We start from the raw sequence: 70,561 nt of genomic DNA, 5'->3' as shown, positions 1-70,561 counted from the left end.
GGGCCAAAACCCTGAGAGCCCGAACCATAGCTCCAGGGGCCTAACCCCTGGGGGCCCCAACACTAGCTCCAGGGGCCGAACCCCTGGGGGCCCCAACTCCAGCTCCAGGAGCCCAACCCCAGAGCGCCCGAACCATAGCTCTAGGGGCCTAACCCCTGGGGGCCTCCACCCGAGCTCCAAGGGCCCATCCCCTGAGCGCCCGAACCATAGCTTCAGGGGCCTAACCCCTGTGGGTCCCAACCCCAGCTCCAGGGGAATAACCCCTGGGGGACCCAACACCAACTCCAGGGGCCCAACCCCTGAGCGCCCGAACCATAGCTAAAGGGGCCTAACCATTGGGAGCCCCTACCCCAGCTCCAGAGGACCAACCACTGGGGGCTACAACACCAGTTCCACGGGCCCAACCCCTGAGCGCCCGAACAATAGTTCCAGTGAACTTACCCCTGGGGGCCCCAACACCAGCTCCAGGGCCCCAACCACTCTGGGCCCCAACACCAGCTCCAGTGGCCCAACCCCTGGGGGCCCCAACACAAGCTCCAGGGGCCCAACCCCTGACCTCCGTACCCCTAGGTGCAAGGGCCTAACCCCTGGGCTCCCCAACCCCAGCTCCAAGGGTCCAACCCAGGAGCGCCCGAAGCATAGCTCCAGGGGCCCAACCCCTGAACGCTCGAACTATAGTTCCAGGGGCCTAACCCCTGAGCACCCTAACCATAGCTCCAAAAGCCTAACCCCAGGGCGGCCCAACCCCAGCTCGAGGGGTCCAACCCCTGAGCGCCCGAACCATAGCTCCAGGGGCCCAACCCATGGGGGCCCCAACACCAGCTCCAGGGGACCAACCCCTGAGAGCCCGAACCATAGCTCCTGGGGCTTAACCCCAGGGGGACCCAACCCCAGCTCCAGGGGCCCAGCCCCTGAGCGCCCGAAGCAAAGCTCCAGGGACCTAAACCCCAGGGGCCACAACGCCATTTCCAATGCCCCAACCACTGAGCGCCCGAACCATAGTTCCTGGGGCCTAACCCCTGGGGGCCCCAACACCAGCTCCAGGGGCCGAACCCCTGGGGGCCCCAGCACCAGCTCCAGGGGCCCAACCCCTGAGCGCCTGAACCATAGCTCCAAGGGTCTTACCCCTGGGGGCCTCAACCGCAGCTCCAAGGGCCCAACCCCTAAGAGCCCGAACCATAGCTCCAGAGGCTTAACCCCTGGGGGCTCCTACCCCAGCTCCAGGGACCCAACCCCTGGGGGCCCCAACACCAGCTCTACGGGCCCAACCCCTGAGCGCCAGAACTATAGCTCCAGGGTCCTAACCCCCGGGGTTCCCAACCTCAGCTCCAGGGGCCCAAACCCTGAGGCCCTCGACTCCAGCTCCAGGGGCCCGAACCCTGAGAGCCCGAAACATAGCTCCAGGGGCCTAACCCCCGGGGGCCCCAACCCCAGCTCCAAGGTCCCAACCCCTGAGCGCCCGAACCATAGCTCCAGAGGCGTAACCCCTGGGGCCCCCAACCTCAGCTCCAGGGGCCCAACCCCTTGGACTTTCGACCCCAGCTCCAGAGGCTCAACCCCTGAGCGCCCGAACCATAGCTCCAGGGGCTTAACTCCCTGGGGCTCCAACAACAGCTCCAGGGGCCCAACCCCTGGGGGCCCCAACACCAGCTCCAGGAGACCAACCCCTGAGAGCCCGAACAATACCTCCAGGGGCCTAACCCCTGGGGGCTCCAACACCAGCTCCAGGAGCCAAACCCCTTAGCGCCCGAACAATAGCTCCAGGGACCTAACCCCTGGGGGCCCCCACCCCAGCTCCAAGGGCCAAAACCCTGAGAGCCCGAACCATAGCTCCAGGGGCCTAACCCCTGGGGGCCCCAACACCAGCTCCAGGGGCCGAACCCCTGGGGGCCCCAACTCCAGCTCCAGGAGCCCAACCCCAGAGCGCCCGAACCATAGCTCTAGGGGCCTAACCCCTGGGGGCCTCCACCCGAGCTCCAAGGGCCCATCCCCTGAGCGCCCGAACCATAGCTTCAGGGGCCTAACCCCTGTGGGTCCCAACCCCAGCTCCAGGGGCCTAACCCCTGGGGGACCCAACACCAACTCCAGGGACCCAACCCCTGAGCGCCCGAACCATAGCTCCAGGGGCCTAACCCCTGGGGGCCCCAACCCCAGCTTCAGGGGCCCAACCCCTGAGGGCCCCAACACCTCCTCCAGGTGCCCAACCCCTGAGTGCCCGAATAATACCTCCAGGGGCCTAACCCCGGAGGGACCCAACACCAGCTCCAGGTTCCCAACCCCTGAGCGCCCGAACCATAGCTTGAATGGCCTAACCCCTGGGGGCCCCTTACCTGACCTCCAAGAGCCAAAACCCTGAGCGCCCGAACCATAGCTCCAGGGGCCTAACCCCTGGGGCCCCCAACCCCAGTTCCAGGGGCCTAACCCCTGGGACCTTCGACCCCAGCTCCAGAGGCTCAACCCCTGAGGGCCCGAACCATAGCTCCAGGGGCTTAACTCCCTGGGGCTCGAACAACAGCTCCAGGGGCCCAACCCCTGGGGGTCCCAACGCCAGCTCCAGGGGCCCAGCCCCTTAGCGCCCGAACCAGAAATCCAGGGGCCTAGCCCCTGGGGGCCCCAACACGAGCTCCAGGAGACCAACCCCTGAGCGCCCGAACAATACCTCCAGGGGCTTAACCCCTGGGGGCTTCAACACCAGCTCCAGGGGCCAAACCCCTGAGCGCCCGAACAATAGATCCAGGGACCTAACCCATGGGGGCCCCCACCCCAGCTCCAAGGGCCCAACCCCTGAGCGCCCGGACCATAGCTCCAGGGGCCTAACCCCTGGGGGCCCCAACACCAGCTCCAGGGGCCGAACCCCTGGGGGCCCCAACTCCAGCTCCAGGAGCCTAAACCCGGAGCGCCCGAACCATAGCTCTAGGGTCCTAACCCCTGGGGGCCCCCACCCGAGCTCTAAGGGCCCATCCCCTGAGCGCCCGAACCATAGCTTCAGGGGCCTAACCCCTGTGGGCCCCAACCCCAGCTCCAGGGGCCTAACCCCTGGGGGACCCAACACCAACTCCAGGGGCCCAACCCCTGAGCGCCCGAACCATAGCTCCAGGGGCCTAACCCCTGGGGGCCCCAACCCCAGCTTCAGAGACCCAACCCCTGAGGGCCCCAACACCAGCTCCAGGGGTCGAACCCCTGTGCGCCCGAACCATAGCTACAGGGGCCTAACCCCTGGGGGCCCCGACCCCAGTACCAAGGGCCCAACCCCTGAGTGCCCGAATAATACCTCCAGGGGCCTAACCCCTGGGGGCCCCAACACTAGCTCCAGGTTCCCAATCCCTGAGCGCCCGAACCATTGCTTGAGGGGCCTAACCCCTGTGGGCCCCTTACCCCACCTCCAAGAGCCCAAACCCTGAGCGCCCGAACCATAGCTCCAGGGGCCTAACCCCTGGTGACCCCCACCCCAGCTCTAAGGGCCCAACCCCTGAGCGCCCGAACTATAGCTCCAGGGGCCTAACCCCTGGGGCCCCCAACCCCGGCTCCAGGGGCCCAACCCCTTGGACCTTCGACCCCAGCTCCAGAGGCTCAACCCCTGAGCGCCCGAACCATAGCTCCAGGGGCTTAACTCCCTGGGGCTCCAACAACAGCTCCAGGGGCCCAACCCCTGGGGGCCCCAACACCAGCTCCAGGAGACCAACCCCTGAGCGCCCGAACAATACCTCCAGGGGCCTAACCCCTGGGGGCTCCAACACCAGCTCCAGCAGCCAAACCCCTTAGCGCCCGAACAATAGCTCCAGGGACCTAACCCCTGGGGGCCCCCACCCCAGCTCCAAGGGCCAAACCCCTGAGCGCCCGAACCATAGCTCCAGGGGCCTAACCCCTGGGGCCCCAACTCCAGCTCCAGGGGCCGAACCCCAGAGTGCCCGAACCATAGCTCTAGGGGCCTAACCCCTAGAGGCCCCCACCCGAGTTCCAAGGGCCCATCCCCTGAGCGCCCGAACCATAGCTTCAGGGGCCTAACCCCTGTGGGTCCCAACCCCAGCTGAAGGGGCCTAACCCCTGGGGGACCCAACACCAACTCCAGGGGCCCAACCCCTGAGCGCCAGAACCATAGCTTCAGGGGCCTAACCCCTGGGGGCCCGAACCCCAGCTTCAGGGGCCCAACCCCTGAGGGCCCCAACACCTGCTCCAGGTGCCCAACCCCTGAGCGCCCGAACCATAGCTACAGGTGCGTAACCCCCGGGGGCCCCAACCCCATCTCCAGGGGCCCAACCACTGGGGGCCCCAACACCAGCTGTAGGAGCCCAATCCCTGGGGGTCCCAACACCAGCTCCAGGGGCCCAACCCCTGAGCGCTCGAACCATAGCTCCAGGGGCCCAACCCCTGAGCGCCCGAACCATTGCTCCAGGGGCCTCACCCCTGGGGGCCCCAACACCAGCTGCAGAGGCCCAACCCCTGGGGGCTCCAACACCAGCTCCATTGGCCCAACCCCTGGGGGCCCCAGTACCAGCTCCAGCGGACCACCCCATGAGTGCCCTAACCATAGATGCAAGGGCCTAACCCCTCGGCTCCCCAACCCCAGCTCCAAGGGTCCAACAGCTGAACGCCCGAACCATAGCTCCAACGGCCTAACCCCTGGGGGCCCCAACCCCAGCTCCAAGGGCCCAACCCCTGAGCGATCGAACCATAGCTCCAGGGCCCTAACCCCTGGGGGCTCCAACCGCAGCTTGAAGGGCCCAACCCCTGAGCGCCCGAACCATAGCTCCAGGGGCCTAAACCCCGGGGGCCCAAACCCCAGCTCCAAGGGCCCAACCCCTGAGTGCCCGAACCATAGGACCATCGGCCGAACCCCCGGGGGCCCCAATCCCAGCTCCAGAGGCCGAACCCCTGGGGGCCCGAACCATAGCTCCAGGGGCCCAAACCCTCAGCGCCCGAACCACAGCTCCAGTGGCCTCACCCCTGGGGGCCCCAAGACCTGCTCCAGGATCCCAACCCCTGGGGGCCCCAACACCAGCTCCAGGGGCCCAACCCCTGCGTGCCCGAACCATAGCTCCAGGGGCACAACCCCTGGGGGCTCCAACACCAGCTCCAAGGGCCCAACCCATGAGCGGCCGAACCATAGCTCCAAGGGCCTCACCCCTGGGGGCCAAAACACCAGCTCCAGGGACCTAACACCTGGAGGGCCCCACTTTAGCTCCAAGGGCCCAACCCCTGAGCGCCCGAACCATAGCTCCAGGTGCCGAACCCCTGGGGGCCCGAACCCCAGCTCCAGGGGCCCAACTCCTGGGGTCCCAAACACAAGCTCCAGGGGCCCAACCTCTGAGCGTCCGAACCATAGCTCCAGGAGCCTAACCCCTGGGGCCCCAACACCAGCTCCAGGGGCCAAAACCCTGGGGGCCTCAACCCCAGCTCCAGGGGCCCAACTCCTGGGGTCACCAACACCAGCTCCAGGGGTCCAACCCCTGAGTACCCGAACCATAGCTCCAGGGGTATAACCCCTGGGGGCTCCCACCCCAGCTCCAAAGGCCCAACACCTGAGCGCCAGAACCATAGCTCCAGGGGCCTAACCCCTGGGGGCCCCAACCCTAGCTCCAGGGTCCCAACCCCTGGGGGCCACAACACCAGCTCCAGGGGCCCAACCCCTGAGCGCCCGAACCATAGCTCCAGGGGCCTAACTCCCGGTGCCCAAACCCAAGCTCCAGGGGCCCAACCCTTGGGGCCCTCGACCCCAGCTCCAGGGGTCCAAACCCTGAGCACCCGAAACATAGCTCCAGGGGCCTAACCCCCAGGGGCCCCAACCCCAGCTCAAAGGGCCCAACCCCTGAGCGCCCGTACCAGAGCTCCAGGGGCCTAACTCCTGGGGCCCCAACACCAGCTCCAGGGGCCGAAACCCTGGTGGCCCCAACACCAGCTACAGGGGCCCAACCTCTGAGCGCCCGAACCATAGCTCCAGGGGCCTAACTCCTGGGGCCCCAACACCAGCTCCAGGGGCCCAACCCCTGGGGGCCCCAACACCAGCTCCAGGAGCCAAACCCCTGAGTGACCGAACCATAGCTCCAGGGGCCTAACCCTTGGGGGCCCCAACACCAGCTCCAGGGGCCCAACACCTGTGCGCCTAAACCATAGCTCCAGGGGCCCAACCCCTGAACGCCCGAACCATAACTCCAGGGGCCTAACCCCAGGGGGCCCCAACCCCAGCTGCATTGGCCCAACCACTGGAGGCCTCAACACCAGCTCCTGGGACCCAAGCCCTGAGCGCCTGAACCATAGCTCCAGGGGCCTAACCCCTGGGGGCCAAACCCCAGCTCCAAGGGCCCAACCCCTGAGCGCCCGAACCATAGCTCCAGGGTCCTAGCCCGTGTGGGCCCCAACACCAGCTCCAGGGGCCCAACCCCTTGGACTTTCGACCCCAGCTCCAGAGGCTCAACCCCTGAGCGCCCGAACCATAGCTCCAGGGGCTTAACTCCCTGGGGCTCCAACAACAGCTCCAGGGGCCCAACCCCTGGGGGCCCCAACACCAGCTCCAGGAGACCAACCCCTGAGAGCCCGAACAATACCTCCAGGGGCCTAACCCCTGGGGGCTCCAACACCAGCTCCAGGAGCCAAACCCTTTAGCGCCCGAACAATAGCTCCAGGGACCTAACCCCTGGGGGCCCCCACCCCAGCTCCAAGGGCCAAAACCCTGAGAGCCCGAACCATAGCTCCAGGGGCCTAACCCCTGGGGGCCCCAACACCAGCTCCAGGGGCCGAACCCCTGGGGGCCCCAACTCCAGCTCCAGGAGCCCAACCCCAGAGCGCCCGAACCATAGCTCTAGGGGCCTAACCCCTGGGGGCCTCCACCCGAGCTCCAAGGGCCCATCCCCTGAGCGCCCGAACCATAGCTTCAGGGGCCTAACCCCTGTGGATCCCAACCCCAGCTCCAGGGGCCTAACCCCTGGGGGACCCAACACCAACTCCAGGGGCCCAACCCCTGAGCGCCCGAAGCATAGCTCCAGGGGCCTAACCCCTGGGGGCCCCAACCCCAGCTTCAGGGGCCCAACCCCTGAGGGCCCCAACACCTCCTCCAGGTGCCCAACCCCTGAGCGCCCAAACCATAGCTACAGGTGCATAACCCCCGGGGGCCCCAACCCCATCTCCAGGGGCCCAACCACTGGGGGCCCCAACAACAGCTCTAGGAGCCCAATCCCTGGGGGTCCCAACACCAGCTCCAGGGGCCCAACCCCTGAGCGCTCGAACCATAGCTCCAGGGGCCCAACCCCTGAGCGCCCGAACCATAGCTCCAGGGGCCTAACCCCTGGGGGCCCCAACCCCATCTCCAGGGGCCCAACCAATGGGGGCCCCAGCACCAGCTCTAGGAGCCCAATCCCTGGGGTCCCAACACCAGCTCCAGGGGCCCAACCCCTGAGCGCTCGAACCATAGCTCCAGGGGCCTCACCCCTGGGGGCCCCAACACCAGCTGCAGAGGCCCAACCCCTGGGGGCTCCAAAACCAGCTCCATTGGCCCAACCCCTGGGGGCCCCAGTACCAGCTCCAGGGGACCACCCCATGAGCGCTCTAACCATAGATCCAAGCGCCTAACCCCTCGGCTCCCCAACCCCAGCTCCAAGGGTCCAACAGCTGATCGCCCGAACCATAGCTCCAACGGCCTAACCCCAGGGGGCTCCAACCACAGCTGCAGGGGCCCACCACTGAGCACCCGAACCATCGCTCCAGGGGCCCAACACCTAAGCGCCCGAACTATAGCTCCAGGGGTCTAACCCCCCGAGGCAACAACCCTAGCTCCAGAAGCCCAGCCCCTGGGGGCCCCAACACCAGCTCCAGGGGTCGAACCCCTGTGCGCCCGAACCATAGCTCCAGGGGCCTAACCCCTGAGGGCCCCAACCCCAGCTTCAGGGACCCAACCCCTGAGGGCCCCAACACCAGCTCCAGGGGTCGAACCCCTGTGCGCCCGAACCATAGCTACAGGGGCCTAACCCCTGGGGGCCCCGACCCCAGTACCAAGGGCCCAACCCCTGAGCGCCCGAACCATAGCTGCAGGGGCCTGACCCCTGGGGCCCCAACACCAACTCCAGTGGCCCAACCCCTGGGGGCTCAACACCAGCTCCAGGGGCCCAACCCCTGAGCGCCCGAACCATTGCTCCAGGGGCCTAACCCCTGGGGGCCCCAACACCATCTCCAGGGGCCCAAACCCTGAGTGCCCGAATAATACCTCCAGGGGCCTAACCCCTGGGGGCCCCAACACTAGCTCCAGGTTCCCAACCCCTGAGCGCCCGAACCATAGCTTGAGGGGCCTAACCCCTGGGGGCCCCTTACCCCACCTCCAAGAGCCCAAACCCTGAGCGCCCGAACCATAGCTCCAAGGGCCTAACCCCTGGTGACCCCCACCCCAGCTCTAAGGGCCCAACCCCTGAGCGCCCGAACTATAGCTCCAGGGGCCTAACCCCTGGGACCCCCAACCCCGGCTCCAGGGGCCCAACCCCTTGGACCTTCGACCCCAGCTCCAGAGGCTCAACCCCTGAGCGCCCGAACCATAGCTCCAGGGGCTTAACTCCCTGGGGCTCCAACAACAGCTCCAGGGGCCCAACCCCTGGTGGCCCCAACACCAGCTCCAGGAGACCAACCCCTGAGCGCCCGAACAATACCTCCAGGGGCCTAACCCCTGGGGGCTCCAACACCAGCTCCAGGAGCCAAACCCCTTAGCGCCCGAACAATAGCTCCAGGGATCTAACCCCTGGGGGCCCCCACCCCAGCTCCAAGGGCCAAACCCCTGAGCGCCCGAACCATAGCTCCAGGGGCCTAGCCCCTGGGGCCCCAACTCCAGCTCCAGGGGCCCAACCCCAGAGCGCCCGAACCATAGCTCTATTGGCCTAACCCCTGGAGGCCCCCACCCGAGCTCCAAGGGCCCATCCCCTGAGCGCCCGAACCATAGCTTCAGGGGCCTAACCCCTGTGGGTCCCAACCCCAGCTGAAGGGGCCTAACCCCTGGGGGACCCAACACCAACTCCAGGGGCCCAACCCCTGAGCGCCAGAACCATAGCTTCAGGGGCCTAACCCCTGGGGGCCCGAACCCCAGCTTCAGGGGCCCAACCCCTGAGGGCCCCAACACCTGCTCTAGGTGCCCAACCCCTGAGCGCCCGAACCATAGCTACAGGTGCGTAACCCCCGGGGGCCCCAACCCCATCTCCAGGGGCCCAACCACTGGGGGCCCCAACACCAGCTGTAGGAGCCCAATCCCTGGGGGTCCCAACACCAGCTCCAGGGGCCCAACCCCTGAGCGCTCGAACCATAGCTCCAGGGGCCCAACCCCTGAGCGCCCGAACCATTGCTCCAGGGGCCTCACCCCTGGGGGCCCCAACACCAGCTGCAGAGGCCCAACCCCTGGGGGCTCCAACACCAGCTCCATTGGCCCAACCCCTGGGGGCCCCAGTACCAGCTCCAGGGGACCACCCCATGAGTGCCCTAACCATAGATGCAAGGGCCTAACCCCTCGGCTTCCCAACCCCAGCTCCAAGGGTCCAACAGCTGAACGCCCGAACCATAGCTCCAACGGCCTAACCCCTGGGGGCCCCAACCCCAGCTCCAAGGGCCCAACCCCTGAGCGATCGAACCATAGCTCCAGGGCCCTAACCCCTGGGGGCTCCAACCGCAGCTTGAAGGGCCCAACCCCTGAGCGCCCGAACCATAGCTCCAGGGGCCTAACCCCCGGGGGCCCAAACCCCAGCTCCAAGGGCCCAACCCCTGAGTGCCCGAACCATAGGACCATCGGCCGAACCCCCGGGGGCCCCAATCCCAGCTCCAGAGGCCGAACCCCTGGGGGCCCGAACCATAGCTCCAGGGGCCCAAACCCTCAGCGCCCGAACCACAGCTCCAGTGGCCTCACCCCTGGGGCCCCAAGACCTGCTCCAGGATCCCAACCCCTGGGGGCCCCAACACCAGCTCCAGGGGCCCAACCCCTGCGCGCCCGAACCATAGCTCGAGGGGCCCAACCCCTCAGCGCCCGAACCACAGCACCAGTGGCCACACCCCTGGGGGCCCCAACACCAGCTCCAGTAGCCAAACCCCTGAGTGACCGAACCATAGCTCCAGGGGCCTAACCTTTGGGGGCCCCAACACCAGCTCCAGGGGCCCAATCACTGAGCGCCTAAACCAAAGCTCCAGGGGCCCAACCCCTGAACGCCCGAATCATAGCTCCAGTGGCCTCACCCCTGGGGGCCCAAACACGAGCCCCTGGGGCCCAACCCCCGGCGCTACTGACCTCAGCTCCAAGGGCCCAACCCCTGAATGCCCGAACCATAGCTCCAGGGGCCCAACCAATGAGGGCCCCAACACCAGCTCCAGTGGCCGAACCCCTGAGCGCATGAACCATAGCTCCAAGGGCCCAACCCCTGAATGCCCGAACCATAGCTCCAGGGGCACAACCCCTGGGGGCTCCAACACCAGCTCCAAGGGCCCAACCCATGAGCGGCCGAACCATAGCTCCAAGGGCCTCACCCCTGGGGGCCAAAACACCAGCTCCAGGGACCTAACACCTGGGGGGCCCCACTTTAGCTCCAAGGGCCCAACCCCTGAGCGCCCGAACCATAGCTCCAGGTGCCGAACCCCTGGGGGCCCGAACCCCAGCTCCAGGGGCCCAACTCCTGGGGTCCCAAACACAAGCTCCAGGGGCCCAACCTCTGAGCGTCCGAACCATAGCTCCAGGGGCCTAACCCCTGGGGCCCCAACACCAGCTCCAGGGGCCAAAACCCTGGGGGCCTCAACCCCAGCTCCAGGGGCCCAACTCCTGGGGTCACCATCACCAGCTCCAGGGGTCCAACCCCTGAGTGCCCGAACCATAGCTCCAGGGGCATAACCCCTGGGGGCCCCAACCCTAGCTCCAGGGTCCCAACCCCTGGGGGCCACAACACCAGCTCCAGGGGCCCAACCCCTGAGCGCCCGAACCATAGCTCCAGGGGCCAAACTCCCGGTGCCCCAACCCAAGCTCCAGGGGCCCAACCCTTGGGGCCCTCGACCCCAGCTCTAGGGGTCCAACCCCCGATCACCCGAAACATAGCTCCAGGGGCCTAACTCCCAGGGGCCCCAACCCCAGCTCAAAGGGCCCAACCCCTGAGCGCCCGTACCAGAGCTCCAGGGGCCTAAACCCTGGTGTCCCCAACACCAGCTCCAGGGGCCGAAACCCTGGTGGCCCCAACACCAGCTACAGGGGCCCAACCTCTGAGCGCCCGAACTATAGCTCCAGGGGCCTAACTCCTGGGGCCCCAACACCAGCTCCAGGGGCCCAACCCCTGGGGGCAACAACACCAGCTCCAGGAGCCAAACCCCTGAGTGACCGAACCATAGCTCCAGGGGCCTAACCCTTGGGGGCCCCAACACCAGCTCCAGGGGCCCAACACCTGTGCGCCTAAACCATAGCTCCAGGGGCAAAACCCCTGAACGCCCGAACCATAATTCCAGGGGCCTAACCCCAGGGGGCCCCAACCCCAGCTGCATTGGCCCAACCACTGGAGGCCTCAACACCAGCTCCTGGGACCCAAGCCCTGAGCGCCTGAACCATAGCTCCAGGGGCCTAACCCCTGGGGGCCAAACCCCAGCTCCAAGGGCCCAACCCCTGAGCGCCCGAACCATAGCTCCAGGGTCCTAGCCCGTGGGGGCCCCAACACCAGCTCCAGGGGCCCAACCCCTAGGGGCCCGAACACCAGCTCCAGTGGCCCAACCCCTGGGGCCCTCGACTCCAGCTCCAAGGACCCAACCCCTGAGAGCCCGAACCATATCTTCAGGGGCCTAACCCCTGGGGGCCCCAACCCCAGCTCCAAGGGCCCAACCCCTGGCGGCCACAACACCAGCTCCAGGGGCCCAACCCCTGAGTACCCGAACCATAGCTCCAGGGGCCTAACCCCTGGGGTCCCCAACCCCAGCTCCAGGGGCCCAACCCCTGGGGGCCCCAACACCAGCTAGAGGGGCCCAACCCCTGAGCGCCTGAACCATAGCTCCAGGGGCCTAACCCCCGGGGGCTCCAACCCCAGCTCCAGTGGACCAACCCCTGGGGTCCCGAACACCAACACCAGGGGCCCAACCCTAAGCGTCCGAACCATAGCTCCAGGGGCCAGCCCCTGGGGGCCCCAACATCAGCTGCAGGGGCCCAACCCCTGAGCGCCCGAAGAACACATAGTGGGGCGAAACCCCTGGGGGTCCCAACACCAGCACCAGAGGCCCAACCCCTGAGCGCCCGAACCATAGCTCCAGGGGCCTAATCCCTGGGGGCCACCACCCCAGCTAAAAGGGGTCAACCCTTGAGCGCCCGAACCGTAGCTCCAGGGGGCTAACTCTTCGGGGCCCCCACCACAGCTCCAAGGGCCCAACCCCTGAGCGCCCGAACCATAGCTCCAGGGACGTAACCCCTGGGGGCCCCAACACCAGCTCCAGGGGCCGAAGCCCTGGGGGCTCCAACACTGGCTCCAGGGGCCCAACCCCTGAGCGGCCAAACCATAGCTGCAGGAGCCCAACCCCTGAGCGCCCGAACCATATCTTCAGGGGCCTAACCCCTGGGGGCCCCAACCCCAGCTCCAGGGGCCCAACCCATGAGCGCCCGAACCATAGCTCCAGGGCCCTAACCCCTGGGGGCCCGAACCCCAGCTCCAGAGACCAAACCCCTGGGGGCCCCAACTCCAGCTCCAGGGGCCCAACTCCTGAGCGCCCGAACCATAGCTCTAGGGGCTTAACCCCTGGGGGCCCGAACCCCAGCTCCAGGGGCCCAACCCCTGGGGGCCCCAACACCAGCTCCAGAGGCCCAACCCCTGGGCGCCAGAACCATAGCTTCAAGGGTCTAACCCCTGGGGGCCTCAACCGCAGCTCCAAGGGCCCAACCCCTAAGAGTCCGAACCATAGCTCCAGAGGCTTAACCCCTGGGGTCTCCTACCCCAGCTCCTGGGGCCCAACCCCTAGGGGCCCCAACACCAGCTCCATGGGCCCAACCCCTGAGCGCCAGAACTATAGCTCCAGGGGCCTAACCCCCGTGGTCCCCAACCTCAGCTCCAGGAGCCCAACCCCTGAGGGACTCGACTCCAGCTCCAGGGGCCCAACCCCTGAGCACCCTAACCATAGCTCCAAGGGCCTAACCCCCGAGGACCCCAACCCCAGCTCCAAGGGCCCAAACCCTGAGCGCCCGAACGAAAGCTCCAGGGGCCTAACCCCTGGGGGCCCAAACACAAGCTCCAGGGGCCCAATCCCTGGGGTCCACAACACCACATCCAGGGGACCAACCCATGAGCGCCCGAACCATAGCTCCAGGGGCCCAACCCCTGAGTGCCCGAACCATAGCTCCAGGGGCCGAAGCCCTGGGGTCCCAACACCAGCTCCAGGGGCCCAACCCCTGGGGCCCCGAACACCAGCTCCAGGGGATCAACGCCTGAGCGCCTGAAGCATAGCTGTAGGGGCCTAACCCCTCTCGGGCACCGACCCAACTCCAGGGGCCCAACCCCTGGGGCCCTCGACCCGTGCTCCAGGGGCCCAACCCCTGAGCGCCCGAACCATAGCTCCAGGGGCCTAACCCCTAGGGGTCCCCACACCAGCTCCAGGGGCCCAACCCCTGGGGGCCCCAACACCAGCTCTAGGGGCCCAACCCCTGAGCGTCCGAACCATACCTCCAGGGGCCTAACTCCTGGGGGCCCCCACTCCAGCTCCAAGGGCCCAACCCCTGAGCGCTCGAATCATAGCTCCAGGGGCCTAACCCCTGGGGTCCCCAACCCCAGCTCCAGGGGCCCAACCCCTGGGGGCCCCAACACCAGCTAGAGGGGCCCAACCCCTGAGCGCCTGAACCATAGCTCCAGGGGCCTAACCCCCGGGGGCTCCAACCCCAGCTCCAGTGGACCAACCCCTGGGGGCCCCAACACCAGCTCCAGGGGCCAAACCCCTGGGGGCCCCAACACCAGCACCAGGGGCCCAACCCTAAGCGTCCGAACCATAGCTCCAGGGGCCAGCCCCTGGGGGCCCCAACATCAGCTGCAGGGGCCCAACCCCTGAGCGCCCGAACAACACATAGTGGGGCGTAACCCCTGGGGGTCCCAACACCAGCACCAGAGGCGCAAGCCCTGAGCGCCCGAACCATAGCTCCAGGGGCCTAATCCCTGGGGGCCACCACCCCAGCTAAAAGGGGTCAACCCTTGAGCGCCCGAACCGTAGCTCCAGGGGGCTAACTCTTCGGGGATCCCCACCACAGCTCCAAGGGCCCAACCCCTGAGCGCCCGAACCATAGCTCTAGGGTTCTAACCCCCGGAGGCCACAACCCCAGCTCCAGGGGCCCAACTCTTGGGACCCTCGACCCCAGCTCCAGGGGCCCAACCTTTGAGCGCCCAAACCATAGCTCCAGGGGCCTAACCCCTGGGGGCCCCAACACCATCTCCAGGGGCCGAGCCCTTGAGCGCCCAAACAATACCTCCAGGGGACTAACCGCTGGGGGCCCCACCACCAGCTCCAGGGGCCGAACCCCTGAGCGCCCAAACCATACCTCCAGGGGCCTAACTCCTGGGGGCCCCCACTCCAGCTCCAAGGGCCCAACCCCTGAGCGCCCGAACCATAGCTCCAGGGGCCTAACCCCTGGGGTCCCCAACCCCAGCTCCAGGGGCCCAACCCCTGGGGGCCCCAACACCAGCTAGAAGGGTCCAACCCCTGAGCGCCTGAACCATGGCTCCAGGGGACTAACCCCCGGGGGCTCCAAACCCAGCCCCGGTGGCCCAACCCCTGGGGGCCCCAACACCAGCTCCAGGGGCCCGAACCCTGAGCGCCCGAAACATAGCTGCAGGGGCTTAACCGCTGGGGACCCCAACCCCAGCTCCAAGGGTCCAAACCCTGAGCGCCCGAACCATTGCTCCAGGGGCCCAACCCCTGAGCGCCCGAGCCATAGCTCCAGGGGCCTAACCTCTGGGGGCACCCACCCCAGCTCCAAAGGCTCAACCCCTGAGCGTCCGAACCATAGATCCCGTTGCCTAACCCCTGTGGGCCCCAACACCAGCTCCAGCGGCCCAACCCCTGAGCGCCCGAACTATACCTCCAGGGACCTAACCCCTGGGGCCCCAACACCAGCTCCAGGGGCCCAACCACTGGGGGCCCCAACACCAGCACCAGGAGCCCAACCCTGAGCGTCCAAACCATAGCTCCAGGGGCCTAACCCCTAGGGGCCACCACCTCAGCTAAAAGGGGTCATCCCTTGTGCGCCCGAACCATAGCTCTAGGGGGCTAACTCTTCGGGGCCCGCACCAGAGCTCCAAGGGCCCAACCCCTGAGCGCTCGAACCATAGAGCCAGGGGCCTAACCCCTGGGGGCCCCAACCAAAGCTCCAGGGAATAACCCCTGGGGGCCCCAACATCAGCTCCAGGGGACCAACGCCTGAGCGCCGAAACCATAGCTCCAGGGTTCTAACCCCCGGAGGCCCCAACCCCAGCTCCAGGGGCCCAACCCTTGGGGCCCTTGACCCCAGCTCCAGGGGCCCAACATTTGAGCGCCCAAACCATAGCTCCAGGGGCCAAACCCCCGGGGGACCCAACCCCAGCTCCAGGGGCCCAACCCCTGGGCCCTCCACCCCAGCTCCAGAGGCTCAACCCCTGAGCGCCCGAACCATAGCTCCAGAGGCCTAACCCCCGGGGGCCTCAACCCGAGCTCCAAGGTGCCAAACCCTGAGTGCTCGAACCAAAGCTCCAGGGGCCTAGCCCCTGGGGGCCCAAACACCAGCTCCAGGGGCCCAACCCCTGGGGGCCACAACAACCAGCTATAGGGGCCCAACCCCTGAGCGCTCAAACCATAGCTCCAGGGGCCTAACCCCCGGGGACCCCAACCCCAGCTCCAAGGGCCCAAACCCTGAGTGCCCGAACCGAAGCTCCAGGGGCCAAGCCCCTGGAGGACCTAACATCAGCTCCAGGGGCCTAACCCCTGGGGGCCCCAACACCAGCTATAGCGGCTCAACCCCTGAGCGCCTGAACCATACCTCCAGGGGCCTAACCCCCGGGGGCCCCAACCCCAGCTCCAAGGGCCCAAACGATGAGTGACCGAACCAAAGCTCCAAGGGCCTAGCCCCTGGGGGCCCCAACACCAGCTCCAGGGCCCCAACACCAGGGAGCCCCAACACCAGCTATAGGGGCCCAACCCCTGAGCACCCAAACCATAGCTCCAGGGGCCTAACCCCTGGGGGCCCCTACACAAGCTGCAGCGGCCCAACCCCTGAGCGTCCGAACCATAGCTCCAGGGGCCGAACCCCTGAGCGCCCGAACCATAGCTCCAGGGGCCTAAACCCTGGGGGCATCAACACCAGCTAGAGGGGCCCAACGCCTGGGGGCCCCAACACCAGCTCCACGGACCCAGCCGCTGAGCGCCCGAACTATTGCTCCAGGGGCCTAACCCCGGAGGCCCGAACCCCAGATCCAGGGGCCCAACCCCTGGGACCCTCGACCCCAGTTCCAGAGGCAGAACCCCTCAGCGCCCGAACCATAGCTCCAGGGGCCTAACCCCTGGGGGCAACTACACCCGTTCTAGGGGCCCAACACCTGGGGGCCCAAACACCAGCTCCAGGGGCCCAACCCCTGGGGGCCCCAACACCAGCTCCAGGAACCCAACCCCAGAGCTCCCGAACCATAGCTCCAGTGGCCCAACCCCTTGGCGCCCCAAAACTACCTCCATGGACCCAACCCCTGAGTTCCCTAACCATAGCTCCAAGAACCTAACCCCTGGGCTCCTCAACCCCAGCTCCAAGGGTCCAACCCCTAAGCACCCGAACCATAGCTCCAGGGGCCTAACCACCAGGGGCCCTAACCACACCTCCATTGGCCCAACCCCTGGGGGCCCCAACACCAGCTCCAGGGGCCCAACCCCTGAGCACCCGAGCAATAGCTCCAGGGGCCTAAAACCTGGGGCACCAACGCCAGCTCTACGGGTCCAACCCCTCAGGGCCCCAACAACAGCTCCAGGGGCACAATCCCTGAGCGCCCGAACAATACCTCCAGGGGCCTAACCCCTGGGGGCTCCAAGTAAAGCTCCAGGGGCCCAACCCCTGAGCGCCCAAACCAAAGCTCCAGGGGCCTATCCCCTGGGGGCCCCAACACAAGCTCCAGGGGCCAAACTCCTGGGTGCCCCAACACCAGATCCAGGGGCCCAATCCCAGAGCGTCCGAATCATAGCTCCAGGGGCCTAACCCCTGGGGGCCACAACCCCTGCTCCAAGGCTCCAACCCCTGAGCACCCGAACCATAGCTCCAGGGGCCTAACCCCCGGGGGCCCCAACCCGAGCTCCAGGGGCCCAACACCTGAGGGCCCCAACACAAGCTCCAGGGACCCAAACCCTGAGCGCCCGAACCATACCTCCAGGTTCCTAACCCCTGGGGGCCTCCACCCCAGCTCCAACGGCCCAAACCCTGAGCGCTCGAACCATAGCTACAGGGGACTAACCCCTGGGGGCCTCAACCTCAGCTCCAGGAGCCCAGCCCCTGTGGGCCCCAACACCAGCTCCAAAGGCCCAACCCCTGAGTGCCCGAACGATAGCTCCAGGGGCCTAACCCCGGGGGCCCTAACCCCAGCTTCAGGGGCCCAAACCCTGGGGTCCCCAACCCCAGCTGCAAGGGCCCAACCCCTGGGGATCTCGACCCTTGCTCCAAGTTCCCAACCCTTGAGCGCTCGAACCATAGCTCCAGGGTCCTAACCCCTGGGGGCTCCAACCCCAGATCCAGGGGCCCAACCCCTGGTGGCCAAAACACCTGAGCGCCCGAAGCATAGCTCCAGGGGCCTAAACCCCGGGGGCCCCAACCCCAGCTGCAGGGTCCCATTCACAGGGGCCCTCGACCCCAGCTCCAGGGGTCCAACCCCTGAGCGCTCGAACCATAGCTCCAGGGGACTAAACCCCGGGGCCTCAACCCCAGCTTCAAGGGCCCAATCCCTGGGTGCCCGAACACCAGCTCCAGGGGCCCAACCCCTGAGCGCCCGAACCATAGCTAGACGGGCCCAACCCCTGAGCGCCCGAGCCATAGCTCCAGGGGCTTAACCCCTGGGGGCCCCAACACCAGCTCCTGGGGCAGAACTCCTGAGCGCCTGAAAGATAGCTCCAGGGGCCTAACCGCTGGGGGCCCCAACCCCAGCTCCAAGGGTCCAACCCCTGAGCGCCCGAACCATACCTCCAGGGGCCTGACCCCTGGGGCCCCCATCAAAGCTCCAAAGGCTCAACCCCTGAGCGCCCGAACCATAGCTCCAGGGGCCTAACCCCTGGGGGCCCCAACCCCAGCTCCAGGGGCCCAACCCCTGAGCGCCCGAACCATAGCTCCAGGGGCCTAACCCCCGGGGGCACCAACCTCAGTTCCAGGGGCAAAACCCCTGGACCCCTCGACCCCAGCTCCAGGGGCCCAACCCCTGAGCGCCCGAACCATAGCTCCAAGGGTCAAACGCCCTGGACCCCAACCCCAGCTTCAAGTGCCCAACCCCTGAGCTCCCGAACCATTGCTCCAGGGGCCTAACCCCTTGCGGCCACAACACCAGCTCCAGGGGCCCAACCCCTGAGCGCCCGAACCATAGCTCCAGGGGCCCAACCCCTGAGCGCCCGAACCATAGCTCCAGGGGCCTCACCCCTGGGGGCCCCAACACCAGTTCCACTGTCCCAACCCCTGGGGGCCCCAACACCAGCTCCAGGGGCTCAACCCCTGAACGCCAGAACTATAGCTCCAGAGGCCTAACCCCTTTGGGCCACCACTCCAGCTCCAAAGGTCCAACCAGTGAGTGCTCGAACAATACCTCCAGGGGCCTAACCCCTGGGGGCCCCAACACCAGCTCCAGGGGCCCAACCCCTGAGTGTCCGAACCATCGCTCCAGAGGACGAACCCCTGGGGGCCCCAACACCAGCTCCAGGGGCCCAACCCCTGAGTGTCCGAACCATCGCTCCAGAGGACGAACCCCTGGGGGCCCCAACACCAGCTCCAAGCGCCCAACCCCTGAGTACCCGAACCATAGCTCCAAGGGCCCAACCCCTGGGGGCCTCAACCCCAGCTCCAGGGGCCCAATCCCTGGGAAACCCAACACCAGGTCCAGGGGCGCAACCCCTGAGCCCTCGAACCATAGCTCCAGGGGCCTAACCCCTGGGGGCCCCAACCCCAGCTCCAAGGGCCCAGCCCCTGAGCGCCCGAACCATAGCTCCAGGGGCCCAACCCGTGAGAGCCCGAACGATAGCTCCAGGGGCCTAACCCCTGGGGTCCCCAACACCAGCTCCAGGGGTCCAACCCCTTAGCGCCTGAACCATAGCTCCATTGGCCTAAACCCTGGGGGCGACAATGCCAGCTCCAGGAGCCCAACCCCTGGGGGCCCCAACACCAGTTCCAGGGGCCCAACCCCTGAGAGCCCGAGCAATACCTCCAGGGGCCTAACCCCTGGGGGCCCCTGCACCAGCTCCAGGGGCCGAACCCCTGAGTGCCCTAACCATAGCTCCAGGGGCCTAACCCCTGGGGACCCGCACCCCAGCTCCAAGGGACCAACCCCTGAGCGCCCGAACCATAGCTCCAGGGGCCTAACCCCCGGGGACCCCAACCCCAGCTTCAGGGGCCCAACCCCTGGGGGCTCCAACACCAGCTCCAGGAGCCCAACCCCTGGGGGCCCCAACACCACCTCCTGCGGCCCAACCCCTGAGCGCCGGAACCATAGCTCCAGGGGCCCAACCCCTGAGCGCCCGAACCATAGCTCCAGGGGCCTAACCCCTGGGGGCTCCAGAACCAGCTCCAGGGGCCCAACCCCTTAGCGCCCGGACCATTGCTCCAGGGGCCTAACCCCTGGGGGCCCCAGCACCAGCTCCAGGGGCCGAACACCTGAGTGCCCGAACCACAGCTCCAAGGGCGTAACCCCTGGGCTCCCGAACCCCAGCTCCACGGGTCCAACACCTGAGCGCCCGAACCATAGCTCCAGGGTCCTAACCCCCGGGTGCCGCAACACCAGCTCCAGGGCCCAAACCCCTGAGTGCCCGAACCATAGCTCCAGGGGCCGAACCCCTGAGCACTCGAGCCATAGTTCCAGGGGCCTCAACCCTGGCGGCCCCAACACCAGCTCCGGGGCCCAACCCCTGGGGGCCCCAAGACCAGCTCCAGTGGCCCAACCTCTAGAGCCACAACACCAGCTCCAGTGGCCCAACCCCTGAGCGATCTAACCACAGCTCCAAGGGTCTACCCCTGGGCTTCCCAACTCCAGCTCCAAGAGTCCAACCCCTGAGCGCCCGAACCATAGCTCCAGGGGCCTAACCCCCGGAGGCCCTAACCCCAGCTCCAGGGGCCCAACCCCTGGGGAACCCAACACCAGATCCAGGGGCCCAACCCCTGAGCGCCCGAAACATAGCTCCAGGGGCCTAACCCCTAAGGTCCCCAACACCAGCTGCAGGGGCCGAACCCCTAGGGGCCCCAACACCAGCTCCAGAAGCCCAACCCCTGAGCGCCGGAACCATAGCTCCAGGGGCCCAACACCTGAGCGCCCGAACCATAGCTCCAGGGGCCTAACCGCTGGGGGCCCCAACACCAGCTCCAGGGGCCCAACCCCTGGGGGCCCCAACACCAGCTCCAGGGGCCCAACCCCTGAGCGCCCGAACCATTGCTCCAGGGGCCGAAGCCCTGAGTGCCCGAACCATTGCTCCAGGGGCATAACGCATGGGGAGCCAACACCACCTCCAGGGGCCCAACCCCTGGGGGCCCAAATACCAGCTCCAGGGGCCCAACCCTTGAGCGCCCGAACAATACCTCCGGGGGCCTAACCCCTGGGGGCTCCCACCCAAGCTCCAAGGGCCCAACCCCTGAGCGCTCGAACCATAGCTCCAGGGGACTAACCCCCGGGGGCTCCAACCCCTGCTCCAGGGCCCAACCCCTAGGGGCCCCAACACCAGCTCCAGGGGCCCAACCCCTGAGCGCCCGATCCATAGCTCCAGGGGACTAACCCCCGGGGGCTCCAACCCCTGCTCCAGGGGTCCAACCCCTGCGGGCCCCAACACCAGCTCCAGGGGCCGAACACTTCAGCGCCCGAACCATAGCTCCAGGGGCCTAACCCCTGGGGGCCCCAACACCAGTTCCAGGGGCTCAGCCCCTGGGGGCCCCCACACCAGCTCCAGGGGCCCAACCCCTGAGCGCCCGAACCATTGCTCCAGGGGCCCAACCGCTGAGCGCTCGAACCATAGCTCCAGGGGCCCAACCTCTGAGCGCCTGAAGCATAACTCCAGGGGCCTAACCCCTGGGGCCCCAACCCGAGCTCCAGGAGCCCAACCCCTGGGGGCCCCAACATCAGCTCCATGGGCCAAAACCCTGAGCACTCGAACCATAGCTCCAGGGGCCTAACCCCTGGGGGGCCCAACACGAGCTCCAGGGGCCCAACCCCTGAGTGCCCGAAACATAGCTCCAGGGGCCTAACCCCCGGAGACCCCAACCCCAGATCCAGGAGCCCAACCCCTGAGCGCCCGAACCATTCCTCCAGGGGATTACCCCTGGGACCCCAACACCAGCTCCAGCTGCCCAACACCTAAGCTCCCGAACCATAGCTCCAGGGGCCCAACCCCTGAGCGCCCGAACCATTGCTCCAGGGGCCCAACCCCTGAGCGCTCGAACCATAGCTCCAGGGGCCCAACCTCTGAGCGCCTGAAGCATAACTACAGGGTCCTAACCCCTGGGGGTCCCAACCCCAGCTCCAAGGCCCCAACCCCTGGGGGCCCCAACACCAGCTCCAGGAGCTCAATCTCTGACGGCCCGAACCATAGTTCCAGGGGCCTTACCCCTCGGGCCCCAACACCATTTCCAGGGGCCCAACCCCTGGGGGCCCCAACACCAGCTCCAGGGGCCCAACCCCTGAGCGCCCGAACCAAAGCTCCAGGGGCCTAAACCCTGGGAGCCCCAATGCCAGCTCCAGGGGACCGACCCCTGAGCGCCCGAACAAAACCTCCAGGGGCCTAACCCCTGGGGGCCCCAACACCAGCTCCAGGGGCTCAACCCCTGAGCGCCCGACCCATAGCTCCAGGGGCCTAATTCCTGGGGGCCCCCATCCTAGCTCGAAGGGCCCAACCCCTGAGTGCCCGAACCATATCTCCAGGGGTCTAACGCCTGGGTGCCCCAACCCCTTCTCCAAGGACCCAACACCTGAGCGCCCAAACCATAGCTCCAGGGGCCTCACCCCTCGGGGCCCGAACATCAGCTCCAGTGGCTGAACCCCTGGGGGCCCCAACAAAAGCTCCAAGGGCCGAACCCCTGAGCGCCCGAACCATAGCTCCAGGGGCCTAACCCCCGGGGGCCCCAACCCGAGCTCCAGGAGCCCAACCCCTGGGGGCCCCAACATCAGCTCCATGGGCCAAACCCCTGAGCACCCGAACCATAGCTCCAGGGGCCTAACCCCCGGGGGCCCCAACCCGAGCTCCAGGAGCCCAACCCCTGGGGGCCCCAACATCAGCTCCATGGGCCAAACCCCTGAGCGCCCGAACAATACCTCCAGGGGCCTAATCCCTGGATGCCCCAACACCAGCTCCAGGGGCCCAAACCCTGAGCGCCCAAACCATAGCTCCAGGGGTCTAATCCCCGGAGGCCCCAACCCCAGCTCCAGGAGCAGAACCCTTGAGCGCCCGAACCATTCCTGCAGGGGATTACCCCTGGGACCCCAACATCAGCTCCAGGCGCCTAACCCCTGGGGGCCCCAACACCAGCTCCAGGGGCTGAACCCGTGAGCACCCGAACCATAGCTCCAGGAGCCTAACCCCTGGGGGCCCCAACACCAGCTTCAGGGGCCTAACCCCTGGGGGCCGCAACACGAGCTCTAGGGGACCAACCCCTGAGCGCCCGAACCATAGCTCCAGGGGCCGAACCCCTGGAGGCCCAAAACCAGCTTCAGGGGCCCGACCCCTGAGCGCCCGAACCATAGCTCAGCTCGAACGGCCCAACCCCTGAGTGCCCAAACCATAGCTCCAGGGGCCTAACCCCTTGGATCCCCCACCCCAGGTCCAAGGTCCCAAACCCTGAGCCCCCGAACCATAGCTTCAGGGGCCTAACCCCTGGAGTCCCCAACCCCAGGTCCAGGAGCCCATCTCTGCGGGCCCCAACACCAGCTCCAGGGGCCTAACCCCTGATAGCCCGAACCATTGCTCCAGCGGCCTATCCCCTGGGGGCCCCAACATCAGCTTCAGGGACCTAACTCCTGGGCGCCCCAACACCAGCTCCAGGGGCCCAACCCCTGAGAGCCCGAACCAGAGCTCCAGGGGAACAACCCCTGAGCGCCCGAACCATAACTCCAGCGGCCTAACCGCTGGGGGCCGAAACACCAGCTCCAGGGACCCAACCCCTGGGGGCCCCAACAACAGCTCCAGGGGCCCAACCCCTGGGGGCCCCAACTCCAGCTCCAGGGGCCCAACCCCTGAGCGCCCTAACCATAGCTCCAAGGGCCTAACCTCTGGACTCCCCATCCCCAGCTCCAAGGGTCCAACCGCTGAGCGCCCGAACTATAGATCCAGGGGCTTAACCCCCGGGGGCCCCAGCCCCTGCTCCAAGGTCCCAACCCTTGGGGCCCTCGACCCCAGCTGCAGAGGCCCTACCCCAGAGCGCCCGAACCATAGCTCCAGGGACCTAACCCCTGGGTGCCCCAACACCAGCTCCAAGGGCCCAACCCCTGAGCGCCCGAACCATAGCTCCAGGGGCCTAACCTCTAGGGGTCCCTACCCCAACTCCAGTGGCCCAACCTCTGGGTGCCCCAACACCAGCTCCACGGGCCCAGCCCCTGAGAGCCCGAACCATAGCTCCAGGGGCCTAGCCCCTTGGGACCCCAACACCAGCTCCAGGGGCCCAACCCCTGGGGGCCCTAACACCAGCTCCACGGGCCCAACCCCTGAGCGCCCGAACCATAGCTCCAGAGTCACAACCCCTGAGCGCTCGAACCATAGCTCCAGTGGCCACACCCCTGGGGGCCCCAACACCAGCTCCAGGGGCCCAACCCCTTGGGGCCCCAACACCAGCTCCAGTAGCCCAACCCCTGGGGGCCCCAACACCAGCTCCAGGGGACCAACCCCTGAGTGCTCGAACCATAGCTCCAGTGTCCTCACCCCTGGGGGCCCCAACACCAGCTCCAAGGGCCCAACCCCTGGGGGCCCCAACACCAGCTCCAGTAGCCCAACCCCTGGGGGCCCCAACACGAGCTCCAGGGACCCAACCCCTGGAGGCCCCAACACCATCTCCAGGGGCCCAACCCCTGAGCGCCCGAACCATAGCTCCAGTGGTCTAACCCCTGGGGGCCCGAACACCAGCTCCAGGAGCTCTACCCCTGGGGACCCCAACTACAGCTCCAGGGGCCCAACCCCTCGGGGCCCAAACACCAGATCCAGGAGCCCAACCCTTGGGGGCCCCAACACCAGCTCCAGGGGCCCAAACCCAGAGCGCCCGAACCATAGTTCCAGGGGCCTAACCCCTGGAGTCCCCAACCCCACCTCCAGGAGCCCAACCCCTGCAGGCCCCAACACCAGCTCCAGGGGCCCAACCCCTGAGAGCCCGAACCATAGCTCCAGCGACCTAACCGCTGGGGGCCCAAACACCAGCTCTAGGGGCCCAACCCCTGAGCGCCCGAACCATAGCTCCAGGGGCCTAACACCTGGGGACCCCAACCCCAGCTCCAAGAGCTGAAACCCCGAGCGCCCGAACCATAGCTCCAGGGGCCTAACCTCTGGGGGCCCCTACCCCAGCTACAGGGGCTCAACCTCTGGGGTCCCCAACAACAGTTTCACGGGCCGAAACCCTGAGCGCCCGGACGATAGCTCCAGGGGCCTAACCCCGAGGGGCCCCAACCCCTGCTCCAAGGACCCAAACCATAAGCGCCCGAACCAAAGCTCCAGGGGCCTAATCCCTGGGGGCCCCAACAGCAGCTGCAGGGGCCCAATCCCTGAGCGCCCGAACCATAGGTCCAGGGGCCGAACCCCTGAGCGCCTGAACCATAGCTCCAGGGGCCTAAACCCTGGGGGCCCCAAAACCAACTCTACGGGCCCAACCTCTGGGGGCCCCAACACCAGGTCTAGGGGCCCAACCCCTGACCGCCCGAACCATAGCTCCAGGGGCCTAACCCCCGGCGGCAACAACCTCAGATCCAGGGGCCCAACCCCTGGGGGCCCCAACGCCAGCTCCACGGGCCCAACCCCAGAGCACCCGAAACATAGCTCCAGGGGCCCAATCCCTGAGCTCCCGAACCATAGCTCCAGATGCCTCACCCCTGGGGGAGCCAACACCAGCTCCATTGGCCAAACCCCTGGGGCCCCATCACCAGCTCCAGTGTCCCAACCCCTGGGCTCCCGAACCCCAGCTTCAAGGGTCCAACCTCTGATCGCCTGAACCATAACTCCAGGGGCCTAACCCCTGGGGACCCTAACCCCAGCTCCAGGGGCCCTATCCCTGGGGGCCCGAACACCAGCTCAAGGGGACCAACCCCTGAGCGCCCGAACCATACCTCCAGGGGCCTAAACCCTGGGGCCCCATCACCAGCTCCAGGGGCCCAACCCCTGGGGGCCCTAACACCAGCTCCAGGGGCCCAATCCCTAAGCGCCCAAACCATGGCTCCAGGGGCCTAACCCCTGGGGGCCCCCACCCCAGCTCCAAGTGCCCAACCCCTGAGCGCCCGAACCATAGCTCCAGGGGCATAACCCCTGGGGGCCCCAACCCCAGCTCCAGGGGCCTAACCCCTGGGGGCCCCAACACAAGCTCCAGGGGCCCAACCCCTGAGCTCCCGAACAATATCTCCAGGGACCTAACCCCTGGGGGCCACAACACCAGCTCCAGGGGCCCAACCCCTGAGCTCCCGAACCATAGCTCCAGGGGCATAACCCCTGGGGACCCCAACACCAGCTCCAGGGGCCCAACCCCTGAGCGCCCGAACCATAGCTACAGGTCCCGAACCCCTGACCTCCCAAACCATAGCTCCAGTGGCCTAACCCCTGGGCGCCCCAACCCCAGCTCCAACTGCCCAACCCCTGAGCGTCCGAACCATAGCTCGAGGGGCCTAACCCCCGGGGCCCCAAACCCCAGCTCCAAGGGCCAATCCCCTGAGCGCCCGAACCATAGCTCCAGGGGCCTAACCCCTGGGGGCCTCAACACCAGCTTCACGGGCCCAACCCCTGTGCTCTCCAACATCAGCTCCAGGGGCCCAACCCCTAGGGCCCTCGACCAAAGCTCCAGGGACCCAACCCCTGACCGCCGGTACCATAGCTCCAGGGGCCTAACCCCTGGGGGCTCCAACCCCAGCTCTAAGAGCCTAACCCCTGAGCGCACGAACCATAGCTCCAGGGGCCTAACCCCCAGGGGCCCCAACCCCAGCTCCAGGGGATCAACCCCTGAGCTCCCGAACCATAGCTCCAGGGGCCGAAACCCTGGTGGCCAGAACAACAGATCCAGGGCCCAACCCCTGAGCGCCCGAACCATAGCTCCAAGGGCTTAACCCCTGCGGGCCCCAACCCCAGCTCCAACGGCCCAACCCCTGAGCGCCCGAACCATAGCACCAGGGCCTAAGCCCTGGGACTCCCAACACCAGTTCCAGGGGCCCAATCTCTGGGGTCCTCGACCCCAGCTCCAGGGGCTCAACCCCAGAGCGCCCGAACCATAGCTCCAGGGGCCTAAACCCTGGGGGCCCCAACACCAGCTCCAGGGGCCCAACCCCTGGGGCCCTCGACCCCAGCTCCAGGGGCCCAACCCCTGAGCGCCCAAATCTTAGCTCCAGGGGCCGAAACCCCTGAGGGTCCCAGCAACAGCTCCAGGTTCCCAACCATTGGGGGCCCCAACACGAGCTCCAGGGGCCCAACCCCTGCGGCCCTCGACCCCAGCTCGAAGGGCCCAACCCTTGAGCGCCCGAACCATAGCTCCAGGGGCCTAACCCCTGGGGGCCCCAACACCAGGTCCAGCGGACCAACCCCTGGGGTCCTTTACCCCAGCTCCAGGGGTCCAACCAATGAGCGCCCGAACCATAGCTCCAGGGGCCTAACCCCTGGGTCCCCAACACCAGCTCCAGGGGCCCAACCCCTGGGGGCCCAAACAACAGCTCGAGGGGCCCAACCCATGAGCGCCAGAACCGTAGCTTAAGTTGCCTAACCCCCGGGGGCCCCAACCCCAGCTCCAGGGGCTCAATCCCTGGGGGCCCCAACACCAGCTCCAGGGGCCCAACCCCTGAGCGCCCGAACCATACCTCCAGGAGGCTAACCCCCGGGAGCCCAAACCCCAGTTCCAGGGGCCCAACCCCTGGGGGCCCCAACACCAGCTCCAGGGGCCCAACCCCTTGGGCCCTCGACCCCAGCTCCAAGGGCCCAACCCCTGAGCGTCCGAACCATAGTTCCAGGGGCCTAACCCCTAGGGGCCACAACACCAGCTCCAGGAGCCCACCCCTGGGGGCTCCAACACCAGCTCCAGGGGCCCAACCCCTGGGGGCCCCAACCCAGCTCCAGGGTCCCAACCTCTGAGCGTCTGAACCATAGCTCCAGGGGCCTAACCCCTGGGGGCCCCAACACCAGCTCCAGGCGCCCAACCCCTTGGGCCCTCGACCCAAGCTCGAGGGGGCCAACAACTGAGCGCCCGAACCATAGCTCCAGGGGCTTAACCCCTGGGGGCCCCAACACCAGCTCCAGGGGCCTAACCCCTGGGGGCCCCAACACCAGCTCCCGGGGCCCCACCACTGAGCGCCCGAACTATAGCTCCAGGGGCCTAACCCCCGGGGGCCCCTACACTAGCTCCAGGGGCCCAAACCCTGTGCGCTCCAACACCAGCTCCAGGGGCCGAACCCCTGGGGGCCCCAATACCAGGCCCAGCGGACCAACCCCTGAGCGCCCGAACCATAGCTCCAGGGGCCTAACCCCTGGGTCCCCAACACCAGCTCCAGGGGCCCAACCCCTGGGGGCACCCAACCCCAGCTCCAAGGGCCCAACCCCTGAGCGCCCGAACCATAGCTCCACGGGACTAACCACTGGAGGCCCCTACCCCACCTCCAAGGGCCCAACCCCTGAGTGCCCGAACCATAGCTCCAGGGGCCTAGCCCCTGGGTCCCCAACACCAGCTCAAAGGGCCGAACCCCTGGGGGCCACAACACCAGCTCCAGGGGCCCAACCCATGAGTGCCCGAACCGTAGCTCCAGGTGCCTAACCCCCGGGGGCCCAACCCCAGCTCCAGGGGCTCAACCCCTGGGGGCCCGAACACCAGCTCCAGGCGCCCAACCCCTGAGCGCCCGAACCATACCTCCAGGAGCCTAAACCCCGGGGGCCCAAACCCCAGCTCCAGGGGCCCAACCCCTGGGGGCCCCAGCACCAGCTCCAGGGGCCCAACCTCTTGGGCCCTCGACCCCAGTTCCAAGGGCCCAACCTCTGAGCGCCCGAACCATAGCTCCAGGGGCCTAACCCCTAGGGGCCACAACGGCAGCTCCAGGGGCCCAACCCCTGGGGGCCCCAACACCAGCTCCAGGGGCCCAACCCCTGAGCGCCCGATCCATACCTCCAGGAGCCTAACCCCCGGAGGCCCCAACCCCAGCTCCAGGGGCCCAACCCCTGGGGGCCCCAACACCAGCTCCAGTGCCCCAACCCCTTGGGCCGTCGACCCCAGCTCCAGGGGCCCAACCCCAGAGCGCCCGAACCATAGTTCCAGGGGCCCAAGCCCTCAGCGCCCGAACCATAGCTCCAGGTGCCTCACCCCTGGGGGCCCCAACACCAGCTCCAGGGGCCCAACCCCTGGGGGACCGAACACAAGCTCCAGGGACCCAACCCCTGAGCGCCCGAACCATATCTCCAGGGGCCTATCCCCTGGGGCCCCAACACCAGCTCCAGAGGCCCAACCCCTGGGGCCCCCAACACCAGCTCCAGGTACCCAACGCCTGAGCTCCCGAACCATAGCTCCAGGGGTCTAACCTCTGGGGGTCCCCACCCCAGCTCCAAGGGCCCAACCCCTGAGCGCCCGAACCATACCTCCAGGGGCCTAACCCCGGAGGCCTCAACACCAGCTCCAGGGGCCCAACCCCTGAGCTCCCGAACCATAGCTCCAGGGGCATAACCCCTGGGGACCCCAACACCAGCTCCAGGGGCCCAACCCCTGACCGCCGGTACCATAGCTCCAGGGGCCTAACCCCTGGGGGCTCCAACCCCAGCTCTAAGAGCCTAACCCCTGAGCGCCCGAACCATAGCTCCAGGGACCTAACCCCCAGGGGCCCCAACCCCAGCTCCAGGGGATCAACCCCTGAGCTCCTGAACCATAGCTCCAGGGGCCGAAACCCTGGGGGCCAGAACAACAGATCCAGGGCCCAACCCCTGAGCGCCCGAACCATAGCTCCAAGGGCTTAACCCCTGCGGGCCCCAACCCCAGCTCCAACGGCCCAACCCCTGAGCGCCCGAACCATAGCACCAGGGCCTAAGCCCTGGGACTCCCAACACCAGTTCCAGGGGCCCAAACTCTGGGGTCCTCGACCCCAGCTCCAGGTGCTCAACCCCAGAGCGCCCGATCCATAGCTCCAGGGGCCTAAACCCTGGGGGCCCCAACACCAGCTGCAGCGGCCCAACCCCTGGGGCCCCAACACCAGCTCCAGGGGCCCAACCCCTGGGGCCCTCGACCCCAGCTCCAGGGGCCCAATCCCTGAGCGCCCAAACCTTAGCTCCAGGGGCCGAAACCCCTGAGGGTCCCAGCAACAGCTCCAGGTTCCCAACCATTGGGGGCCCCAACACCAGCTCCAGAGGCCCAACCCCTGCGGCCCTCGACCCCAGCTCGAAGGGCCCAACCCTTGAGCGCCCGAACCATAGCTCCAGGGGCCTAACCCCTGGGGGCCCCAACACCAGCTCCAGGGTCCCAACCCCTTGGGCCCTCGACCCCAGCTCCAAGGGCCCAAACCCTGAGCGCCCGAACCATAGCTCCAGGGGCCTAACCCCTAGGGGCCACAACACCTGGGGGCTCCAACACCAGCTCCAGGGGCCCAACCCCTGGGGGCCCCAGCACCGGCTCCAGGGGCGAAACCCCTGAGCGCCCGAACCATAGCTCCAGGGGCCTAACCCCCGGGGGCCCCAAAACCAACTCCAGGACCCCAACCCCTGGGGGCCCCAACACCAGCTCCAGAGGCCCATCCTCCGGGTCCCTAAACAAGCTCCAGGGTCCCAAACCCTGAGCGTCCGAACCATAGCTCCAGGGGTCTAACCCCTGTGGCACCAACACCGGTTCCAGGGGCCCAACCCCTTGGGCCCTCGACCCCAGCTCCAGGGGTCCAACCCCTGAGCGCCCGAACCATAGCTCCAGGGGCCGAACCACTGGGGGCCCCAACACCAGCTCCAGGGGCCTAACCCCTGGAGACCCCAACACCAGCTCCCGGGGCCCCACCACTGAGCGCCCAAATCATAGCTACAGGGGCCTAACCCCCGGGGGACCCTACACTAGCTCCAGGGGCCCAAAGCCTGTGCGCTCCAACACTAGCTCCAGGGGCCGAACACCTGGGGGTCCCAACACCAAGTCCAGCGGACCAACCCCTGAGCGCCCGAACTATCGCTCCAGGGGCCTAACCCCTGGGGGCCCGAACACCAGCTCCAGTGGCCCAACCCCTGGGGTCCTTGACCCCAGTTCCAGGGGCCCAACCATAGCTCCAGGGGCCTAACCCCTGGGTCCCCAACACCAGCTCCAGGGGCCCAACCCCTGGGGGCCCAAACAACAGCTCGAGGGGCCCAACCCATGAGCGCCAGAACCGTAGCTTAAGTTGCCTAACCCCCGGGGGCCCCAACCCCAGCTCCAGGGGCTCAATCCCTGGGGGCCCCAACACCAGCTCCAGGGGCCCAACCCCTGAGCGCCCGAGCCATACCTCCAGGAGGCTAACCCCCGGGAGCCCAAACCCCAGTTCCAGGGGCCCAACCCCTGGGGGCCCCAACACCAGCTCCAGGGGCCAAACCCCTTGGGCCCTCGACCCCAGCTCCAAGGGCCCAACCCCTGAGCGTCCGAACCATAGCTCCAGGGGCCTAACCCCTAGGGGCCACAACACCAGCTCCAGGAGCCCACCCCTGGGGGCTCCAACACCAGCTCCAGGGGCCCAACCCCTGGGGGCCCCAACCCAGCTCCAGGGTCCCAACCTCTGAGCGTCTGAACCATAGCTCCAGGGGCCTAACCCCTGGGGGCCCCAACACCAGCTCCAGGCGCCCAACCCCTTGGGCCCTCGACCCCAGCTCGAGGGGGCCAACAACTGAGCGCCCGAACCATAGCTCCAGGGGCATAACCCCTGGGGGCCCCAACCCCAGCTCCAGGGGCCTAACCCCTGGGGGCCCCAACACAAGCTCCAGGGGCCCAACCCCTGAGCTCCCGAACAATATCTCCAGGGACCTAACCCCTGGGGGCCCCAACACCAGCTCCAGGGGCCCCACCCCTGAGCTCCCGAACCATAGCTCCAGGGGCATAACCCCTGGGGACCCCAACACCAGCTCCAGGGGCCCAACCCCTGAGCGCCCGAACCATAGCTACAGGTCCCGAACCCCTGACCTCCCAAACCATAGCTCCAGTGGCCTAACCCCTGGGCGCCCCAACCCCAGCTCCAACTGCCCAACCCCTGAGCGTCCGAACCATAGCTCGAGGGGCCTAACCCCCGGGGGCCCAAACCCCAGCTCCAAGGGCCAATCCCCTGAGCGCCCGAACCATAGCTCCAGGGGCCTAACCCCTGGGGGCCTCAACACCAGCTTCACGGGCCCAACCCCTGTGCTCTCCAACATCAGCTCCAGGGGCCCAACCCCTAGGGCCCTCGACCAAAGCTCCAGGGACCCAACCCCTGACCGCCGGTACCATAGCTCCAGGGGCCTAACCCCTGGGGGCTCCAACCCCAGCTCTAAGAGCCTAACCCCTGAGCGCACGAACCATAGCTCCAGGGGCCGAAACCCTGGGGGCCAGAACAACAGATCCAGGGCCCAACCCCTGAGCGCCCGAACCATAGCTCCAAGGGCTTAACCCCTGCGGGCCCCAACCCCAGCTCCAACGGCCCAACCCCTGAGCGCCCGAACCACAGCACCAGGGCCTAAGCCCTGGGACTCCCAACACCAGTTCCAGGGGCCCAACCTCTGGGGTCCTCGACCCCAGCTCCAGGGGCTCAACCCCAGAGCGCCCGAACCATAGCTCCAGGGGCCTAAACCCTGGGGGCCCCAACACCAGCTCCAGGGGCCCAACCCCTGGGGCCCTCGACCCCAGCTCCAGGGGCCCAACCCCTGAGCGCCCAAATCTTAGCTCCAGGGGCCGAAACCCCTGAGGGTCCCAGCAACAGCTCCAGGTTCCCAACCATTGGGGGCCCCAACACGAGCTCCAGGGGCCCAACCCCTGCGGCCCTCGACCCCAGCTCGAAGGGCCCAACCCTTGAGCGCCCGAACCATAGCTCCAGGGGCCTAACCCCTGGGGGCCCCAACACCAGGTCCAGCGGACCAACCCCTGGGGTCCTTCACCCCAGCTCCAGGGGTCCAACCAATGAGCGCCCGAACCATAGCTCCAGGGGCCTAACCCCTGGGTCCCCAACACCAGCTAAAGGGGCCCAACCCCTGGGGGCCCAAACAACAGCTCGAGGGGCCCAACCCATGAGCGCCAGAACCGTAGCTTAAGTTGCCTAACCCCCGGGTGCCCCAACCCCAGCTCCAGGGGCTCAATCCCTGGGGGCCCCAACACCAGCTCCAGGGGCCCAACCCCTGAGCGCCCGAACCATACCTCCAGGAGGCTAACCCCCGGGAGCCCAAACCCCAGTTCCAGGGGCCCAACCCCTGGGGGCCCCAACACCAGCTCCAGGGGCCCAACCCCTTGGGCCCTCGACCCCAGCTCCAAGGGCCCAACCCCTGAGCGTCCGAACCATAGTTCCAGGGGCCTAACCCCTAGGGGCCACAACACCAGCTCCAGGAGCCCACCCCTGGGGGCCCCAACACCAGCTCCAGGCGCCCAACCCCTTGGGCCCTCGACCCAAGCTCGAGGGGGCCAACAACTGAGCGCCCGAACCATAGCTCCAGGGGCTTAACCCCTGGGGGCCCCAACACCAGCTCCAGGGGCCTAACCCCTGGGGGCCCCAACACCAGCTCCCGGGGCCCCACCACTGAGCGCCCGAACTATAGCTCCAGGGGCCTAACCCCCGGGGGCCCCTACACTAGCTCCAGGGGCCCAAACCCTGTGCGCTCCAACACCAGCTCCAGGGGCCGAACCCCTGGGGGCCCCAATACCAGGTCCAGCGGACCAACCCCTGAGCGCCCGAACCATAGCTCCAGGGGCCTAACCCCTGGGTCCCCAACACCAGCTCCAGGGGCCCAACCCCTGGGGGCACCCAACCCCAGCTCCAAGGGCCCAACCCCTGAGCGCCCGAACCATAGCTCCACGGGACTAATCCACTGGAGGCCCCTACCCCACCTCCAAGGGCCCAACCCCTGAGCGCCCGAACCATAGCTCCAGGGGCCTAGCCCCTGGGTCCCCAACACCAGCTCAAAGGGCCGAACCCCTGGGGGCCACAACACCAGCTCCAGGGACCCAACCCATGAGTGCCCGAACCGTAGCTCCAGGTGCCTAACCCCCGGGGGCCCAACCCCAGCTCCAGGGGCTCAACCCCTGGGGGCCCGAACACCAGCTCCAGGCGCCCAACCCCTGAGCGCCCGAACCATACCTCCAGGAGCCTAAACCCCGGGGGCCCAAACCCCAGCTCCAGGGGCCCAACCCCTGGGGGCCCCAGCACCAGCTCCAGGGGCCCAACCTCTTGGGCCCTCGACCCCAGTTCCAAGGGCCCAACCTCTGAGCGCCCGAACCATAGCTCCAGGGGCCTAACCCCTAGGGGCCACAACGGCAGCTCCAGGGGCCCAACCCCTGGGGGCCCCAACACCAGCTCCAGGGGCCCAACCCCTGAGCGCCCGATCCATACCTCCAGGAGCCTAACCCCCGGAGGCCCCAACCCCAGCTCCAGGGGCCCAACCCCTGGGGGCCCCAACACCAGCTCCAGTGCCCCAACCCCTTGGGCCGTCGACCCCAGCTCCAGGGGCCCAACCCCAGAGCGCCCGAACCATAGCTCCAGGGGCCCAAGCCCTCAGCGCCCGAACCATAGCTCCAGGTGCCTCACCCCTGGGGGCCCCAACACCAGCTACAGGGGCCCAACCCCTGGGGGACCGAACACAAGCTGCAGGGACCCAACCCCTGAGCGCCCGAACCATATCTCCAGGGGCCTAACCCCTGGGGCCCCAACACCAGCTCCAGAGGCCCAACCCCGGGGCCCCCAACACCAGCTCCAGGTACCCAACGCCTGAGCTCCCGAACCATAGCTCCAGGGGTCTAACCTCTGGGGGTCCCCAACCCAGCTCTAAGGGCCCAACCCCTGAGCGCCCGAACCATACCTCCAGGGGCCTAACCCCGGAGGCCTCAACCCCAGGTCCAGGGGCCCAACCCCTGGGGGCCCCAACACAAGCTCCAGGGGCCCAACCCCTGAGCTCCCGAACAATATCTCCAGGGACCTAACCCCTGGGGGCCCCAACACCAGCTCCAGGGGCCCAACCCCTGAGCTCCCGAACCATAGCTCCAGGGGCATAACCCCTGGGGACCCCAACACCAGCTCCAGGGGCCCAACCCCTGAGCGCCCGAACCATAGCTACAGGTTCCGAACCCCTGACCTCCCAAACCATAGCTCCAGTGGCCTAACCCCTGGGCGCCCCAACCCCAGCTCCAACTGCCCAACCCCTGAGCGTCCGAACCATAGCTCGAGGAGCCTAACCCCCGGGGGCCCAAACCCCAGCTCCAAGGGCCAATCCCCTGAGCGCCCGAACCATAGCTCCAGGGGCCTAACCCCTGGGGGCCTCAACACCAGCTTCACGGGCCCAACCCCTGTGCTCTCCCACATCAGCTCCAGGGGCCCAACCCCTAGGGCCCTCGACCAAAGCTCCAGGGACCCAACCCCTGACCGCCGGTACCATAGCTCCAGGGGCCTAACCCTTGGGGGCTCCAACCCCAGCTCTAAGAGCCTAACCCCTGAGCGCCCGAACCATAGCTCCAGGGACCTAACCCCCAGGGGCCCCAACCCCAGTTCCAGGGGATCAACCCCTGAGCTCCCGAACCATAGCTCCAGGGGCCGAAACCCTGGGGGCCAGAACAACAGATCCAGGGCCCAACCCCTGAGCGCCCGAACCATAGCTCCAAGGGCTTAACCCCTGCGGGCCCCAACCCAAGCTCCAACGGCCCAACCCCTGAGCGCCCGAACCATAGCACCAGGGCCTAAGCCCTGGGACTCCCAACACCAGTTCCAGGGGCCCAACCTCTGGGGTCCTCGACCCCAGCTCCAGGTGCTCAACCCCAGAGCGCCCGATCCATAGCTCCAGGGGCCTAAACCCTGGGGGCCCCAACACCAGCTGCAGCGGCCCAACCCCTGGGGCCCCAACACCAGCTCCAGGGGCCCAACCCCTGGGGCCCTCGACCCCAGCTCCAGGGGCCCAATCCCTGAGCGCCCAAACCTTAGCTCCAGGGGCCGAAACCCCTGAGGGTCCCAGCAACAGCTCCAGGTTCCCAACCATTGGGGGCCCCAACACCAGCTCCAGGGGCCCAACCCCTGCGGCCCTCGACCCCAGCTCGAAGGGCCCAACCCTTGAGCGCCCGAACCATAGCTCCAGGGGCCTAACCCCTGGGGGCCCCAACACCAGCTCCAGGGGCCCAACCCCTTGGGCCCTCGACCCCAGCTCCAAGGGTCCAAACCCTGAGCGCCCGAACCATAGCTCCAGGGGCCTAACCCCTAGGGGCCACAACACCAGCTCTAGGAGCCCACCCCTGGGGGCTCCAACACCAGCTCCAGGGGCCCAACCCCTGGGGGCCCCAGCACCGGCTCCAGGGGCGAAACCCCTGAGCGCCCGAACCATAGCTCCAGGGGCCTAACCCCCGGGGGCCCCAAAACCAACTCCAGGACCCCAACCCCTGGGGGCCCCAACACCAGCTCCAGAGGCCCATCCTCCGGGTCCCTAAACAAGCTCCAGGGTCCCAAACCCTGAGCGTCCGAACCATAGCTCCAGGGGTCTAACCCCTGTGGCACCAACACCGGTTCCAGGGGCCCAACCCCTTGGGCCCTCGACCCCAGCTCCAGGGGTCCAACCCCTGAGCGCCCGAACCATAGCTCCAGGGGCCGAACCACTGGGGGCCCCAACACCAGCTCCAGGGGCCTAACCCCTGGAGACCCCAACACCAGCTCCCGGGGCCCCACCACTGAGCGCCCAAACCATAGCTCCAGGGGCCTAACCCCCGGGGGACCCTACACTAGCTCCAGGGGCCCAAAGCCTGTGCGCTCCAACACTAGCTCCAGGGGCCGAACACCTGGGGGTCCCAACACCAGGTCCAGCGGACCAACCCCTGAGCGCCCGAACTATCGCTCCAGGGGCCTAACCCCTGGGGGCCCGAACACCAGCTCCAGTGGCCCAACCCCTGGGGTCCTTGACCCCAGTTCCAGGGGCCCAACCAATGAGCGCCCGAACCATAGCTCCAGGGGCCTAACCCCTGGGTCCCCAACACCACCTCCAGGGGCCCAACCCCTGGGGGCCCAAACAACAGCTCGAGGGGCCCAACCCATGAGCGCCAGAACCGTAGCTTAAGTTGCCTAACCCCCGGGGGCCCCAACCCCAGCTCCAGGGGCTCAATCCCTGGGGGCCCCAACACCAGCTCCAGTGCCCCAACCCCTGGGGCCGTCGACCCCAGCTCCAGGGGCCCAACCCCAGAGCGCCCGAACCATAGCTCCAGGGGCCCAAGCCCTCAGCGCCCGAACCATAGCTCCAGGTGCCTCACCCCTGGGGGCCCCAACACCAGCTCCAGGGGCCCAACCCCTAGGGGACCGAACACAAGCTGCAGGGACCCAACCCCTGAGCGCCCGAACCATATCTCCAGGGGCCTAACCCCTGGGGCCCCAACACCAGCTCCAGAGGCCCAACCCCTGGGGCCCCCAACACCAGCTCCAGGTACCCAACGCCTGAGCTCTCGAACCATAGCTCCAGGGGCCTAACCCCTGGGGGTCCCCACCCTAGCTCCAAGGGCCGAACCCCTGAGAGCCCGAACCATAACTCCAGGGACCTAACCCCTGTGGGCCCCAACCCAAGCTCCAGTGGCCCAACCCCTGGGGCCCCAACACCAGCTTCAGGGACCCAACCCCTGAGTGCCCGAACCATAGCTCCAGGGGCCTAACCCCTGAGGCCCCAACACCAGCTCCAGGGGCCCAACTCCTGGGGGCCCCAACACCAGATCCAGGGGCCCAACCCCTGAGTGCCCGAACAATACCTTCAGAGGCCTAACCCCTGGGGGCCCAAACACCAGCTCCAGGGGCCCAACCCCTGAGCGCCCGAGCCATAGCTCCAGTGGCCTAACCCCTGGGGGCCCCTACCCCAGCTCCAGGGGCCAAACCACTGGGGGCCACAACACCAGTTCCACGGGCCCAACCCCTGAGCGCCCGAACAATAGGTCCAGTGGCCTTACCCCTGGGGGCCCCAACACCAGCTCCAGGGGCCCAACCCCTCTGGGCCCCATCACCAGCTCCAGTGGCCTAACCCCTGGGGGCCCCAACACAAGCTCCAGGGGCCCAACCCCTGACCTCCCTACCCATAGGTCCAAGGGCCTAAACCCTGGGCTCCCCAACCCCAGCTCCAAGGGTCCAACCGAGGAGCCCCCGAACCATAGCTCCAGGGGCCCAGCCCCTGAACACCTGAACCATAGCTCCAGGGGCCTAACCCCTGAACGCCTTAACCATAGCTCCAAGAGCCTAACCCCGGGGCGCCCCAAACCCAGCTCCATGGGTCCAACCCCTGAGCGCCCAAACTATAGCTCCAGGAGCCCAACCCATGGGGGCTCCTACACCAGCTCCAGGGGACCAACCCCTGAGAGCCCGAACCATAGCTCCAGAGGCCTAACCCCAGGGGACCCAACCCCAGCACCAGGGGCCCAACCCCTGGGGCCCTCGACCCCAGCTCCAGGGGCCCAACCCCTGAGCGTCCGAAGCATAGCTCCAGGGGCATAACCCCCAGGGGCCCCAACCCCATTTCCAAGGCCCCAACCCCTGAGCGCCCGAACCATGGTTCCAGAGGCCTAACCCCTGGGACCCCCAACACCAGCTCCAGGGGCCGAACCCTTGGGGGACCGAACACCAGCTCCAGGGGCCCAACCCCTGAGCGCCCGAACCATAGCTCCAGGGGCCTAACCCCTGGGGGATCCTACCCCAGCTCCAGGGGCCCAACCCCTGGGGGCCCCAACACCAGCTCCACGGTCCCAACCTATGAGCGCCCGAACTATAGCTCTAGGGGCCTAATTAGGGGGTCCCCAACCTCAGCTCCAGGGGCCTAACTCCTGGGGCCCTCGACCCCAGCGCCAGGGGCCCGAACCCTGAGCGCAAGAAAAATATCTCCAGGGGCCTAACCCCCGGGGACCTCAACCCCAGCTCCAAGGGCCCAATCCCTGAACGCCCGAACCATAGCTCCAGGGGACTAACCCCTGGGGGCCCCAACACCAGCTTCAGGGGCCTAACTCCTGGGGCCCTCGACCCCAGCGCCAGGGGCCCGAACCCTGAGCGCAAGAAAAATATCTCCAGGGGCCTAACCCCCGGGGACCTCAACCCCAGCTCCAAGGGCCCAATCCCTGAACGCCCGAACCATAGCTCCAGGGGACTAACCCCTGGGGGCCCCAACACCAGCTCCAGGTGCCCAACCCCTGAGCGCCCGTACCATAGCTCCAGGTTCCTAACCCCTGGGGCCTTAACACCAGCTCCAGGGGCCCAACCCCTGGGGGCCCCAGCACATGCTCCAGGGGCCCAACCCCTGAGCACCCGAACCATAGCTCCAGAGGCCTAACCCCTGGGTGCCCCAACACCAGCTCCAGGGGCCGAACCCCTGGGGCCCTCGACCCCAGCTCCAGGAGCCCAACCCCTGAGCGCCCGAACCATAGCTCCAGGGGCGTAACCCCTGGGGGGCCCAACACCAGCTCTAGGGGCCGAACTCCTGGGGGCTCCAACACCAGATCCAGGGGCCCAACCCCTGAGTGCCCGAACAATACCTTCAGAGGCCTAACCCCTGGGGGCCCAAACACCAGCTCCAGGGGCCCAACCCCTGAGCGCCCGAGCCATAGCTCCAGTGGCCTAACCCCTGGGGGCCCCTACCCCAGCTCCAGGGGCCAAACCACTGGGGGCCACAACACCAGTTCCACGGGCCCAACCCCTGAGCGCCCGAACAATAGGTCCAGTGGCCTTACCCCTGGGGGCCCCAACACCAGCTCCAGGGGCCCAACCCCTCTGGGCCCCATCACCAGCTCCAGTGGCCTAACCCCTGGGGGCCCCAACACAAGCTCCAGGGGCCCAACCCCTGACCTCCCTACCCATAGGTCCAAGGGCCTAAACCCTGGGCTCCCCAACCCCAGCTCCAAGGGTCCAACCGAGGAGCCCCCGAACCATAGCTCCAGGGGCCCAGCCCCTGAACACCTGAACCATAGCTCCAGGGGCCTAACCCCTGAACGCCTTAACCATAGCTCCAAGAGCCTAACCCCGGGGCGCCCCAAACCCAGCTCCATGGGTCCAACCCCTGAGCGCCCAAACTATAGCTCCAGGAGCCCAACCCATGGGGGCTCCTACACCAGCTCCAGGGGACCAACCCCTGAGAGCCCGAACCATAGCTCCAGAGGCCTAACCCCAGGGGACCCAACCCCAGCACCAGGGGCCCAACCCCTGGGGCCCTCGACCCCAGCTCCAGGGGCCCAACCCCTGAGCGTCCGAAGCATAGCTCCAGGGGCATAACCCCCAGGGGCCCCAACCCCATTTCCAAGGCCCCAACCCCTGAGCGCCCGAACCATGGTTCCAGGGGCCTAACCCCTGGGACCCCCAACACCAGCTCCAGGGGCCGAACCCTTGGGGGACCGAACACCAGCTCCAGGGGCTCAACCCCTGAGCGCCTGAGCCATAGCTCCAGGGGCCTAACCCCTGGGGGCCCCTACCCCAGCTCCAGGGGCCAAACCACTGGGGGCCACAACTCCAGTTCCACGCGCCCAACCCCTGAGCGCCCGAACAATAGGTCCAGTGGCCTTACCCCTGGGGGCCCCAACACCAGCTCCAGGGGCCCAACCCCTCTGGGCCCCATCACCAGCTCCAGTGGCCTAACCCCTGGGGGCCCCAACACAAGCTCCAGGGGCCCAACCCCTGACCTCCCTACCCATAGGTCCAAGGGCCTAATCCCTGGGCTCCCCAACCCCAGCTCCAAGGGTCCAACCGAGGAGCCCCCGAACCATAGCTCCAGGGGCCCAGCCCCTGAACACCTGAACCATAGCTCCAGGGGCCTAACCCCTGAGCGCCCTAACCATAGCTCCAAGAGCCTAACCCCGGGGCGCCTCAAACCCAGCTCCATGGGTCCAACCCCTGAGCGCCCGAACCATAGCTCCAGGAGCCCAACCCATGGGGGCCCCAACACCATCTCCAGGGGACCAACCCCTGAGAGCCCGAACCATAGCTCCAGAGGCCTAACCCCAGGGGACCCAACCCCAGCACCAGGGGCCCAACCCCTGGGGCCCTCGACCCCAGCTCCAGGGGCCCAACCCCTGAGCGTCCGAAGCATAGCTCCAGGGGCATAACCCCCAGGGGCCCCAACCCCATTTCCAAGGCCCCAACCCCTGAGCGCCCGAACCATGGTTCCAGAGGCCTAACCCCTGGGACCCCCAACACCAGCTCCAGGGGCCGAACCCTTGGGGGACCGAACACCAGCTCCAGGGGCCCAACCCCTGAGCACCCGAACCATAGCTCCAGGGGCCTAACCCCTGGGGGATCCTACCCCAGCTCCAGGGGCCCAACCCCTGGGGGCCCCAACACCAGCTCCACGGTCCCAACCTATGAGCGCCCGAACTATAGCTCTAGGGGCCTAATTAGGGGGTCCCCAACCTCAGCTCCAGGGGCCTAACTCCTGGGGCCCTCGACCCCAGCGCCAGGGGCCCGAACCCTGAGCGCAAGAAAAATATCTCCAGGGGCCTAACCCCCGGGGACCTCAACCCCAGCTCCAAGGGCCCAATCCCTGAACGCCCGAACCATAGCTCCAGGGGACTAACCCCTGGGGGCCCCAACACCAGCTTCAGGGGCCTAACTCCTGGGGCCCTCGACCCCAGCGCCAGGGGCCCGAACCCTGAGCGCAAGAAAAATATCTCCAGGGGCCTAACCCCCGGGGACCTCAACCCCAGCTCCAAGGGCCCAATCCCTGAACGCCCGAACCATAGCTCCAGGGGACTAACCCCTGGGGGCCCCAACACCAGCTCCAGGTGCCCAACCCCTGAGCGCCCGTACCATAGCTCCAGGTTCCTAACCCCTGGGGCCTTAACACCAGCTCCAGGGGCCCAACCCCTGGGGGCCCCAGCACATGCTCCAGGGGCCCAACCCCTGAGCACCCGAACCATAGCTCCAGAGGCCTAACCCCTGGGTGCCCCAACACCAGCTCCAGGGGCCGAACCCCTGGGGCCCTCGACCCCAGCTCCAGGAGCCCAACCCCTGAGCGCCCGAACCATAGCTCCAGGGGCGTAACCCCTGGGGGGCCCAACACCAGCTCTAGGGGCCGAACTCCTGGGGGCTCCAACACCAGCTCCAGGGGCCCAAACCCTCGGGGCCCTAACACCAGCTCAAGGGGCCGAACCCCTGAGCGAACGAACCATAGGTCCAGGGGCCTAACGCCTGGGAGCCCCCACCCCAGCTCTAAGGGCCCATCCCCTGAGCGCCCGAACCATAGCTCCAGGGGCCTAACCCCTGGGGGCCCCAACCCCAGCTCCAGGGGTCCAACCCCTGAGCGCCCGAACCATAGCTCCAGGAGCCCAACCCATGGGGGCCCCAACACCAGATCCAGGGGCCCAACTCCTGAGCGCCCGAACAATACCTTCAGAGGCCTAACCCCTGGGGGCCCAAACACCAGCTCCAGGGGCCCAACCCCTGAGCACCCGAACCATAGCTCCAGGGGCCTAACCCCTGGGGGCCCCTACCCCAGCTCCAGGGGCCAAACCACTGGGGGCCACAACACCAGTTCCACGGGCCCTACCCCTTAGCGCCCGAACAATAGGTCCAGTGGCCTTAGCCCTGGGGGCCCCAACACCAGCTCCAGGGGCCCAACCCCTCTGGGCCCCATCACCAGCTCCAGTGGCCCAACCCCTGGGGGCCCCAACACAAGCTCCAGGGGCCCAACCCCTGACCTCCCTACTGTTGGCCAAATAGGGCCCGTTTCCCCCTGGAGCTTACCTAATTACACCAAGGAGGCATGGAGAACAAGAAGACGGGTAACACACCTTTATTCTCGTTCAGCTGAGCGGGTGTTTCTTCTCGACTAATGCCAGAGAAGAGCACACCTTACATGGGTGACATGAGCCCTTTTTATAATCAGTAACAAACAACCTTAGTATACGTCATTATACTGACCTATAGATAACAGGTCACACAGAATACATGGATTATTTTGGGGAGGGGGACATAGGATACATCTGTTGCGGATACATTTATCATTTTGAAGGGAGTATAAGGTACATACCTTGACCTTTGGTATTACATATCTTTGAGGATACATGAGAAAACAGCTGCATATACTTTTGTGCCAAGCGGACTAATTAGTAAATAGCTGACATGGTTAAATGTGAGACTAGATACATGTCCTGTCCTTGATTCCCAGGTTTCGCTTGTTATTCAAATCCCTAGGCCCCTCTTTGAGCTAAAGCCAGAGGAAGAGAAGAAGATACAGGCCTGGGCCTGTTGATTTTTAGGCCTTTTCCATCAAGTTTCCCCCCCTTAAAAACATTTTAAGAGCTTATGGGCTTTGCGCCTCGGTTCCTTCAGGTTTGTACAGTATCATCATTTGCTGGTAAGTAACTTGACCAGCCAGCTTGCGAATCGTTGCAATTAAGCATGGAGCAAAGCAAGCAATTGTTAATAGGACAGTAATAAAGAGTATAAAAAGGAGAAAACCTTTCCGTAACCATCCCCATTGTGGTAGCCAGGAGGTAAACCAATCCGTGTCCCAACCGTTCCAGGTCTGTACTGGGACATGGGTTATTTTTCTCATTTCTTTGGTTAACTGTTTCACTGCCTGGCCATTGTCGTCTATCTGTAAGCAGCAGTTAGATTCATTTAATTTTGCACAGAGCCCCCCTTCCTCTGCTAACAAATAGTCAAGAGCTATATGATGCTGGAGAATTGCATGTCTCATTTGAGTTGATTGATCGGCCAAGAGATCTAGTGCTGCGGCCGTCTGATTAGTTACTATTTCCAAAATAGCCTGGAGCCTAATAATTCGATTTAGATTATAAATTGGTTCTCTGGCCCCAGTTACCAGCTCACTGGGATTCCAGGTGGCCGGTCCATAATGTTTGATAATTCTTTCAGGGGGCCATTCTTGAGCTCCCCAATTTTGGGAACTTCCGGCAGTTAAAGTGGAGTCTAGAGATCGTTTTTCTCTAACCAAATCATCATAGACTTTAACTCCCAATTTATTTCCTTGGGCTTGAGGTAAAAGAAAGAATAAAGGTCTAATATATCCTATGTAACATATTCCCGACCAGTTTGGAGGCAATCTACGATAAGCATAAGATCCGCAGATCCAATAGTGACCTTTTAATGCCCAAATTCCATTAGCAAAGGGGCCATCCCAGGTCTCAGGAGAATCGGCAGGGCCCGGCTCTTCGTAATAGAGAGCGTTGCCCGACTCTATAGGTCCCCCCAGGAAGTTGTCTACATTTGGGTTACAGTAATCGCATTTCCATGCTCCAGCTCCTGCCTTCCATACACAGTTACAACCAAATCTCGGATTATTGGTACTAGCCCAAAATTGTCGAAAATGGGTAACCCGGGTCCCATTAAGGTGTTGCCATGCCCATTGATACCACCGTACCACATGATTTTTGTCAGTGGTATTATCTCGCTGGCAGCTTAGGAAGAGGGCATCAAAGTACCCATCTAGTCCCACTGCTTTACAGCCATCACCTCTGTGATTCCAGTAGGAACACTTTACCCAGCTATTGTTAGTCAGCTTTACATGGGTAAGGTTCCATCGTCCTTGATACTTTAAACAGTCATATGGGCGGCAGTGGGGATCCCAGCAATCAAAGCCCAGAGACAGGGTCCATTCACACTTACTTTCTCCCATATATTTCCCTTCACGTCTTGTCCGATTAAGGCAAAAGACACCTATTCCAGCAGAATAGAGTCGCCAGGGGCCCTGGTTCTCAGTCCACCTTCCTGTTCCCTTATGTACTATGCTTAAGCTACTTAGCCACCACTTAGGCTGTACTGGCTGAGCTACCCAGGGCCATTCATTTAATTCTCCTGGACCGCCACATACCCAGCAATTAGTAAGGTTAAAAGAATCTGCTATTAGTTCCCCTAGTTGCAGAAACCTATTTTCCCAATTATATGCATAAGTAAACATACAGACCAGAAATACAAAGGATGGTTTCATTGTTTCTGTCTTTTAAACAGTCCTTTTAGTCCTTCCAATCCTTGGTATTCCCAGGTAGAGTCTTCGCCTGTGTCTCTCCGGGCTTCCGGAGCCGGAGAGGACAGAGGGCTGATGTCCTCTTCAGTTAGGCTATCCTCTGAATCCGGGCTCAGGAACCGCTTTACTCGGGAATGATGTGTCCATTTGTCGCTCCCAAGAACCTTAACAGCGGCCTGGCTGATGAGCGATACAGTATGCGGACCGTCCCACCTCGGTGTGAGTGGATCACGTTTCCACTTTTTAACAAGGACCTGGTCACCGATCTGGAAGGAATGCACCGGCTGTTCCAAAGGAAGAGTCTGGAAAGGTGCTGCGTATCGATGTAACTGTAACAAAACAGATTGTAGCGCAGATACCTGTTTCCATAAGGAGTCATTCCCTACTTCCCAGTTTATGTCCTCTCGGTATCCCGGGATGAGTACTCGGGGAGGAAACCCAAAGACCAGTTCGAAGGGTGAAAGTTTTAAACCCTTACGTGGGGCCCTCCGAATGCGAGTAAGGGCAAGTGGCAAGGCATCAGGCCACTTTAACCCAGATTCTATACACAGTTTTGTGAGAGTGTCTTTAAGAGTCCTATTCATTCTTTCCACTTGGCCCGAGCTTTGTGGTCTCCAGGGCGTGTGCAATTTCCATTGGATCCCAAGGGCTCGTGACACCTGCTGAACCACTTGGGAGATAAAATGACTTCCTCGGTCCGATTCAATCACCTCCGGGAGGTGGAAGCGGGGCAGTATTTCATGCAACAGAGCTTTGGTAACGGCTCGTGCCTGACAATGTCGTGTAGGGAAGCACTCCACCCATCCAGTTAATTGATCAACAAAGACAAGCAAGTACTTATAACCCCTACAAAGGGGGACTTCAGCAAAGTCCACCTGCCATTTCTGAAAAGGGTAGGCAGCCCAAGGCCGACCTCCCATTGGGGCAGGCGGACCGCACCCCTTTTGGTTTGTTCGCTGACAAACAGAACAGTTATTTACAATTCTTTGGGCTTCCATATGCGCACCTAATCCCCGAGTAGATCGGGTGATTAAATCAACCATAGCTCCTGATCCTAAATGTCCCTTCTTATGTAGGGATAGGAGAATCTCCTGAAGTACTGGTCTAGGTACAAAAATCTCCCCTCCTGGCAACTTCCACCACCCAGTGGGAGTTAATTGGGCCCCTGCCGCCTGGGCGTGGGACACTTCTTCTGCCGTATAGTGGGGAGTAGGGGCTTTGGCTTCTGTATCTTGGACCCAAAGGAGCCATATGGCCCCTTCTCGTGCGGCTTCTTTCGCGGCTTGATCAGCGAATCGATTATACTTTCGCTGTTCAGTTTCAGGGGCCTTCCCATGTGCACGCACGTGTATTACTGAGACCCGGAGAGGAAGCATCAGGGCCTCAAGTAGTGTTTTGATAAGAGCCCCATGGGCTATTCTTTGGCCTGAGGCTGTAATGAAACCCCTTTCTTTCCATAGAGTTCCGTGGGCATGCACCACCATGTATGCATAACGACTGTCAGTATATATATTAATAGTCTTTCCAATTCCCCTTCGGAGCGCCTCAATAAGAGCCACCAGTTCCGCCGCCTGGGCAGATAGGTTGGGGCTAAGTTTAAACTTATACACTGCTCCTTCCCTAATTATGACGGCTGCTCCTGTAAATCGCTTCCCTTCTTCTACATAACTAGATCCATCTACATACATTTCAATATCGGGGTTGGGCCAGGGTAAATCTGAAAGATCAGGACGAGGTTTAGTCTCTTGTTGTAAAACTTCAATACAATCATGGGTGGGACTAGCCCCATAAGGGACTTGGGGATTTGGCAGTAAAGTAGCTGGATTGAGGGAACTAACTGTTTTAAAAGTTAGGTTAGGGGCCAACAAGAGTCCCACCTCATATCTAGTATGCCTACTGGGGTTTAAATGCTTTTCCCCAGCTCCTGTTCCCAATACCTGGGGTATTCCATGGGGTACCACAACTTCAGTATCCCCACCCAAGGTTAGTTTTTCAGCCTCCTGTACAAGGAGAGCGGTTGCAGCCACGGCTCGTAAACAAGCTGGCCAGCCCTTGGCGACTGGGTCCAACACCTTAGAGTAATAACCCACAGGTTGCCAGGCCGGTCCCGACCTCTGGCACAGAACCCCGGATGCCACCCCTTTTCTTTCATGAACGTATAGAGTGAACGGCTTTCGGGGATCCGGAAGAGCCAGTGCAGGAGGCTGAACCAAGGCTTCTTTAAGCTCTTGAAATGCTTTTTCTTTTTCTTTAGTCCATTCCCAGTTTAGCAGACCCTCTTTAGTGAGGGACTCATATAATGGTTTAGCCTTTCCTCCATAGTCGGGGATCCAAAGCCGGCAAAAACCGGTCAGTCCCAAGAAAGCCCTTAGCTCTCTGGGATTTCGGGGTTGAGGGCTTTCAAGTATCGCCTGGATTCTGTCTTTACCCAAGCTACGACATCCCTGACGAAGATGATATCCGAGAAAAGTAACCTGTTGTTTAACCAATTGGGCTTTCTCCCTAGAAACCTTGTATCTCTGAGCTCCAAGAAAGTTGAGGAGCTCTATTGTATATTCCTTACAAGCAGTCTCTGTTTCAGTACTTAGGAGTAAATCGTCACAGTACTGAACTATGTTACATGAGAGATGTGCAGCTAGGAACGGGGCCAGGTCTCTTTTTAGCTGGCTGCCAAAGATCTCGGGTGCACAAGTCAGTCCCTGGGGGACAACAGTCCAGAGATACTGAGCCTTGTAATGGGTATCTGGATCTTCCCATTCGAAGGCAAACAGTTTCTGAGACTCCTGATCAAGAGGTATGGAAAAGAAAGCATCTTTTAAATCTACTACAGAGAACCACCTGTGGCTCTTGGGGACTTGGCTCAAAATAGTATGGGGGTTTGGGACAACTGGATAGGGGGCTTCTATCAACTTATTAACCTGCCTCAGGTCCTGGACTAATCGATATTGTCCGTTAGGTTTAGGTACTCCCATTATTGGAGTATTATATGGGGAAGTGCCTTCCCTTAACCACCCGCACTGCAAAAACTTTTGAATCAGAGGTTTAAGTCCGATCCGAGTGGTTAACTTAAGGGGGTATTGTCGAATTCGGACTGGGCGGCTTCCCTCCTTAAGGGAAATGTGTATTGGCAAAGCATTTCGAGCCCGAGCAAAACCTCCCTCCTCAGCCCAGACCTCAGGGTTAACCCCCGGCAGTTGATTCTTCTTGCTTTCCGGCTGTGCTGGGGGAGGATTTTTAACATTTAAAAGGGCCATTTGATAGTTAGAAATTTGTTGTTTAGGGAGCCTAACCTCGAGGGTCCCATTATTGTTGAACGAGATTTCCGCTTGCAGTTTAGTAAGCAGATCCCGTCCTAGCAGCGCAATGGGACAGGAGGGGCTACAAACGAATTGGTGGGATATATGGCAGTCTCCTACTTTTACTAGGAGAGGAAGAGATTTTTCCAATTTTATACTCTGTCCTTCTATCCCCTGGACTACAGCACACCCTTGGGCCCTCCCCCGGGGAGCCTCAGCAAGGGGAAGCAAGCTAAGGGCAGCTCCTGTATCAATCAGGGCTTCAATTGGGCGGCCCCCTACCTCAATTATAACCGTGGGATCCAGACCAGCGGGTTGCGCCGCTAGGAGGGGCCGCTGGGTCCCTCGGCCTCCCTATACAGCCGACTCATCGTGTGCCTCGTTATAGAAAACGGGCACAGGTGGAGTCCTATTCCTGCTTCCCTCCCTCCTGTTATGTCGCTGGGGGCATTCATTCTTCCAGTGCCCCTCTTCCTTGCAGATAGCACACTGATTTCGTCCCAAACGGGAGCCTCTTCCCTTCTCCTGTAATCCTGTTCGTCCCTTCGTGTTGCCCCCCCCTTTCCCACTTTCCCCCTTCAGGGCCATTGCCAGTAGGCGGGCCCCCTTTTTTCTTTCCTCATCATCCCTGCGATCATAAACTTTTAGTGCAATCTCCAAGAGTTCCTCTATATTTTTACCTGATGCCCCGTCTATTTTCTGTAGTTTTTTTCGAATGTCTTCATAGGACTGCCCGATAAAAAGGGGAATGAGCACCCGCTTTCCATTGACATCTTCTGGGTCTAGGTCTGTGTATCTTTTACAAGTGTTACACAGGCGCTCGTAAAAAGCGGCTGGGTTCTCGTTCTTCTCCTGCCGAATATTATACAACTTAGCCCAATTTGGGGTCTTTCTAATACAACGTTTCATCCCTTGTACTATAGCTAAGGCATATCTGCGGTGGTAATTTCGACCTGCGTCAACTGTATGTGGCCAATTGGGCGCAGCCTCAGGGAGCACGTTGGGTATGTTAGCTGCGTCCTCTCCTCCTGCTACCAGTCCCTCCTTAGCTTTTGAAAAGACTAAGCGCCTCTCCTCTGCAGTTAGCAGGGTGTTGAGAGCGATTTTCATGTCGCCCCAAGTAGGGTTATGGGCCGAGACCAAAGTCTCGAAAACTGCTGTTAGCGGGGCGGGGTCCTCTGAGAATGAGGGATTCTGGTGCTTCCAATTATACAAGTCACTTGTGGTGAAAGGAACGTATATCATAGTGAGGTCACCATTAGGACCCACAGTTTCCCTTAGGGGCAGTTCAAGCACCGGGACTGTCTCGACTGCGGTCTTATTTACCTCGGGGCTCTTGGTGATAGCAAATTTTGTGTCCCCCGGAGTGCCTTTTACTTGCCATTCAATTTTAGTAATACTCCTCGTGCGGTGTGCTACCGGAGTGGGAGTTCTGGAGTCTGTAGATGGGGTACCAATTTCCTGACTACTACGGTCCTCCCCGCTACTGTCCCCCACGTTATTTCCTGGGGTCATTAATTCGCGGGGAGGGCTGCTTTCTGGGGTAGCCAATACAGGGGGAAGGGGTTGTGCCAAGGGGACCGGGAGGCCAGGATACACTGGGGGGGCGTTCACAGGGGGAGGATACACTGGAGGAGGGGGCATAGGATCAGGGGCGCTAGGAATCACGGCTGGTGGACAGGGCTTTTTCACAGGGGGACGACCTTGACGCTGACCCGGAGTCTGAGCCATTAAGGCCCTAATGGCTTGGGCTCTACACTCTCGCAACCAGGGGGGGGGATTAGCTGTAAGATCCTGCCAAATATCTATATAGGGGTACTGGTCCCAATGTCCATCCCTAGTTACAACGTTATGTACAGCTTCTACAATTTTTAACTTCAATGTTCCCCCAGCAGGCCACTCCACCCCGAATGTTGGCCATTCTACAGTGCAGAATTTTATCAAATCATCCTTACATAATGGCATTCCATAATCAGCTTGACGTCTAAACGCCTTCCAATTATTCAACATACATTCTAAGGGCGTCCCAGCATAAGTGCTTTGTCCGAACCCCATTATGCTTGTGGGTAGCTAAACCTGGTCACGGGTTCGACCGACCCCCCTTGCGATTAAGATATCCTGGTCACGGGGTTTCCCCTCGCAGGAGTCTCAGGGCGGCTGGAGTCGGTTTAAGTCCTAGACCTGGTTATTATAATTTTGGCCTCCAATACAACATCAATATGAAGAAAAGCAATACTCCCCCCAAAAACAGAAACAAGCCCTGGGGCTGCTCTAGGTCCCAGTAACTATCCAGTACAGCCCACGGGCTCGTGAAATTAGTGGTATTATTCATTAACTTCCTGGCTTGCTTAACATAACCCTCAAGCAACCACAATACCTTCCCACACCTGGGTTACCTATGAGGTCCAATCACACTGCGGGGGCGTTATATCCTTTAAACCCAAGAGGTAAAACGCACTTACCACCCGTAGTGGCCGCGTCCGGCTGTTGGACCTTCCCCTTCTTCTGGCACCGTCTCGCCTCCGTGTCGTTAGGAGTTCTCTTTAGAGAGGACGCGGCCGCCCCGACCAATCACAACGACCCGAGGCCCGAGCAAATCAGTGGCTCGAGGTGGCCACTCCTCGGAATCGCCCTTGGTCGCCGGTCAGCGCCCTCTACAGGGAGAGAAGTCCCGGCGGAGTCGCCAATTGTTGGCCAAATAGGGCCCGTTTCCCCCTGGAGCTTACCTAATTACACCAAGGAGGCACGGAGAACAAGAAGACGGGTACCACACCTTTATTCTCGTTCAGCTGAGCGGGTGTTTCTTCTCGACTAATGCCAGAGAAGAGCACACCTTACATGGGTGACATGAGCCCTTTTTATAATCAGTAACAAACAACCTTAGTATACGTCATTATACTGACCTATAGATAACAGGTCACACAGAATACATGGATTATTTTGGGGAGGGGGACATAGGATACATCTGTTGCGGATACATTTATCATTTTGAAGGGAGTATAAGGTACATACCTTGACCTTTGGTATTACATATCTTTGAGGATACATGAGAAAACAGCTGCATATACTTTTGTGCCAAGCGGACTAATTAGTAAATAGCTGACATGGTTAAATGTGAGACTAGATACATGTCCTGTCCTTGATTCCCAGGTTTCGCTTGTTATTCAAATCCCTAGGCCCCTCTTTGAGCTAAAGCCAGAGGAAGAGAAGAAGATACAGGCCTGGGCCTGTTGATTTTTAGGCCTTTTCCATCACTACCCATAGGTCCAAGGGCCTAAACCCTGGGCTCCCCAACCCCAGCTCCAAGGGTCCAACCGAGGAGCGCCCGAACCATAGCTCCAGGGGCCCAGCCCCTGAACACCTGAACCATAGCTCCAGGGGCCTAACCCCTGAGCGCCCTAACCAAAGCTCCAAGAGCCTAACCCCGGGGCGCCCCAAACCCAGCTCCATGGGTCCAACCCCTGAGCGCCCGAACCATAGCTCCAGGAGCCCAACCCATGGGGGCCCCAACACCAGCTCCAGGGGACCAACCCCTGAGAGCCCGAACCATAGCTCCAGAGGCCTAACCCCAGGGGACCCAACCCCAGCACCAGGGGCCCAACCCCTGGGGCCCTCGACCCCAGCTCCAGGGGCCCAACCCCTGAGCGTCCGAAGCATAGCTCCAGGGGCATAACCCCCAGGGGCCCCAACCCCATTTCCAAGGCCCCAACCCCTGAGCACCCGAACCATAGATCCAGGGGCCTAACCCCTGGGGGCCCCAACACCAGCTCCAGAGGCCGAACCCCTGGGGGCCCCAACACCAGCTCCAGGGGCCCAACCCCTGAGCGCCCGAACCATAGCTCCAAGGGTCTAACCCCTGGGGGCCTCAACCGCAGCTCCAAGGGCCCAACACCTAAGAGCCCGAAGCATAGCTCCAGGGGCCTAAACTTCAGGGGCCACAACCCCTGAGCGCCCGAACCATAGTTCCAGGGGCCTAACCCCTGGGGGCCCCAACACCAGCTCCAGGGGCTTAACCCCTGGGGGCTCCTACCCCAGCTCCAGGGACCCAACCCCTGGGAGCCCCAACACCAGCTCCACGGGACCAAACCCTGAGCGCCAGAACTATAGCTCCAGGGGCCTAACCCCCGGTGTCCCCAACCTCAGCTCCAGGGACCCAACCCCTGAGGCCCTCGACTCCAGCTCCAGGGGCCCGAACCCTGAGCGCCCGAAACATAGCTCCAGGGGCCCAACCCCTGAGCACCCTAACCATAGCTCCAAGGGCCTAACCCCCGAGGACCCCAACCCCAGCTCCAAGGGCCCAAACCCTGATCGCCCGAACCAAAGCTCCAGGGGCCTAACCCCTGGGGGCCCCAACACCAGCTCCAGGGGCCCAATCCCTGGGGTCCTAAAAGACCACATCCAGGGTACCAACCCCTGAGCGCCCGAACCATAGCTCCAGGGGCCCAACCCCTGAGCGCCCGAACCATAGCTCCAGGGGCCGAAGCCCTGGGGTCCCAACACCAGCTCCAGGGGCCCAACCCCTGGGGCCCCCAACACCAGCTACAGGGGCCCAACGCCTGAGCGCCTGAACCATAGCTCTAGGGGCGAAACCCTCGGGGGCCCCAACCCCAGCTCCAGGGGCACAACCGCTGGGGGCCGCAACACGAGCTCCAGGGGCCCAACCCCTGAGCGCCCGAACCATAGCTCCACGGGCCTAACCCCTGGGGGTCCCAACCCCAGCTTCAAGGGCAAAACCCCGGAGCGCCCGAACCATAGCTCTAGGGGGCTAACCCCTGGGGACCCCCACCACAGCTCCAAGGGCCCAACCCCTGAGCGCCCGAACCATAGAGCCAGGGGTCTAACCCCTGGGGGCCCCAACATCAGCTCCAGGGGACCAACCCCTGAGAGCCCAAACCATAGCTCCAGGGTTCTAACCCCCGGGGGCCCCAACCCCAGTTCCAGGGGCCCAACCCCTGGGGCCCTCGACCCCAGCTCCAGGAGCCCAACCTCTGAGTGCCCAAACCATAGCTCCAGGGGCCTAACCCCCGGGGGCCCCAACCCCAGCTCCAAGGGCCCAGCCCCTGAGCGCCCGAACCATAGCTCCAGAGGCGTAACGCCTGGGGGCCCCCACACCAGCTCCAGGGGCCGAACTCCTGGGGGCCCCAACACCAGCTCCAGCGGCTCAACCCCTGAGCACCCGAACCATAGCTCCAGGGGCCTAACCCCTGGGGGCCCCAACACCAGCTCCAGGGGCCCAACCCATGGGGGCCTCAACACTAGCTCCAGGGGCCCAACCCTTTAGCGTCCGAACCATAGCTCCAGAGGCCCAAACCCTGGGGCCCCAGCTCAAACTCCAGGGGCCTAACCCCTGGGGGCCCCAACACCAGCTCCAGGGGCCCAACCTCTGAGCGAACGAACATTATCTCCAGGGGCCTAACCACTTGGGGCCCCAACACCAGCTCAAGAGACCCAACCCCTGAGCGCCCGAACCATAGCTCTAGGGGATTAACCCCCGGGGGCCCCAATCCCAGCTCCAGTGGCCCAATCCCTGGGGCCCTCGACCTCAGCTCCAGGGTCCCAACCCGTGAGCGCCCGAACCATAGCTCTAGGGGCCTCACCCCCGGGGGCCCCAACCCCAGCTCCAAGGGCCCAAAAACTGAGCGCCCGAAACAAAAATCCAGGGGCCTAACCCCTGGGGACCCCAACACCAGCTCCAGGGGCCCAACCCCTGAGCACCCGAACCTCAGCTCCAAGGGCCCAACCCCTAAGCGCCGAACCAGAGCTCCAGGGGCCTAACCATTGGGGGCCCCTACCCCAGCTCCAGAGGACCAACCACTGGGGGCTACAACACCAGTTCCACGGGCCCAACCCCTGAGCGCCCGAACAATAGTTCCAGTGAACTTACCCCTGGGGGCCCCAACACCAGCTCCAGGGCCCCAACCACTCTGGGCCCCAACACCAGCTCCAGTGGCCCAACCCCTGGGGGCCCGAACACAAGCTCCAGGGGCCCAACCCCTGACCTCCCTACCCCTAGGTGCAAGGGCCTAACCCCTGGGCTCCCCAACCCCAGCTCCAAGGGTCCAACCCAGGAGCGCCCGAACCATAGCTCCAGGGGCCCAACCCCTGAACGCTCGAACTATAGTTCCAGGGGCCTAACCCCTGAGCACCCTAACCATAGCTCCAAAAGCCTAACCCCAGGGCGGCCCAACCCCAGCTCGAGGGGTCCAACCCCTGAGCGCCCGAACCATAGCTCCAGGGGCCCAACCCATGGGGGCCCCAACACCAGCTCCAGGGGACCAACCCCTGAGAGCCCGAACCATAGCTCCTGGGGCTTAACCCCAGGGAGCCCCAACCCCAGCTCCAGGGGCCCAGCCCCTGAGCGCCCGAAGCAAAGCTCCAGGGACCTAAACCCCAGGGGCCACAACGCCATTTCCAATGCCCCAACCACTGAGCGCCCGAACCATAGTTCCTGGGGCCTAACCCCTGGGGGCCCCAACACCAGCTCCAGGGGCCGAACCCCTGGGGGCCCCAGCACCAGCTCCAGGGGCCCAACCCCTGAGCGCCTGAACCATAGCTCCAAGGGTCTTACCCCTGGGGGCCTCAACCGCAGCTCCAAGGGCCCAACCCCTAAGAGCCCGAACCATAGCTCCAGAGGCTTAACCCCTGGGGGCTCCTACCCCAGCTCCAGGGACCCAACCCCTGGGGGCCCCAACACCAGCTCCACGGGCCCAACCCCTGAGCGCCAGAACTATAGCTCCAGGGTCCTAACCCCCGGGGTTCCCAACCTCAGCTCCAGGGGCCCAAACCCTGAGGCCCTCGACTCCAGCTCCAGGGGCCCGAACCCTGAGCGCCCGAAACATAGCTCCAGGGGCCTAACCCCCGGGGGCCCCAACCCCAGCTCCAAGGTCCCAACCCCTGAGCGCCCGAACCATAGCTCCAGAGGCGTAACCCCTGGGGCCCCCAACCCCAGCTCCAGGGGCCCAACCCCTTGAACTTTCGACCCCAGCTCCAGAGGCTCAACCCCTGAGCGCCCGAACCATAGCTCCAGGGGCTTAACTCCCTGGGGCTCCAACAACAGCTCCAGGGGCCCAACCCCTGGGGGCCCCAACACCAGCTCCAGGAGACCAACCCCTGAGAGCCCGAACAATACCTCCAGGGGCCTAACCCCTGGGGGCTCCAACACCAGCTCCAGGAGCCAAACCCCTTAGCGCCCGAACAATAGCTCCAGGGACCTAACCCCTGGGGGCCCCCACCCCAGCTCCAAGGGCCAAAACCCTGAGAGCCCGAACCATAGCTCCAGGGGCCTAACCCCTGGGGGCCCCAACTCCAGCTCCAGGAGCCCAACCCCAGAGCGCCCGAACCATAGCTCTAGGGGCCTAACCCCTGGGGGCCTCCACCCGAGCTCCAAGGGCCCATCCCCTGAGCGCCCGAACCATAGCTTCAGGGGCCTAACCCCTGTGGGTCCCAACCCCAGCTCCAGGGGCCTAACCCCTGGGGGACCCAACACCAACTCCAGGGGCCCAACCCCTGAGCGCCCGAACCATAGCTCCAGGGGCCTAACCCCTGGGGGCCCCAACCCCAGCTTCAGGGGCCCAACCCCTGAGGGCCCCAACACCTCCTCCAGGTGCCCAACCCCTGAGCGCCCAAACCATAGCTACAGGTGCATAACCCCCGGGGGCCCCAAACCCATCTCCAGGGGCCCAACCACTGGGGGCCCCAACACCAGCTCTAGGAGCCCAATCCCTGGGGGTCCCAACACCAGCTCCAGGGGCCCAACCCCTGAGCGCTCGAACCATAGCTCCAGGGGCCCAACCCCTGAGCGCCCGAACCATAGCTCCAGGGGCCTAACCCCTGGAGGCCCCAACCCTAGCTTCAGGGGCCCAACCCCTGAGGGCCCCAACACCTGCTCCAGGTGCCCAACCCCTGAGCGCCCGAACCATAGCTACAGCTGCGTAACCCCCGGGGGCCGCAACCCCATCTCCAGGGGCCCAACCAATGGGGGCCCCAGCACCAGCTCTAGGAGCCCAATCCCTGGGGTCCCAACACCAGCTCCAGGGGCCCAACCCCTGAGCGCTCGAACCATAGCTCCAGGGGCCCAACCCCTGAGCGCCCGAACCATAGCTCCAGGGGCCTCACCCCTGGGGGCCCCAACACCAGCTGCAGAGGCCCAACCCCTGGGGGCTCCAAAACCAGCTCCACTGGCCCAACCCCTGGGGGCCCCAGTACCAGCTCCAGGGGACCACCCCATGAGCGCTCTAACCATAGATCCAAGCGCCTAACCCCTCGGCTCCCCAACCCCAGCTCCAAGGGTCCAACAGCTGATCGCCCGAACCATAGCTCCAACGGCCTAACCCCAGGGGGCTCCAACCACAGCTGCAGGGGCCCACCACTGAGCACCCGAACCATCGCTCCAGGGGCCCAACACCTAAGCACCCGAACCATAGCTCCAGGGGTCTAACCCCCGGAGGCAACAACCCTAGCTCCAGAAGCCCAGCCCCTGGGGGCCCCAACACCAGCTCCAGGGGTCGAACCCCTGTGCGCCCGAACCATAGCTCCAGGGGCCTAACCCCTGGGGGCCCCGTCCCCAGCACCAAGGGCCCAACCCCTGAGCGCCCAAACCATAGCTGCAGGGGCCTAACCCCTGGGGCCCCAACCCCAACTCCAGTGGCCCAACCCCTGGGGGCTCAACACCAGCTCCAGGGGCCCAAACCCTGAGTGCCCGAATAATACCTCCAGGGGCCTAACCCCTGAGGGACCCAACACCAGCTCCAGGTTCCCAACCCCTGAGCGCCCGAACCATAGCTTGAATGGCCTAACCCCTGGGGGCCCCTTACCTGACCTCCAAGAGCCAAAACCCTGAGCGCCCGAACCATAGCTCCAGGGGCCTAACCCCTGGGGACCCCCACCCCAGCTCCAAGGGCCCAACCCCTGAGCGCCCGAACCATAGCTCCAGGGGCCTAACCCCTGGGGCCCCCAACCCCAGTTCCAGGGGCCTAACCCCTGGGACCTTCGACCCCAGTGCCAGAGGCTGAACCCCTGAGGGCCCGAACCATAGCTCCAGGGGCTTAACTCCCTGGGGCTCGAACAACAGCTCCAGGGGCCTAACCCGTGGGGCCCCAACTCCAGCTCCAGGGGCCCAACCCCAGAGTGCCCGAACCATAGCTCTAGGGGCCTAACCCCTGGAGGCCCCCACCCGAGCTCCAAGGGCCCATCCCCTGAGCGCCCGAACCATAGCTTCAGGGGCCTAACCCCTGTGGGTCCCAACCCCAGCTGAAGGGGCCTAACCCCTGGGGGACCCAACACCAACTCCAGGGGCCCAACCCCTGAGCGCCAGAACCATAGCTTCAGGGGCCTAACCCCTGGGGGCGCGAACCCCAGCTTCAGGGGCCCAACCCCTGAGGGCCCCAACACCTGCTCCAGGTGCCCAACCCCTGAGCGCCCGAACCATAGCTACAGGTGCGTAACCCCCGGGGGCCCCAACCCCATCTCCAGGGGCCCAACCACTGGGGGCCCCAACACCAGCTGTAGGAGCCCAATCCCTGGGGGTCCCAACACCAGCTCCAGGAGCCCAACCCCTGAGCGCTCGAACCATAGCTCCAGGGGCCCAACCCCTGAGCGCCCGAACCATTGCTCCAGGGGCCTCACCCCTGGGGGCCCCAACACCAGCTGCAGAGGCCCAACCCCTGGGGGCTCCAACACCAGCTCCATTGGCCCAACCCCTGGGGGCCCCAGTACCAGCTCCAGGGGACCACCCCATGAGTGCCCTAACCATAGATGCAAGGGCCTAACCCCTCGGCTCCCCAACCCCAGCTCCAAGGGTCCAACAGCTGAACGCCCGAACCATAGCTCCAACGGCCTAACCCCTGGGGGCCCCAACCCCAGCTCCAAGGGCCCAACCCCCGAGCGATCGAACCATAGCTCCAGGGCCCTAACCCCTGGGGGCTCCAACCGCAGCTTGAAGGGCCCAACCCCTGAGCGCCCGAACCATAGCTCCAGGGGCCTAACCCCCGGGGGCCCAAACCCCAGCTCCAAGGGCCCAACCCCTGAGTGCCCGAACCATAGGACCATCGGCCGAACCCCCGGGGGACCCAATCCCAGCTCCAGAGGCCGAACCCCTGGGGGCCCGAACCATAGCTCCAGGGGCCCAAACCCTCAGCGCCCGAACCACAGCTCCAGTGGCCTCACCCCTGGGGGCCCCAAGACCTGCTCCAGGATCCCAACCCCTGGGGGCCCCAACACCAGCTCCAGGGGCCCAACCCCTGCGCGCCCGAACCATAGCTCCAGGGGCCCAACCCCTCAGCGCCCGAACCACAGCACCAGTGGCCTCACCCCTGGGGGGCCCAACACCAGCTCCAGTAGCGAAACCCCTGAGTGACCGAACCATAGCTCCAGGGGCCTAACCTTTGGGGGCCCCAACACCAGCTCCAGGGGCCCAATCACTGAGCGCCTAAACCAAAGCTCCAGGGGCCCAACCCCTGAACGCCCGAATCATAGCTCCAGTGGCCTCACCCCTGGGGGCCCAAACACGAGCCCCTGGGGCCCAACCCCCGGCGCTATTGACCTCAGCTCCAAGGGCCCAACCCCTGAATGCCCGAACCATAGCTCCAGGGGCCCAACCAATGAGGGCCCCAACACCAGCTCCAGTGGCTGAACCCCTGAGCGCATGAACCATAGCTCCAAGGGCCCAACCCCTGAATGCCCGAACCATAGCTCCAGGGGCACAACCCCTGGGGGCTCCAACACCAGCTCCAAGGGCCCAACCCATGAGCGGCCGAACCATAGCTCCAAGGGCCTCACCCCTGGGGGCCAAAACACCAGCTCCAGGGACCTAACACCTGGGGGGCCACACTTTAGCACCAAGGGCCCAACCCCTGAGCGCCCGAACCATAGCTCCAGGTGCTGAACCCCTGGGGGCCCGAACCCGAGCTCCAGGGGCCCAACTAGTGGGGTCCCAAACACAAGCTCCAGGGGCCCAACCTCTGAGCGTCCGAACCATAGCTCCAGGGGCCTAACCCCTGGGGCCCCAACACCAGCTCCAGGGGCCAAAACCCTGGGGGCCTCAACCCAAGCTCCAGGGGCCCAACTCCTGGGGTCACCAACACCAGCTCCAGGGGTCCAACCCCTGAGTACCCGAACCATAGCTCCAGGGGCATAACCCCTGGGGGCTCCCACCCCAGCTCCAAAGGCAAAACACCTGAGCGCCCGAACCATAGCTCCAGGGGCCTAACCCCTGGGGGCCCCAACCCTAGCTCCAGGGTCCCAACCCCTGGGGGCCACAACACCAGCTCCAGGGGCCCAACCCCTGAGCGCCCGAACCATAGCTCCAGGGGCCTAACTCCCGGTGCCCCAACCCAAGCTCCAGGGGCCCAACCCTTGGGGCCCTCGACCCCAGCTCCAGGGGTCCAACCCCTGAGCACCCAAAACATAGCTCCAGGGGCCTAACCCCCAGGGGCCCCAACCCCAGCTCAAAGGGCCCAACCCCTGAGCGCCCGTACCAGAGCTCCAGGGGCCTAACCCCTGGTGGCCCCAACACCAGCTCCAGGGGCCGAAACCCTGGTGGCCCCAACACCAGCTACAGGGGCCCAACCTCTGAGCGCCCGAACCATAGCTCCAGGGGCCTAACTCCTGGGGCCCCAACACCAGCTCCAGGGGCCCAACCCCTGGGGGCCCCAACACCAGCTCCAGGAGCCAAACCCCTGAGTGACCGAACCATAGCTCCAGGGGCCTAACCCTTGGGGGCCCCAACACCAGCTCCAGGGGCCCAACACCTGTGCGCCTAAACCATAGCTCCAGGGGCCCAACCCCTGAACGCCCGAACCATAACTCCAGGGGCCTAACCCCTGGGGGCCAAACCCCAGCTCCAACGGCCCAACCCCTGAGCGCCCGAACCATAGCTCCAGGGTCCCAGCCGGTGGGGGCCCCAACACCAGCTCCAGGGGCCCAACCCCTAGGGGCCCGAACACCAGCTCCAGGGGCCCAACCCCTGGGGCCCTCGACTCCAGCTCCAAGGACCCAACCCCTGAGAGCCCGAACCATATCTTCAGGGGCCTAACCCCTGGGGGCCCCAACCCCAGCTCCAAGGGCCCAACCCCTGGCGGCCACAACACCAGCTCCAGGGGCCCAACCCCTAAGAGTCCAAACCATAGCTCCAGAGGCTTAACCCCTGGGGTCTCCTACCCCAGCTCCTGGGGCCCAACCCCTAGGGGCCCCAACACCAGCTCCACGGGCCCAACCCCTGAGCGCCAGAACTATAGCTCCAGGGGCCTAACCCCCGGGGTCCCCAACCTCAGCTCCAGGAGCCCAACCCCTGAGGGAGTCGACTCCAGCTCCAGGGGCCCAACCCCTGAGCACCCTAACCATAGCTCCAAGGGCCTAACCCCCGAGGACCCCAACCCCAGCTCCAAGGGCCCAAACCCTGAGCGCCCGAACCAAAGCTCCAGGGGCCTAACCCCTGGGGGCCCAAACACAAGCTCCAGGGGCCCAATCCCTGGGGTCCACAACACCACATCCAGGGGACCAACCCCTGAGCGCCCGAACCATAGCTCCAGGGGCCCAACCCCTGAGTGCCCGAACCATAGCTCCAGGGGCCGAAGCCCTGGGGTCCCAACACCAGCTCCAGGGGCCCAACCCCTGGGGCCCCCAACACCAGCTCCAGGGGATCAACGCCTGAGCGCCTGAACCATAGCTGTAGGGGCCTAACCCCTCTCGGGCACCGACCAAACTCCAGGGGCCCAACCCCTGGGGCCCTCGACCCCTGCTCCAGGGGCCCAACCCCTGAGCGCCCGAACCATAGCTCCAGGGGCCTAACCCCTAGGGGTCCCCACACCAGCTCCAGGGGCCCAACCCCTGGGAGCCCCAACACCAGCTCTAGGGGCCCAACCCCTGAGCGCCCGAACCATAGCTCCAGGGGCCTAACCCCTGGGGGCCCCAACACCATCTCCAGCGGCCGAGCCCTTGAGCGCCCAAACAATACCTCCAGGGGACTAACCCCTGGGGGCCCCACCACCAGCTCCAGGGGCCCAACCCCTGAGCGCCCGAACCATACCTCCAGGGGCCTAACTCCTGGGGGCCCCCACTCCAGCTCCAAGGGCCCAAACCCTGAGCGCCCGAATCATAGCTCCAGGGGCCTAACCCCTGGGGTCCCCAACCCCAGCTCCAGGGGCCCAACCCCTGGGGGCCCCAACACCAGCTAGAGGGGCCCAACCCCTGAGCGCCTGAACCATAGCTCCAGGGGCCTAACCCCCGGGGGCTCCAACCCCAGCTCCAGTGGCCCAACCCCTGGGGGCCCCAACACCAGCTCCAGGGGCCAAACCCCTGGGGGCCCCAACACCAGCACCAGGGGCCCATCCCTAAGCGTCCGAACCATAGCTCCAGGGGCCAGCCCCTGGGGGCCCCAACATCAGCTGCAGGGGCCCAACCCCTGAGCGCCCGAACAACACATAGTGGGGCGTAACCGCTGGGGGTCCCAACACCAGCACCAGAGGTGCAACCCCTGAGCGCCCGAACCATAGCTCTAGGGGCCTAATCCCTGGGGGCCACCACCCCAGCTAAAAGGGGTCAACCCTTGAGCGCCCGAACCGTAGCTCCAGGGGGCTAACTCTTCGGGGATCCCCACCACAGCTCCAAGGGCCCAACCCCTGAGCGCCCGAACCATAGCTCCAGGGTTCTAACCCCCGGAGGCCCCAACCCCAGCTCCAGGGGCCCAACTCTTGGGGCCCTCGACCCCAGCTCCAGGGGCCCAACCTTTGAGCGCCCAAACCATAGCTCCAGGGGCCTAACCCCTGGGGTCCCAACACCATCTCCAGGGGCCGAGCCCTTGAGCGCCCAAACAATACCTCCAGGGGACTAACCCCTGGGGGCCCCACCACCAGCTCCAGGGGCCCAACCCCTGAGCGCCCAAACCATACCTCCAGGGGCCTAACTCCTGGGGGCCCCCACTCCAGCTCCAAGGGCCCAACCCCTGAGCGCCCGAACCATAGCTCCAGGGGCCTAACCCCTGGGGTCCCCAACCCCAGCTCCAGGGGCCCAACCCCTGGGGGCCCCAACACCAGCTAGAAGGGTCCAACCCCTGAGCGCCTGAACCATGGCTCCAGGGGACTAACCCCCGGGGGCTCCAAACCCAGCCCCGGTGGCCCAACCCCTGGGGGCCCCAACACCAGCTCCAGGGGCCCGAACCCTGAGCGCCTGAAACATAGCTGCAGGGTCTTAACCGCTGGGGACCCCAACCCCAGCTCCAAGAGTCCAAACCCTGAGCGCCCGAACCATTGCTCCAGGGGCCCAACCCCTGAGCGCCCGAGCCATAGCTCCAGGGGCCTAACCTCTGGGGGCCCCCACCCCAGCTCCAAAGGCTCAGCCCCTGAGCGTCCGAATCATAGATCCAGTTGCCTAACCCCTGGGGGCCCCAACACCAGCTCCAGCGGCCCAACCCCTGAGCGCCCGAACCATACCTCCAGGGACCTAACCCCTGGGGCCCCAACACCAGCTCCAGGGGCCCAACCACTGGGGGCCCCAACACCAGCACCAGGAGCCCAACCCTGAGCGTCCAAACCATAGCTCCAGGGGCCTAACCCCTAGGGGACACCACCTCAGCTAAAAGGGGTCATCCCTTGTGCGCCCGAACCATAGCTCTAGGGAGCTAACTCTTCGGGGCCCGCACCAGAGCTCCAAGGGCCCAACCCCTGAGCGCTCGAACCATAGAGCCAGGGGCCTAACCCCTGGGGGCCCCAACCAAAGCTCCAGGGAATAAACCCTGGGGGCCCCAACATCAGCTCCAGGGGACCAACGCCTGAGCGCCGAAACCATAGCTCCAGGGTTCTAACCCCCGGAGGCCCCAACCCCAGCTCCAGGGGCCCAACCCTTGGGGCCCTCGACCCCAGCTCCAGGGGCCCAACATTTGAGCGCCCAAACCATAGCTCCAGGGGCCAAACCCCCGGAGGCCCTGCACCCAGCTCCAAGGGCCCAACCCCTGAGCGCCCGAACCATAGCTCCAAGGGCCTAACCTCTGGGCTCCCCAACCCCAGCTCCAAGGGTGCAACCCCTAAGCGCCCGAACCATAACTCCAGGGGCCTAACCCTTGGGGGCCCCAACCCCAGCTCCAGGGGCACAACCCCTGGGGGCCCCAACACCAGCTCCAGGGGCCAAACCCCTGAGCGCCCGAACCATAGCTCTAGGGGGCTAACCCCTGGGGACCCCCACCACAGCTCTAAGGGCCCAACCCCTGAGCGCCCGAACCATAGACCCAGGGGTCTAACCCCTGGGGGCCCCAACATCAGCTCCAGGGGCCAAACCCCTGAGAGCCCAAACCATAGCTCCAGGGTTCTAACCCCCGGGGGCCCCAACCCCAGCTCCAGGGGCCCAACCCTTGGGGCCCTCGACCCCAGCTCCAGAAGCCCAACCTCTGAGCGCCCAAACTATAGCTCCAGGGGCCCAACCCCTGAGAACCCGAACCATAGCTCCAGGGGCCTAACCCCTGGGGGCCCCAACACCAGCTCCAGGGGCCCAACCAATGGGGCCCCAACACTAGCTCCAGGGGCCCAACCCTTTAGCGTCCGAACCATAGCTCCAAAGGCCCAAACCCTGGGGCCCGAACACCAACTCCAGGGGTCTAACCCCTGGGGGCCCCAACACCAGCTCCAGGGGCCTAACCCCTGAGCGCCCAAAACATAGCTCTAGGGAATTAACCCCCGGTGGAAAAAATCCCAGCTCCAGTGGCCCAATCCCTGGGGCCCTCGACCCCAGCTCCAGGGGCTCAACCACTGAGCGTCCGAACCATAGCTCCAGGGGCCTCAACCCCGGGGGCCTCAACCCCAGCTCCAAGGACCCAATCCCTGAGCTCCCGAACAATAGCTCCAGGGGACTAACCCCTGGGGGCCCCAACACCAGCTCCAGGTTCCCAACCCCTGAGCGCCCGTACCATAGCTCCAGGTTCCTAACCCCTGGGTCCCCAACACCAGCTCCAGTGGCCCAACCCCTGGGGGCCGCAACACAAGTTCCAGGGGCCCAACCCCTGAGCACCCGAACCATAGCTCCAAGGGCCTAACCTCTGGGCTCCCCAACCCCAGCTCCAAGGGTGCAACCCCTAAGCGCCCGAACCATAACTCCAGGGGCCTAACCCTTGGGGGCCCCAACCCCAGCTCCAGGGGCACAACCCCTGGGGGCCCCAACACCAGCTCCAGGGGCCAAACCCCTGAGCGCCCGAACCATAGCTCTAGGGGGCTAACCCCTGGGGACCCCCACCACAGCTCTAAGGGCCCAACCCCTGAGCGCCCGAACCATAGACCCAGGGGTCTAACCCCTGGGGGCCCCAACATCAGCTCCAGGGGCCAAACCCCTGAGAGCCCAAACCATAGCTCCAGGGTTCTAACCCCCGGGGGCCCCAACCCCAGCTCCAGGGGCCCAACCCTTGGGGCCCTCGACCCCAGCTCCAGAAGCCCAACCTCTGAGCGCCCAAACTATAGCTCCAGGGGCCCAACCCCTGAGAACCCGAACCATAGCTCCAGGGGCCTAACCCCTGGGGGCCCCAACACCAGCTCCAGGGGCCCAACCAATGGGGCCCCAACACTAGCTCCAGGGGCCCAACCCTTTAGCGTCCGAACCATAGCTCCAAAGGCCCAAACCCTGGGGCCCGAACACCAACTCCAGGGGTCTAACCCCTGGGGGCCCCAACACCAGCTCCAGGGGCCTAACCCCTGAGCGCCCAAAACATAGCTCTAGGGAATTAACCCCCGGTGGAAAAAATCCCAGCTCCAGTGGCCCAATCCCTGGGGCCCTCGACCCCAGCTCCAGGGGCTCAACCACTGAGCGTCCGAACCATAGCTCCAGGGGCCTCAACCCCGGGGGCCTCAACCCCAGCTCCAAGGACCCAATCCCTGAGCTCCCGAACAATAGCTCCAGGGGACTAACCCCTGGGGGCCCCAACACCAGCTCCAGGTTCCCAACCCCTGAGCGCCCGTACCATAGCTCCAGGTTCCTAACCCCTGGGTCCCCAACACCAGCTCCAGTGGCCCAACCCCTGGGGGCCGCAACACAAGTTCCAGGGGCCCAACCCCTGAGCACCCGAACCATAGCTCCAGAGGCCTAACCCCTGGGGGCCCCAACACCAGCTCCAGGGTCCGAACCCCTGGGGCCCTCGACCCCAGCTCCAGGAGCCCAACCTCTGAGCGCCCAAATCATAGCTCCAGGGGCCTAACCCCCGGGGGCCCGAACCCCAGCTCCAAGGGCCCAACCCCTGAGTGCCCAAACCATAGTTACAGGGGCGTAACCCCTGGGGGCCCCAACACTAGCTCCAGGGGCCGAACTCCTTGGGGCCCCAACACCAGCTCCAGGGGCCCAAACCCTCGGGGCCCTAACACCAGCTCAAGGGGCCGAACCCCTGAGTGAACGAACCATAGGTCCAGGGGCCTAACGCCCTTGAGCCCCCACCCCAGCTCCAAGGGCCCATCCCCTGAGCGCCCGAACCATAGCTCCAGGGGCCTAACCCCTGGGGGCCCCAATCCCAGCTCCAGGGGCCCAACCCCTCGGGGCCCTAACACCAGATCAAGGGGCCCAACCCCAGAGCGCCCTAACCATAGGTCCAGGGGCCTAACCCATGGGGGCGCCAGCTGCAGCTCCAAGGTCCCAACCTCTGAGCGCCCGAACCATAGCTCCAGGGGCCTAACCCCCGGGGGCCCTAATCCCAGCTTCAAGGGCCCAACCCCTGAGTGCCCGAACCATAGCTCCAGGGGCCTAACCCCCGGGGTCTCCAACACCAGCTCCAGGGGCCCAACCCCAGGGGGCACCAACACCAGCTCCAGGAGCCCAACCCCTGGGGGCCCCTACACCAGCTCCAGGGGCCCAACCCCAGAGAGCCCGAACCACAGCTCCAGGGGCCTCAACCCTGGGGCCCCAACACCAGATCCAGGGACCCAACCCGTGGGGGCCCCATCACCAGCTCCAGTGGCCCAACCCCTGGGGGCCTCAACACCAGTTCCAGTGGCCCAACCCCTGAGCCACCTAACCATTGCTCCAAGGGCCTGACCCCTGGGCTACCCAAACCCTGCTCCAAGGGTCCAATACCTGAGCGCCCGAACCATAGCTCCAGGGGTCTAACCCCCGGAGGCCCCAACCCTAGCTCCAGAGGCCCAGCCCCTGGGGTCCCCAACAGCAGCTCCAGGGGTCGAACCCCTGAGCGCCCGAACCATAGCTCCAGGGGCGTAACCCCCGGGGGCCTCAACCCCATCTCCAGTTGCCCAACCACTGGGGGCCCCAACACCAGCTCCAGGAGCCCAACCCCTGAGGGCTCCAACACCAGCTCCATTGGCCCAACCCCAGGGGGCCCCAGTACCAGCTCCAGGGGAGCACCCCATGAGCGCCCTAACCATAGCTCCAACGGCCTAACACCAGGGGGCTCCAACCACAGCTCCAGGGGCCCAACCCCTGGAGGCCCCAACATCAGCTCCAGGGGTCCACCACTGAGCACCCGAACCATCGCTCCAGGGGCCTAACCCCTGGGGGCCCCAACCGCAGCTCCAAGGGCCCAACCCCTGAGCGCCCGAAACATAGCTTCAGGGGCCTAACCCCCGGGGATCCCAACCCCAGCGCCAAGGGCCCAAACCCTGAGCTTCCGAACCAAAGCTCCAGGGGCATAACCCCTCGGGGCCCAAACACCAGCTCCAGGGGCCCAGTCCCTGGGGTCCCCAACACCACATCCAGGGGTCCAACCCCTGAGCGCCCGAACCATAGCTCCAGGTGCCTAACCTCTGGGGGCCCCCACCCCGGCTCCAAGGGCTCAACCCCTGAGCGACCGAACCATTGATATAGTTGCCTAACCCGTGGGGGCCCCAACACCAGCTCCAGCGGCCCAACCCCTGAGCGCCCGAACCATACCTCCAGGGACCTAACCCCTGGGGCCCCAACACCAGCTCCAGGGGCCCAACCCCTTGGGGGCCCCAACACCAGCAACAGGAGCCCAACCCTGAGCGTCCGAACCATAGCTCCAGGGGCCAGCCACTGAGGGCCCCAATATCAGCTCCAGGGGCCTAACCCCTGAGCGCTCGAACAACACATAGTGGGGCGTAACCCCTGGGGGCCCCAACACCAGCACCAGGGGCCCAACCCCTGAGTGCCCGAACCATAGCTCAAGGGGCCTAACCCCTGGGGGCCACCTCCCCAGCTAAAAGGGGTCAGCCCTTGAGCGCCCGAAACATAGCTCCAGGGGGCTAACTCTTCGGGGCCCCCACCACAGCTCCATTGGCTCAACCACTGGGGGCCTCAACACCAGCTCCAGGGACCTAACCCCTGGGGGGCCCCACTTCAGCTCCAAGGGCCCAACCCCTGAGCGCCCGAACCATAGCTCCAGGGGCCGAACCCCTGGGGGCCCCAACCCCAGCTTCAAGGGCCCAACTCCTGGGGGCCCCAACACCAGCTCCAGGGGCCCAACCTCTGAGCGCCCGAACTATAGCTCCAGGGGCCTAACCCCTGGGGCTCCAACACCAGCTCCAGGGGCCAAAACCCTGGGGGACCAAACCCCAGCTCCAGGGGCCCAACTCCTGGGGTCCCCAACACCAGCTCCAGGGGTCCAACCCCTGAGCGCCCGAACCATAGCTCGAGGGGCATAACCCCTGGGGGCCCCCACCCCAGGTCCAAAGGCCCAACACCTGAGCGCCCGAACCATAGCTCCAGGGGCCTAACTCCCGGTGGCCCCAACCCCAGCTCCAAGGGCCCAACCCCTGAGCGCCCGAACCATAGCTCCAGGGGCCTAACTCCTGGGGCCCGAACACCAGCTCCAGGGGCCCAACCCCTGGGGGCCCCAACACCAGCTCCAGGAGCCAAACCTCTGAGTGTCCGAACCATAGCTCCAGGGTCCTAACCCTTGGGGGCCCCAACACCAGCTCCAGGGGCCCAACCCCTGAGTGCCCGAACCATAACTCCAGGGGCCTAACCCCCGAGGGCCCGAACCCCAGCTCCATTGGCCCAACCACTGGAGGTCTCAACACCAGCTCCTGGGACCCAAGCCATGAGCGCCTGAACCATAGCTCCAGGGGCCTAGCCCGTGGGGGCCAGAACACCAGCTCCAGGGGCCCAACCCCTAGGGGCCCGAACACCAGCTCCAGGGGCCCAACCCCTGGGGCCCTCGACCCCAGCTCCAAGGACCCAACCCCTGAGCGCCCGAACCATATCTTCAGGGGCCTAACCCCTGGGGGCCCCAACCCCAGCTCCAGGGGCCCAACCCCTGGCGGCCCCAACACCAGCTCCAGGAGTCCAATCCATGAGCACCCGAACCATAGCTCCAGGGGCCTAACCCCCTGGGACCCCAACCCCAGCTCCAAGGTCCCAAACCCTGAGCGCCCGAACCAAAGCTCCAGGGGCCTAACCCCAGGGGGCCCAAACACCAGCTCCAGGGGCCCAGTCCCTGGGGTCCCCAATACCACATCCAGGGGCCCAACCCCTGAGCGCCCGAACCAGAGCTCCAGGGGCCCAACCCCTGAGCGCCCGAACCATAGCTCTAGGGGCCTAACCTCTGGGGGCCCCCACCCCAGCTCCAAGGGCTCAAGCCCTGAGCGCCTGAACCATAGATCCAGTTGCCTAACCCCTGGGAGCCCCAACCCCAGCTTCAGGGGCCCAACCCCTGGGGGCCCCAACACCAGCTCCAGGGGCCCAACCCCTCAGCGCCCGAACCATACCTAAAGGGGCCTGACCCCTGGGAACTCAACACCAGCTCCAGGGGCCCAACCCCTGGGTGCCGCAACACCAGCACCAGGGGCCCAACCCTGAGCGTCCGAACCATAGTTAAAGGGGCCAGCCCCTGGGGGCCCCAACATCAGCTCCAGGGGCCCAACCCCTGAACGCCCGAACAACACATAGTGGGGCGTAACCCCTGGGGGCCCCAACATCAGCACTAGGGGCCCAACCCCTGAGCGCCCGAACCATAGCTCCAGGGGCCTAACCCCTGGGGGCCACCACCCGAGCTAAAAGGGGTCAACCCTTGAGCGCCCGAACCATAGTTACAGGGGGCTAACTCTTCGGGGCCCCCACCACAGCTCCAAGGGCCCAACCCCTGAGCGCCCGAACCATATAGCCAGGGGCCTAACCCCTGGGGGCCCCAACCAAAGTTCCAGGGAATTACCCCTGGGGTCCCCAACATCAGCTCCAGGGGACCAACCCCTGAGCGCCCAAACCATAGCTCCAGGATTCTAACCCCCGGAGGCCCCAACCCCAGTTCCAGGGGCCCAACACTTGGGGCCCTCGACCCCAGCTCCAGGGGCCCAACCTTTGAGCGCCCAAACCATAGCTCCAGGGGCCTAACCCCCGGGGGCCCCACACCCAGCTCCAAGGGCCCAACCCCTGAGCGCCCGAATCATAGCTCCAGGGACGTAACCCCTGGGGGCCCCAACACCAGCTCCAGGGGCCGAACCCCTAGGGGCTCCAACACTGGCTCCAGGGGCCCAACCCCTGAGCGGCCGAACCATAGCTGCAGGAGCACAACCCCTGAGCGCCCGAACAATACCTCCAGGGGCCTAACCCCTGGGGGCCCCAACACCAGCTCCAAGGGCCCAACCCCTGAGCGCCCGAACCATAGCTCCAGGGGCCTAAACCTTGGGGGCCCCCACTTCAGCTCCAAGGGCCCAACCCCTGAGCACCCGAACCATAGCTCCAGGGGCCTAACCCCTGGGGGCCCCCACTTCAGCTCCAAGGGCCCAACCCCTGAGCACCCGAACCATAGCTCGAGGGGCCTAACCCCTGGGGCCCCAACACCAGCACCAGGGGCCCAACCCCTGGGGGCCCCAACACCAGCTCCAGGGGCCCAACCCCTGAGCGCCCGAACCATAGCTCCAGGGGCTAACCTCTGGGGGCCCCCACTCGCAGCTCCAAGGGCTCAACCCCTGAGCGCCCGAACCATAGCTCCAGGGGCCTAACCCCTGGAGGCTCCCACCCCAGTTCCAAAGGCCCAACACCTGAGCACCCGAACCATAGCTCCAGGGGCCTAACCCCTGGGGTCCCAAACCGCAGCTCCAGGGTCCTAACCCCTGGGGGCCCCAACACCAGTTCCACGGGCCGAACCCCTGTGCTCCCGAACTATAGCTCAAGGGGCCAAACCCCTGGGGAAACAACAACATCTCCAGGGGCCCAAACCCTCGGGGCCCCAAAACAAGCACCAGGGGCCCAACCCCTGAGTGCCCGAACCATAGCTCAAGGGGCCCAACCCTTGAGCGCCCGAACCATAGCTCCAGGGGCCTAACCCCTGGGGACCCCAACACCAGCTCTAGTGGCCCAACCCCTGAGCGCCCAAACCATAGCTCCAGGGGCCAAACCCCTGGGGGCCCCTACCCCAGGTCCAGGGGCTTAACCCCTGGGGGCCCCAACACCAGCTCCAGGGGCCCAACCCCTGAGCGCCCGAACTATAGCTCCAGGGGCCTAACCCCCGTGGGCCCCAACCCCAGCTCCAGGGGCCCAACCCCTGGAGCCCTGGACCATAGCTCCAAGGGCCCAACCCCTGAGCACCCGAACCATTCCTCCAGGGTCCCAACCCATGAGCGCCCGAATTATAGCTCCAAGGGCCTAACCCCCGGGGTCCCAACCCCAGCTCCAGGGGCCCAACCCCTGGGGCCTTCGACCCCAGCTCCAGGGGCCCAACCCCTGAGCGCCCGAACCATAGCTCCAGGGGCCTAACCCCCAGGGGACCCAACCACACTCCAAGGGCACAAACCCTGAGCGCCCGAACCAAAGCTCCAGGGGCCTAACCACTTCGGGGCCCAACACAAGCTCCAGGGGCCCAACCCCTGGGGGCCTCAACACCAGCTTCAGTTGACCAACCCCTCGGGGCCCGAACACCAGCTCCAGGGGCCCAACCCCTGAGCGCTCGAACCATAGCTCCAGGGGCCTAACCCCTGGGAGCCCCAACACAAGCT

At 65.0% G+C, this 70,561-nt stretch overlaps 1 long non-coding RNA gene across 1 annotated transcript; it reads right to left on the bottom strand.

Moving 5' to 3' along the window:
• Window positions 1-44,346: 44,346 nt before the first annotated feature.
• Window positions 44,347-50,281, bottom strand: LOC127042665 (uncharacterized). The gene is made up of 2 exons (XR_007772008.1): window positions 50,159-50,281; window positions 44,347-44,729 (listed from the first exon to the last, which is right to left on the bottom strand). It is a non-coding gene; the product is annotated as an uncharacterized LOC127042665 (long non-coding RNA).
• Between the last annotated feature and the right edge of the window lie 20,280 nt (window positions 50,282-70,561).

The sequence above is a fragment of the Gopherus flavomarginatus genome, unplaced genomic scaffold, assembly GCF_025201925.1.
Source record: "Gopherus flavomarginatus isolate rGopFla2 unplaced genomic scaffold, rGopFla2.mat.asm mat_scaffold_87_arrow_ctg1, whole genome shotgun sequence".
In the NCBI taxonomy this organism is placed as follows: domain Eukaryota; kingdom Metazoa; phylum Chordata; order Testudines; family Testudinidae; genus Gopherus; species Gopherus flavomarginatus.
This window is presented reverse-complemented; position numbering and strand designations above follow the sequence as displayed.